The sequence below is a fragment of the Tympanuchus pallidicinctus genome, unplaced genomic scaffold (assembly GCF_026119805.1).
Source record: "Tympanuchus pallidicinctus isolate F22 unplaced genomic scaffold, pur_lepc_1.0 scaffold11, whole genome shotgun sequence".
NCBI lineage: Eukaryota > Metazoa > Chordata > Aves > Galliformes > Phasianidae > Tympanuchus > Tympanuchus pallidicinctus.
In genome coordinates, this window is record NW_026294627.1 from 11,574,689 (window position 1) to 11,635,636 (window position 60,948).

At 45.0% G+C, this 60,948-nt stretch overlaps 5 protein-coding genes across 29 annotated transcripts; all 5 read right to left on the bottom strand.

Moving 5' to 3' along the window:
- Positions 1-3,813: 3,813 nt before the first annotated feature.
- LOC128074810 (interstitial collagenase-like) lies at positions 3,814-10,333 on the bottom strand. Its single transcript, XM_052670937.1, has 10 exons — positions 10,196-10,333; positions 8,962-9,206; positions 8,501-8,649; positions 8,286-8,411; positions 7,544-7,705; positions 7,040-7,157; positions 6,197-6,330; positions 5,418-5,577; positions 4,404-4,504; positions 3,814-4,134 (listed from the first exon to the last, which is right to left on the bottom strand). The coding sequence occupies exons 1-10, from the start codon at positions 10,298-10,300 to the stop codon at positions 4,034-4,036; spliced, it is 1,401 nt and encodes a 466-aa protein (XP_052526897.1). The 5' UTR covers positions 10,301-10,333; the 3' UTR covers positions 3,814-4,033.
- A 6,761-nt stretch (positions 10,334-17,094) lies between these two features.
- On the bottom strand, positions 17,095-27,579 carry LOC128074813 (stromelysin-1-like). Its single transcript, XM_052670940.1, is given in 11 exon segments — positions 17,095-17,195; positions 17,859-17,959; positions 19,190-19,349; positions 19,733-19,866; positions 21,447-21,603; positions 21,726-21,887; positions 22,374-22,446; positions 22,448-22,500; positions 23,487-23,635; positions 23,722-23,960; positions 27,478-27,579. Coding segments are annotated over 11 exon segments (1,371 nt in total). The 5' UTR covers positions 27,520-27,579.
- A 25-nt stretch (positions 27,580-27,604) lies between these two features.
- On the bottom strand, positions 27,605-31,783 carry LOC128074816 (uncharacterized). Of its 22 annotated transcripts, none has more exons than XM_052670966.1 (2): positions 31,582-31,783; positions 27,605-28,747 (listed from the first exon to the last, which is right to left on the bottom strand). In XM_052670966.1, the coding sequence occupies exon 2, from the start codon at positions 28,722-28,724 to the stop codon at positions 27,639-27,641; it is 1,086 nt and encodes a 361-aa protein (XP_052526926.1). In that variant the 5' UTR covers positions 28,725-28,747; positions 31,582-31,783; the 3' UTR covers positions 27,605-27,638. The 22 variants fall into 22 exon arrangements, with proteins under 22 accessions (XP_052526926.1, XP_052526921.1, XP_052526927.1 ...); XM_052670961.1 differs by having other exon boundaries at positions 27,605-28,770; XM_052670967.1 differs by lacking the exon at positions 31,582-31,783 and adding an exon at positions 31,351-31,496.
- Positions 31,784-33,936: 2,153 nt separating this feature from the next.
- LOC128074818 (uncharacterized) lies at positions 33,937-46,776 on the bottom strand. 4 transcript variants are annotated; one of them, XM_052670976.1, is made up of 3 exons: positions 35,257-35,796; positions 34,387-34,914; positions 33,937-34,059 (listed from the first exon to the last, which is right to left on the bottom strand). In XM_052670976.1, exons 1-2 carry the CDS (start codon positions 35,713-35,715, stop codon positions 34,402-34,404), a joined length of 972 nt encoding a protein of 323 aa, XP_052526936.1. In that variant the 5' UTR covers positions 35,716-35,796; the 3' UTR covers positions 33,937-34,059; positions 34,387-34,401. The 4 variants fall into 4 exon arrangements, with proteins under 4 accessions (XP_052526936.1, XP_052526935.1, XP_052526934.1 ...); XM_052670975.1 differs by lacking the exon at positions 35,257-35,796 and adding an exon at positions 46,209-46,776 and having other exon boundaries at positions 33,937-34,914; XM_052670974.1 differs by lacking the exon at positions 35,257-35,796 and adding an exon at positions 40,735-41,289 and having other exon boundaries at positions 33,937-34,914.
- A 6,404-nt stretch (positions 46,777-53,180) lies between these two features.
- Positions 53,181-59,709, bottom strand: LOC128074805 (stromelysin-1-like). The gene is made up of 10 exons (XM_052670928.1): positions 59,564-59,709; positions 59,166-59,410; positions 58,569-58,717; positions 58,342-58,473; positions 57,347-57,508; positions 56,553-56,763; positions 55,335-55,468; positions 54,642-54,801; positions 53,705-53,808; positions 53,181-53,508 (listed from the first exon to the last, which is right to left on the bottom strand). Exons 1-10 carry the CDS (start codon positions 59,666-59,668, stop codon positions 53,408-53,410), a joined length of 1,503 nt encoding a protein of 500 aa, XP_052526888.1. The 5' UTR covers positions 59,669-59,709; the 3' UTR covers positions 53,181-53,407.
- Between the last annotated feature and the right edge of the window lie 1,239 nt (positions 59,710-60,948).

The following is a 60,948-nucleotide window of genomic DNA, read 5'->3' on the forward strand; positions in this document are numbered from 1 at the left end:
AGAAAAGGAGTTATACACCAGGTATGAATCCCTTCCTAAAAACTAAAATTTGGGGATAAATTACTGTCATGTACAGGTACAAAATTTTCTTTTTGAATTATGTGAGAATGGCTATTTTGGAAATTGGAGGAAAAGTTCAACTCACTAACCATCTCTTCCCTGCAACTCTTCAAAAGGCAGTATGTTTAACTTAAAGTGGTAAAATCCAGGATGTACGTATGCAAAATTTCTTTCCCTATAAATCCAGCCCATAGAATGTGAATGATGTTATACTTTCTTTCCTTCCTTCCTTCCTTCCTTCCTGCCTCCTTCCTTCCCTCCCTCCCTTCCTCTCTTACTTTTCATCTATCAACCCCTTATTTATCTTTCTATCCATGCATCAGTCATCTTTTTATCTATTAATCCATCTATCTATTTATCTATCTTCCTTTTCAGCAAGAAAGGCTACTTCAGTTTAACCACAATAACCGCAGGGGATATGATTATTTCCTGTCTTAAGTAATTCAGAATAAAGGAAGTTTCAAGTCACACAAACTGTGACAAATTATAGGATTTCATCCTGTGCTGGTCAAGTATCTTTCTCTTTCACCAATAGTAATGGGAGTTGAAGGTGTTCAGCACTTCTGAGGACGTCTGACAGTATGTGCTCAAAATTTATGAAAGAGCTGTAAGAAATACCCTCATGTTGGACTGTGGCTTTTAAAGGAAATCCTTGTTTCCACTTGTTGGTTTATTGCTGTCACTTGTAGCCAACTTTTCTCCACTGGAGGCGTTAATGACAAATTTTCTATCCCAAATTTCACAACGCATCCTTGTTTGTTAAACTTTCTTGTTAATGGTATTTCTCAGTTACAGTAACAAAAAACTCCACCTCCCTTAATTTGTCATTACAATCATTTTCTTGTGATAAGGTAAGAGACCCAAAGGACCTGGATACTATTCAGTCATCTTACTGAGGTACAAACGAGGGCAACAAATATTAAGAGATGGGGAGTATGACTGAACTGATACAACAAATGTCATGCGCATTTACCCAGAAACAGAGAATGTCTTTTTTGAGCTCTGCTTTCATTTTAAAACTGAAATGTTCGGTTGTCTCAATAGCTTTACACCTAGAAGGCATTACCCTCTGATGATATACATAGCGTAGGTAATGAAGTACAAACCCCTGTTCAGTGGTTTTTGCACCATGCATAATTCTCAATGATACGAGAGGATTCTTTTCAAAAAAGTATTTTGTCTGATTTGAATATAATTTTGTAAAAAATCAAGGCAATACTGTGAGATTTGATGTGAACTGGGAGAAGCTGGTATTCTTTGCTGTATAGCAGCTGGACAAAGACAATGAAAGCAGCTATGTTAAGACTAGTTGCACTTATCTTTGCACATTTATTAGTTGAGCATTTCTGTGCAGAAAATGGAGAAATATGTCTCTCTGGAAAGTAACTCAACAGCTGTCTTAGGATAGGATGAACTGCCTCAATAAGTAGTCTCTTGTTGTCTTTACTGAGCATAGAAAAGATTAAACAACTGATTTAGAATATATTTCTAGTTTCAGCTAACAGCTCAAGCTACGTTACTTTTTGCTTAGAAGAGACTTGTGTGCCAGCTGTGGAGTCCTGCATTACTCAAACCTAGTGTAAGGTTTTTGCTACTTGACCGCTTGCACAATGCAGCAACCCGTTCCCACTGCTCATGGGAGGAAGGCCTCAGTGGAGTTTCTCACAGACGACGTTTCACAAATACGTCTGTAGTGAGCCTTGAGGCCTGAGAAAAGAAGTAGCTGTAGAGCAGCTGCTGATTGCGGTTTCTTTTTTATCTTTAGCTTTGGTTAGAGTTAAAGGATGCTGATCTACCTCGTGACTTCCTTTGTAGTCTTAGAGTAGATTTTATCCAAATTGCTGTCAGGTGACCCAAGGTTTCACTCAGGAAGTCACTGTCCTTCCTCACCACATCAGCAGTACCAAGTCGCACTACAGAGAGCTATAGCAATCTTCAGTACTTCTGCAGCATGGTCATCTTAGCACGATAACCATCAGAGATTCAGCTCTCCGAACTGCTCACTCTGTTGGTATCTATATGTGAGTTAACTGTCTAGGCTTGCATGATATCAACAGAGGTCTAACCAGTATGGTCAAATGGCATTTATTCTGACCACATGTAGGATGTAAACTTAGGATGAGATCTGTACTGCTCTCAGAAGCTCACCAAATGTCTTCACAAAAACCTTTGACTTCCATGAGAGCCTACGCCTGAGATCACATGAAAACTCTTAGGCTGCAATTCAGCTGCCTAAACAGGGTTGTAAATTGTCTTTTCTCTCTTTCTTTAAAACATAACCACCTCCTTACCCTTTCTCTCACATTTAACATTTTCTCTGCTCCATAAGAACCCCTAATTACAATTTCTAGAGGAGTATTAGTGGTTCTGCTGTAACTCTGAGGACCTGTTCACATCAGAAAGGAATATATAACCCAATGTTCTATTTTTTAATTTAATCTTGGTCTGGAAAGAAGTATTATCTTCCCCTCTAATCTTCTGCTGATATGCCTGGAGACAATCTCTATTAAAGCAACATAATCAATTTAAATTTATATATTTTTTAAACAATTGTTGGATTAATTGTTCAATAGCACTAGCTTGCACAAGAAAAATATTAAAAAGGATTGCCACTGATGTGTTGAATTAAATAATGGGCACTTGAATGACTCTGTGAGAACAAGATTCATATAAATGAATTCAATTAAAGTTTTTTATTTGCTGTAATTTAATTACTTTTCTTTTTTACATATGATATTCCTTTTAAAACCTAATCTCCATTTTCAGTTATACAGTTTCTTATCTTCAGACACTTGTAGATGAATTTTTACTCTTGAATTTAATGGAGATGAGAATTACTAAGCCTGTTCTTTGTTTACAAAGGATGGAATTTAACAGACTTCCAATACAGACAAGTGAGTAAAGAAAATATTTATGAGGATATATGATCTTTTCTCAGATTCCTATTATTTCTATTGCAGCAACCCAGAATCTTCCTCTAAAGGTTTTGGGTTACTGCATTGCATAATGCAGATGAAGTATGAGAAAATGAGTTTTGTTACGGCCATATGGCTTCTAATGTTATCAGCTGAGCTACAAAAAGAAAGAAAGTGAATAAGACCATCAAAGATCATTTTAATTGAAGACATTTGAAGAAAAGTGTGGTAAAGCTGGATGCAAAGCTGTATTTTTAATGAATTTCTTGTTTGGCCAAGGATTGTAATTTTTAAAGTGAGACTTTCAGTTCATCCTTTATTCCAGCAAAATTAGGAGGGATTCAGTAGGTAAAGAAATGAAATAGTAAGCACTTGACAGAGCTACAAATGAGGTTTATCCCCCCCTTGTATAATACGATCTGACAGATCAGGGTAGAGGTTTCAGCAATCTCTTGTACAATATTATATTTTTCTGTTTTAAATTCGGTTCTTAAATCTAAAGGCATGAGGGGAAAAGATGCCTGTGTTTGCAAAGAGCTGTGCTGTGGAGGAAAGGCTCAGATTGGAAAGTGAAGAAGAAAAGAGAGAGCAAAAAGTGGAAGTGGGATTTATGGACTGACGTTCATGAGTCCCAGCAGTCCTAATTACCCATAATATTTTCACCAGAGCTGGCATGGGGCAATGGAACTCAGAGCCTGCTAGTTGTTCCTCTGCTTGGCATGGGAAAAATATTTGCCTTTTCACACCAGAGTATGTCTTTTAGTGTTGAAACTGGAGTTTGCTCTTGAATATTAGTGCAAATAAGGGAGCAAGGACAAGAAGATATGACAAACACAACTTATTAGGAATATTTAATGCAGCAAGTAAAAGTGTAATAAGTTATATAAACACATTTGTACAGTTAATAATTATTAAAAGTAGACTTCTATGGAATCCAGGCAGAAATCCATTCTGACCTATTAGTCATTAAATACTGAAAAATTCAGCACATAAAAAATATAAAATATACACATAAAAATACGCAGTGTGCATGTAAAGGAGAAACACAATCATTGCAATTAACAATTAAACCAGCTAATGCTCTTCATTTGATTGACAATCCGTTTGGTGCGAGGATCAAACTGGAACTGCTTTGTTCCGTGGAAGAAGTACACATAGCCTGGAAACAAAATTAAATCCAATTACATTTCATATGCGACTTTTTTTTGGTATTCTGGGGGAAAAAATCAACAAAAACTCTCCATGCATACTTGCTATTTTTCATTTCCATCTCAGCTGCTATGTTTAGGGGTTAATGGTTTAAAATGGTTTAAAGGTTAATGGTTTTAACCCAATGGTTAAAATGGTTTAAAGGTTTTTGAAAATAAATCATCCTGTCTACAGAACGACAGATATTCAAACTCAGTTTAAACATATTTTTTTACTTACCATCTTTCTGGAAAGCAGCATCAACTCTGCCAATTTTTCCAAAGTCAGAGATTATTTTCCTGGGATAACCATGATCCATGGATTTTTTGTTTTCATCGTATCTGAGCACACAAAAAAAGCCATAATTACCACTTGTAGTGAAGCAGATAACATTTTAAAACTTCAAAGCAGGTTCATACATGTATACAACTCTGCTCTTAGAGTGAAGTCTCATAAGAATAAACTAAAGTAGATTTTGATTTTTTCCTGTTATGTAATAAGGTTCTGATGAGTGTCTGAAAACCCTTCCTGCAGGGATGTTTGTAACAAAACTCTCAAGGATCCTGGGAATGAAGCCCAGAAACATACTAATGATTTTGAGGCTAAGCTAACACCTTGGCCATCACTGCATCTACAGTGTGTTTCTATATCTAGCTGTTGGATATCCAGTTTAGTCTAAAATCGTAGCATATAAAGGAGGAGAATAGAAAAACTGAAGCACAGACCTGAAACATCTTTGTTATATTACTGTCAATCATGTACTTGTTAAACAAAATTACTCTCTGAACTTTATCACAATCTGCACTTAAGTTACAAATCATGCTAACTGTACAGCTGTTGATGATCCACAACTTGATTATTCAAAGGAAAATTCAGTTACAACATTTTTAATTAATAGTTCATTTTGCTTGAAATGTGACTGAAAAGTGTACACTATCATAACATTACACAGAAAAGCAACACTATTGTGAATAAAAAATGAATAAGTTTGCTATAAAATAACTGTTTCAACAGACAGGTATTCCATCTGGTAGCAAGTACTTACATTGCCACGACAGGAATGTAATGAATGGCAAACAAAGCTTTGGAGATATTGACATTTCTTAGCAAATGCTGTAGTTCTTTAAACTTTCAGACAAACCTGCTTGAATTTCCAGAGTATACCTGAATGTCATAGCTTAATTTATATTAATTATATCAATTTTCAGAGACAAGTAAAAATATTCTTTCTGGTAGACAAATATTAAATCTCACCTCCAGTATCTGTCAGCTACAAAGAAATATGTTTTTCCTGTGGTCTCATCATTGTAAGCTGCATTCACTCTTTTAACAGTCTTTGGGAATCCCAAGCGATAGATTGGTTTGGGATAGCCGTATGCAATGTCGTATCCTCTGATAACCCAGTACTTATCCTCTGAAAAATATAAGCATGTTTCATTTGGTTTTGTTATTAATAAACATTTAATTGCATTTTAGATGGGAAGAACGTGAATTGGCTTTTGTGATATAATTTCTAAAAAATACATTTTGAAATATCTTTCCAGAATTTTTCCTGTACTAGTCTAAGAAACAATTATCTTGCTCTGTCTTAAACTAGGCTTCAGACTTTTTTGGTAAGAGTCCTATTAGACCATCTTGTAACAATATATTCCAAGCTGACAGTGAGAAGAGTAATGGTGATGTGCAAATTCCTCTGTTTACCAGCTGAATTACTTGTTAGAACTTAGCAAAAATCATGTGAAATGTTGTTATTTGAAGAGAACTAGATGTGAAGAAGGGAAGCTATTTTTATGTCTTCTTTTTCACAGCACCGAATAAAGCACAGCAAGGAGGTTTTTTTAGGATTATGACCTCTGGAGATCTCTTCCAGGATTATAGCTCTATCAGGCACAGGTTCAGCAATCTGGAGCTTTGCAAGAGACCCTGTTTCACTGACCTTTGTTAAAGAACTACTTTAACCTCTGAAATGGCATAATTTGCAAAGGTTATGAAGGAACTGGTCAGAAAAAGTAAAGAATTTCAGATGCCATTACCTTTAAAGAGTAAAACTTCATCCCTTTCAATGTTCTCATAAGCAGCTTGAATTCCTGATGGCAAATTTGGCCAGAACACTGAGATAAAATTTAACTCTGTCTCTGACCACTCAGGATGTTTGCGCAGCATGTACCTGGTTTGAACAAAACGTATAGATTAAAATTGTTCCACTCTTCACAGATGTCAGACAATGATTATAGCTCCTGGAGTATAACAGGAGAGAGACAAGTACCTCCACTTTGTGATATATTCTGTCTAATGTCAAAATGACCTTCTGGGTACATATCCCTCTCCAATGAATGTAAAGGATGTCTAGAGTGGCTGCAATCTGAACTTTAGAACCTCCATACCAAAAATCAAGCAAGATAAATATAAGACCTTCTATTTCTCTATAGGGCAGGAAGGCTGATCACTGGTGTCAGTGAACACCTAGTATGTCTTTCTATGTACTAGTACTTTCAGTGGTGGCTTTGCTCTTGCATTGGTGTACAGTAGAAGGCTTACATGGTGGGACACATGAGCACATCATCAAGGAATGTATGAATACTGTTGCTTGCTATTAGTTGAATCTGGTTCAGAGCCAAGTCCAGCACAGCAATGGCCACAATGGCATATTTAGAAAAAAGACGACCTGCCTTGATCTCCTTCACTGCTCTTATCAATTATGACTCTTGCTATTAATGAGTTAAGAACTCTTTCTTTGGTAAATAGGTACATAATGGTTTTATAGTCTTTCTCTTTGTACTACATTTCAAAATGATAGTTTTCCCTCATGGATTACTGATTTTTTTTAAAGCTACTGAATACATTTAAGAGATGATATATGTGCTTATTGGTATTACCTGCCCTTAAAGAACATCATTTCTCCACGCAAAGTGGTAATGGCATCAAATGTCAAATTAGGGTCACAAACTTGTGGAGTTGTGGGCCCTGTAGGCTGCACAGCATCATTAGACTGTCCTAAAGGAAGGAAAATAAAATAAAAATCTTTCAGTTTGTATTTAGGGAAATATAGAATAAACACAGTGTTCAGAAGGTGTCCATGGTTGTCAAGGATCTTCTTTAAAAGAAAATGAAAGGGCATATCATTGTATACTGAATATCTGTCATAAAACCCAAACTTTTAACACTGTTGAAGGACTTGAGTTCATATTTCCAAGATTTTTTTTCCAGAGCAGCTCTTCAGCTGAAGGTAGCCTCCAGGTTTTTCCTTATCTTGTTATCCATTGTTTAGAACACTTAGACTTTGCATGTAGGTGAAATAAACATTTTAAAAATATATTCTTATCATTATTCGCCAGCCTCCAAATAGAAATATTAAAAATATATATATATTTATTTCTTACCATATATGGCTTGAATGCCATCAATGTCATCCTGAGGAAGAAGGAATTCTTTGGGGTCTGTGTAAGCATAATTTGGATACATCAGTGCTCCAGGATCATTTGAATGGGACAAACCCAGTGAGTGGCCAAGTTCATGGGCAACAACAATGAACAAGTTGTAGCCTGTGAGATAAAAATAATAGGAAACAGATAAAATCTGTTTTAGTATTTACCACAGTATTTACCACAGTATTTATAATTGAAGAGTTTTATGCAACTTACCAGAACGTGCTACAGCTGCAAGACAGGCTATAAGTAATTCTATCCACATTATAACTCAAAAAATATTGTAGCTGAAGATCTATATGAGTGTTTGAAGATGTTGGATGTTCTGATTATGATTTCTTTACTCTATCTCCAGAATCTTTGTATCATAAACACAATCCCTATTTCTCCTACTATTGCATAAACTGCTCAGAATCAAAAGTCATTCCGATGATTTTGAAAGTTCAGTGATTCAAGAGAACAATATTTCACAACATGAGTTTTGATGACATTTGAATTCACTAGTTTGGAACACTGAATTGCTAGGTGAAGAAAGATTCCTACCAATGAATCACTGGCAAAAAATAAAAAATAAATGAAAAAGACAACTGCCACTCTTACTCACTTTTTATTTGCAATTAGCCTTATGAGCTAACTACCACAAGAGAAAAATTGTACAAGGTAAAACTGTGTAAATGGATTTGGTCTCAGCCTTTACCTCTTCCATCTTTTGTCCAGGTTTCCTCGTCATCCATATGCACGTCTCCACCAAGACCTTCTCCTGGTTGAAAAGCATGAGCCAGCAGCCCATTAGGGCCATCAAAAGGAGAGTTGTCATTGTGATCTAAAATGAAGAGTAAAAAATCATTTAGAATTCCAAGTAATTTCAATGATTTTGGATGTCTATGCAATATGTAAAGATACCAGTTTTACCTCTATAAGCAAATGAGATCATTATATCTGCAATTTTGTCCTCAATCTTTTGAAATGTCAATGGTGTCACACTGCTCCAGACATTCAGAGCTTTTTGGATTGCTTCATCTACATCAGTTTGTCTCATCTTTCTGGTGTAATTCACAATCCTTCAAAGGAAAATGAAAGCATTACATAATGCTAAAAATACAAACGTTTCAATTGAAAAATATTCATTTATATATATTATAATATAAATTGTAAATATATTACAAAAGTAATATATATTAAGTATATCTTTCATAAGTACAAATCAATAATGACTTAACTTTAGATAATGCCTTCTAGAGTGTCTGTTTCTTTCTAGAAATCAGTTAATCATTCTAGATGTCATTTTGGATAGGTCATAATGTACTTCACTTCAGGCCCCCAAGCTGAAATGCTAGGTTTACATCTATTTGCAGAAGATTAGGAAATGTTACCTGTATGTCAGATTAGTCTTCTTCCATTTTGGATTCCCTGCTGTGAAGACGTATTGCTCTACATCAGGAACACCACACCTGGGTTTGTTCATCATCTCCAAAGTGTCACGATCGGCTTTCCCAGTCACTTGTAGTCCAAAGAATTCCTGCATTTCCTTGAGCTTTTCAGCAAGATGATTTTTACCCCCCTGCCTTAGATGATGCCGATGATCTTTTTGAAGATTGTAGAAATTCTGTAGATAAGTCTGAAGCAGAATTTTTTAAAAGAAGAGTATTGTGACATATCAGTATTGTCTTCAGTCACATTTATGTTTCCTAAATCATCTTGAACTATTCTATCCTGAAGCCTTGTGTCTACCAAGGGCTAGAGTTGCTTATTTTTTTCTCAAAAATCAGTGTGAAATGGTAGATATGATTTAAAGCTTTCACCGTTACCTGAATTACTTCTTTCACTGATTGACTACATGGAGAACTTGTATTTAAAATCTAATATTTGCTATTAATAATTAATTCCACATTTATTTATTATAACCTGTTATTTTAGTAGCAGAGCTTTTAAGGAAGCTTGTAACTTCACATATCTCATTCAAGGAAATATAAATTAGCAGTGAAGCTGCAGACACAGGATTCCTGACAAAGTCAGTGAACAGAGCAAGAGAGTCAGCGCTTGGCAAATCTTGTCATTTATTTTTAGCTATGAAATATGACTTGAGAAAACCAGATATTCCTAATAAATTTCAACAACTTTTTCTCCAATAGTTAGTGATACATCTGTATAATTGCTGCATTTCTTGAAGATGCCTAAAAAAAATTCAGTGAAAGATCAATTCAAACAAATACTGAAATACACACATAATTCAAATGAGTTTCTTTCCCTGTGCTACAAAGGCTGATCATGTCACAGTTTTCAAAGCACATTCTGAAATATAACCTGTTCCTGATTTTGACTAATTCTGCACAGCCGTGCAGCCTTGAGACTAGAACTTATGCTTCTGTATTATTTTTAACATCTTACTGACAACATCAAAGTGAAGTTGTGCAATTTTAGATAACACATATGTAAGTAATTTCAAGAAAATTCTCACAAAAATTTCAGGTTAATAGGAAAAGCTTTCTCTTGAAATCTTTGCAAAATGAAACGCCTTTATTTTCAAGTCACATTCTTTGAAAATAATTCTGGTTATCCCTCAGACTACTTTCTGTTTCATTTAGAAATGCAGTAGAAAATGTTTACCTCCACAAGATCTATATTTTTTCCTTCATCTTCTTCTTCAGGAGCCACAGGGAAAGCAGAGGAGGCCGTCACATACATCAAGAGGAGAAGAGAAAAGATCTTCATTCTTGTCAAAGGTTCTGTGCTTCAGCTACGCTGCGAAGTCTTGACCTGTTGAACACGTTTCTCAGCTCTGTTTATATAGCTAAATTGTAAATCAGTGACAGTCTGACTCATGCTGCATAATATCCTCTGATCAGTAAAAATGATGCATAACTGTTTCGTCATTAGGGAGTGATGAAATGAGTTTAACTAATGTTACCATGCTTTTTTTTTTTTCCCCTGAGCCTTCTGTTTTGGGCAATTTCATAGCGTTTTTAATAAATAAGGAAGTTCTCACCAGATAAAAGCTGGAATTTCATTTCATATATATGAAATATATATGAAATATATAATACAATTTGTGGAGCAAGTTCTTGATATACTGGAGCTACAATATGAAATAAGACATAGCAATAACATAACATTGCATTTTACTGTAATCAGTAAAAATATGTGTTCTCTTTCAATAAATAATAAAATACACTTAGTCAAAATAAGTATCAATAACATATAAAAGAAAATACAAATAACTGATCTGGGAATAATTAGCATCATAAATTCAGGTGACTTGCCATGAGATAATTAGCAGTTCTGTCTGAAACAATCTTGTGCTGTTCCCAAAACTGAGAGCTAAAATGGTTCAACAGGTTTTGACTGATGTTAAACAAACAGTCAGGTTACTGGAACACATAAGCTATGTTTCCACATACATGATAAACAGAATAATGCTTATACTCTTGGAAAAAAAAATGCAATGGGGTGTTTGGATCCATGCACAGAGATATTCTTTGATTGGGAAGACTACTTGAAGCTCAATTTGAGCATTTGTGTATCTTAAAAATAAAGATTGAAAACCATTTTGTGACACTGTGTTCCCTGTTTCAACAAGGAGTCAGAACTGTTGTTAAATAAATGAAGAGCTGCTCCTGAAAGACAGGCTGTAAATGTTTTCCAAGACTCCACAGTGGTCTTAAACAAGAGTGATTATATGTAGACATAGGGTTTGGCTAACTGAGTATTTGTGCAATTTAAGGCCTACTAGGAATTCCCACCTGACCTCCAACTACCCTGCAAGGATGTAGGCCTTCATACTTGCCATGTTATGGCAGCGAGCCTCAGGTGTGTGTCTCAGGTATGACCAAATGAACGATGCTCTGATGTAGAATCAACTTCAAGTGTTTTGATGCATAATATCTCTATATGTAATGTAGGAATATGAGCTTCCTTTTTGAAAATGAATTATAGGGAATGATTCTACTGATCATCTGGTACAGATTTTAAGATCAACAGAAGCTGACTGTATATGCTGTTTATGCTGAAATAAGAGGATTTTACATATGTGGGGTATGTGGGTACCTATAGTGCAGACCCCTAATTTCAAGAGAGCATTTCTAACTGCTAGGACAGCTAAGTACCAGAGTAGATGACCTGAAGGGGCTGCAAGCTTGCTAACTCTGAAAGCTGTCAGGCTGAATCTGGTGCTGTTCTCTTGCCAGAGAAACTGTGTAAACCACTATAGGTTTCTCCCAATACATTATAAAATTTTTTGTGTGTGATTAAATGTCATAAAAAGGAAAAATAAAGGCTAGTGTGAGATGGGAAAAGGCAAATACGTATGACTCTCCTTTATTTCTGATACCTCAGCAGGGTTTGATCTGAAGAAATATAATGTAGGGGGAAAACTTCATTGTTCTAGAATCACTGAATTTTGGAATATCCCAAACTGGAAGAGACTCACAAGGATCACTCCAAAGAAGTTGGAAATACCCTTCAAGAAGTATTCTAATTAGTTTCTCAAGTCCCAAGGCTATGTAACTACTATATAGTTCTACTATCACTGCAGCGCAGCATCCCCCACCACACTGAAGGTTAACAGAGCAGATACTACTCCTGGAAAAGTAAATTTCTTTATACTTCTTAATGTTTGTCATATTTCTTATGTGGAGTTATTGAATAAAAATAATACTGAACATTTCAATGCAATAATACATTAAAATCATGGAATACATTGAAGTCATTGAAATAACTAGGAAGATGATTCTGGAAAACAGCTTTTACAGATTTAAAGAGATTCAATCTCATGATTCACTCTCCTATTAAACTTCATTGTTAATGCTGGATACATCTGCAAAGTCTGAACAACTCAAATGAACCTGGGATTAGTGAAATGTTCCTTAAATTCTCTAGTTCTGTTTCTGAATTAGTGTTTCTCCCTAATATTTATTCCTCATGTATTTCTGTAGGCTTATTCAAATTTAGATCTTGAGTTAATATCCACATTTCTTTCTATTTTTTTCAGTATTTTTTTTTTCCCCAAGGAGTAGATCACTCCTTATTTCTCTATTTTTTTTTCTTTTATTTTCTGAAGGCGTAAGAGGCATCTTTAAACACCTACAAGCAAAGAAGACATGCAGATTAATTGGAAGCTCTAGGGGCTGCAATGGGAACATTAGGAAATCACAAGGTACAGATTGTACTGGAAGGTTCTGCTGCCATGCACATTTCAGCAAAAGGACTTTTGCCAAATTTTAACGTGACCAGAGGATACTGAGTCAGGCAGAGGGTTGGAGGGGACATCTGGCTATCTTCCTGGAAACTTTAAATAAACTACTTTTTAGGACAGCCAGTGACAGGATTAGAGAGCCCTGGTTTCCAGCACAAGCTGTGGGAGCCACTTATGTGCTCACAGAGTCATCAAGTGAAAATCTCAAACAACATCAGGAAGAGGAAGCAGAAGCAGTGTCTTCCCTCTGTCTTGGGAATTTCCATCATGTCAGGCCACAAAGTCATGTCCCATTTCACCATCTGCAGTGGTGTCCCACTGCGTGTCCTTCAGCACATCTCCCTCAAATGCGTGTAGGACAGCTTTCAGTCGTCTGCTCTTCCTATCACACAGCAGTCAGCATGTTGCCATGTTAACCTTTCCAAGGAAACCTGAAAGTGCCAAAATGAATTTGCTGAGTGCTAACTGGTGTCTACACAATCCCTCAATTTGCTTGCAGACCCATTTGTGTTACACTGAGTGGCTAAAGGCTCATGGAATCATTGAATATCCCAAGTTAGAAAGGGACCCTTGAGGGTCATTGAGTCCAGCTTCTGGCTCCACACAGGGACACCCAATAAACAAAACAAGTGACTAAGAGCACTGTCCAACACGTCCTGAGCTCTCATGAGCTCCTGCACCTCAGGGCCGTGCCCACAGCCCTGGGCAGCTGTTCCGTGCCCACCGCCCTCTGGCGCCGCCCTCCCCTGCCGCAGCTCCATGCCGTTCCCTGTCGCTGTCACACAGAGCAGAGCTCAGCGCTGCCCTCCGCCCCCTGTGAGGAGCTGCGGCCGCCATCAGGCCTCCCCTCAGCCTGCTCTGCTCTGGGCCAAACAAATCCAGTGACCTCAGCTGCTTCTCGTATGTCTCCCTCTATATCCTTCACTATCTTTGTATCCCTTCCTCAGATGCTCTTGAGTAGTTTTATGAGCAAGGGTCTCTTATATGCATGGGTAAGCGAGGTCTCACCAGACCCACCTGCCTTAGGATGGGAGCAGAGGCTGCAGGTCTGTGTGTCTGAGCCTAGGTTACAGGCACATCCACATTCCTGTGCGTGTCCATGCATGTATGTATGTGGATGTGCATGCACCTTCTGGGAACACCTCTTCTGGATGGACTTTGGGCATGGTGCTGTGCTAATCTCACCTTTGTCAAGGTACTGGATTTGGCATCTCCTAACTCACTGATTCTGCCTGAAGCGTGCCTGATGTCTCTATATAACCAATGGAGAGAGAGAAATCTGGCACTTACCTACCTCTTACTGTTGTTCGGAGACAGCCCTCGCCCAGACAACAAGCACCCATACAATACTCAGGTTACCTTGAATCACCCACCAGGTGCAGGACCATCTGCTCAGCACAGATAAACCCAAACGTGATGCCTAAGAAAGGGAGGAATTATGCTGTTGAGAATAAAGGGCCCTTGTTTTCAGGGGGGTTTCCATTCTTCCCCCAGGCAGTACAGCCTTATGACTCCTTGTATTAGCAATAACCACACTTAATATTCATGCACTTCTTTCTTGACAAAACTGCATCTTTTTTGCTTGTCATGAGTCAAGAGACTTCTAATTATCTCTTTCCTAGGTGCTCTACTCACCATTCCTTGTTCATCAGTTCTACATAGGAGCACAAGCATTGCCCAGGCTCATCAGGCACACTGTTCTTCTAGGTTTATCTACTTTTCAGAACCAACTGGAAATGATTGTTAGGCAGAAGTATAAAAGGACAAATATTTCCCCAGAAGAGCTTTTGAGCCTCCAACAATTTTCTGTCACAGTGATTTCCACTGACCTTGTGTATAACTTACCTACAGCTTGTATGGGATTCTTCAGGATAGTGTTCTATTCCCCCATTTATATATGAAACATTTTAAAATCCTCTAATGGCTTTAATTCTTCTCTTGCTAAGGTGAAACTGCAATGCTCATCACTGACTAAATAATGAAAAAATAAACTCAGTATGAATCACAGTGGGGTTTCCCTAAATCAAAGTCCTTCACTGCAGAATCACTGTAGAAAAGGGAACTTTGATTGGTTCTGTGTATTTAACATTGCAAAAAGGAAATAATTCATAGTTCACAGTTCAAAGAATTGTTTGTTAACATAATTGTCACATTTATACTTGCCATTTTTTCTCATGAACAGGTGGCACAAAAAAGTACAGTCGTCATTCTTCCAGGAAGTACTTTTTTGTCCTTTCTGAGCTGTCATGCATATCCTAATCTCTCCATATGTTTCCAATATATTTTGAGGGAACAAAATCAAAATCTTTTCACAAAACCAGAATGTTATTTTGAAAGAAGTTCTTTTCCTTGAAGGATGTTACTTTTTCTGGGAAGACTGGAATGTCAGGGATATAAATCACATCACTCAGTAGCACAATACAGCTGGTTGCCAGTTATTTTCCTCAAGTTAGCAGATTAATTAGGAGTTTTCTCTTAGTGAGCCATGTACATTTTAATACTGATATGAAAAAGCCGAAGGCAACCTTCCAACTCAGATGTTTTGAAGTTTGCACAATCTCTTGATTTACAATCAGCCAACATTGTACATGCTCCAAGACTGTGATCAGTCATGCCATTTACGAACCAGGATGTTGGGACAGTCAGTGGCAGGAGCACAAGTGTATAGTTCAAACCGCACTGAAGTCCAAAGGCCACTGAGATAGGGCTCAGGATGTGAGGTCCTGAATCAGCTCTAATTATTCTATTGTAGAAGAGCAATGCAGTGTGATGGCTCACAGACTGGGGTAGTGCCTGAATTACACCTCAGTGACTCGCACAACTCTCAGACAGGGCATCATCGCTGAAATCAGTAGCACTTTAAGGAGAAGGGAAGGAGTGCCACTTTTCGTGCCAAGTACCTGTTTCCTGAACACACACAATGGAAATCTAATCAGATCCTTCCCCCCTGCTGGAGCTGCTGCCTGGGGTGGGAAACTTCTCTAGCCTATCCTGGGCAGGATTTCTCTGCAGGTAAGTAGGTCTTGGGATGCCTTCAGAACTGACCTCACCAGCTTGAAATCCTTCACCTCTAAACATTGCAACTGTCATAGAAGATGCAAGGTTGTAAAAGTTAGCCTGAAAGAGGCAGCAATAAGGATAAATTTCTCTGCACGAATCTGAAAATTCAGTCTGCATATACCCAGGGGCTCTGGCCCATTTGGGACATACTGGATTTGGTGCAGGCTTTTTGTGATCTGAATTCTATAGGAGAAAGAATCACATGATAATCTTTTCCCTTGTGAAGACAATAAAAAGATGAACTTCATCCAATCTTGATGCAAACAGGCTAGAAATCTGGACATAAAGAAATACACAAGAAATTGAGGAAACAGTTTACTGAAGCCCTTGGTTTGAGTGTGCCACAAACAATGAATGTATCAGCTATGAATCCAGGTGTCAAAGCATACCTCAGAAGAGTACATCTGAAATGTAGGTCAATAATCTTTGGTTAAAAATTCTGTTTTTACAAAAATGATGAGGCTGACTTGCCAGTAGTACCAGGGCTTTTCAAACTAACAATTGGGAAGAAAAATAAGTCACCAAACAACAGTTGAAGAAAAAAAAAAAAAAAAAAAGCCCAACAACCAAGCACTGAAATTATTTTAAGACAGATAGTGACAGATAGTAGTAGAGTCAGTGAAACTCTACTTCTGCTACATATCAATTTCCAAGCTGACGTCACTGGAAGCTTTCTTATTGGATTCCAACTAACCTTAAAGTTAGAAGTTTTGAACCTGTTTCTCTGACTTTGGCAATGTCAGACACCAATTAGACCTATTCATTGCTTATTTTTGGAGGTGATGTAACTCAAATTAATCATTTTGTCTCCATTTTTGCCAGCGCAGCAAAGCCCTGCTTGTCACCTCCCTGCAGCAGGATATGGCAGCATCATTTGCACTGTTTGCTGCAGGAACAAATGTCATTTCTTTTGTCCTGCAGACTGAGAGTGTCTTACTGTGCTGTGGGCTTTGATGAAATGCAGATTAAACTTTCTCATGGTCTAAATTCACACTGGAGTGTCCCATTTGAGTAGCCCTGCTCCTAGAGGCTTTAAAAATGTTAGCCATTCTGATGTTAATTATGTACATATATGTATGTATCAGTATGCTAAATACTGTTTTTCAGTTATTTACAGAAGCACAGAATGAATATGCAGGGAATGATGTATGATGACTGAGTCTGAGCACCTATATGTTTCATATATTTACAGAAGATTGTGTTCATAGTGCAGTGATACTGCATTCTTTCCTACACCATTGCAGATTTCCTTTTCTTAACAAGGAAACCAGAAGTTTGTCTTTAGCAGGCGTGTTACTCTCTTCTTATCAGGGTCAAACTCAAATTGCTTTCTTCCTTGAAAGAAATAAAGGAAGTCTAGGAAAAAAAAAAAAAAAAGAAAAGAAAAGAAGGCGGGTTAATTAAGTTATTGCAGGTGTAAAGCTTAATACACTTTAACAACAGCTGGAAAGAGTTCCAAAAACTTTGCATATTTCACATACACTCACACTGCCAACAGTATCTGCTCCCAGGGATAATGTTTGCAAAGTGGTGCACTAGAGCTTGGGATCACTGCTCTTCAGTCTGTCCCAGCATCTCTCTTTTGAACTCACATCCTTTGTCATACAGGAGAAACAAGTGCTAATTATTATTCTCAAGGTAATGACATGTCAGGATGTGATAGCCTTGCTCACAGCAGGTAGACCTTATGCTGCTGAGACCTCAATGTCTTAACTGGTACTTCTCATGGCTTAAGTTACACATGGACATGAATGCAGATATTTCAGTCTGTCCGTTAGGGATGGCTATTTCAGCTGTGAAACAATTTTCAACCCTACATCAAATGTAGATATCATTACTTTTCAAGAGGGGAAAATGAAGCATGCAAGTGCTACGTGACTGTTGTGGGGTCTCAAGGGTCAGCCTCGGGGTTCTGAGGAGCCTGAAGAAAAGTCTCTATCTGTCCAAGCGCTTGCAGTCCTACGACCCTGAGAGTCTCTGGGTCATTCAATTCAGGTTCACTTGAGAAAAGAGACTCACTTTCATGCTGAAAAACAGCATCAACTTTTGCATTAATTCCTGGAAATGCATCTTTTATCAGTCTTGGCTTCCTGTCCATGGACTGATTTCTTTTATCATAAGTGAGAAAAACAAGAACCAACCTGATGTCAATTAAAAGTGCAAACAATTCATCATTATTTCAGCCCTTATTTCATCAATACTTCCCACCCAGGGAGCCAAGTTCACTGAGGACTTTCAGCAATATTCAGACAACCTTGAGACAGATCTGAGGTTCATAAACCATTATTTACTCAATGGGCCACACAGGAAGAATTACTTCTGTTTACATCATCTCAAGGTATAACTAAGAATACTCAATATTTAAGCCATTGTCACAAATCTGCCCTTTTTTGTATTGTTTTATTTTTAAGAAACTGTAGATAAGAGCTAGATTGAAAATCTTATCTCAAACATAAGTTACATTTGTGAAATTATTAAGAGATTGCTTTAATGTTCCTTCTCTGTAAGAAATGTAATTTTTTCTTAAGTTATAAGATATTTGAAGTTATTTTATCTAAGCTACCTACAGTAGGTATTGAATTTTAAGTGAAATTCAATTTATCTATCAGCATACTTAATCACAAGGCTGAAACATTCTATTTCTGATATGTTTGTTCAGCAAGAACAAATATATCAAACAATATCAGGAAAACGACTCAAGACTCCAGGCTGAGATTTTTAATGAAAACATGGAAGTGTAATCTCCTGCTCAAATTAGTAGTTTGTAGCTGGTTAGTTACTCCAGGATGCTCTCTGTGTGTATGATATACTGTATAGGGAGGATAGATGTTGTGTCATTTACCTACAAAACTAAGGTTGCCTACTGCTTCTGATATAGGAGCATCTCCTTCAGCTGTTAGAAATATAGGGCTGCAACATGGATCTGAGCAGCTGAAGACCATTCGTCTGCAGCTTCATGAGCTTTCTGTTGGCAACTGGCAAGAAGGTGGAATTCTTCTTAACCTACAGGAGTGGCTTTGATATGTCATGTGTCATTTTTGTTCTATCCGATTTCATGATGTGATTTCTGCAGCTGTAAGATGGCTTTTTTTTCCAAGGTAAGTAAATTTATGTAAATAAATGAACACATAACGTGTGTTCTAAATAGCAAAGCACTTAAAAGGAAAACTAAAAACATTTCTTCATTTCTTCTTCCTCTTTCATTTCCCTCAAATATTTCTTTTTTTCTATAGAATTTTGTGCAAGAGATGACCAAAACTAATGTGTGATTAATGCATCCTAAGTCATGACAAGATATTGATCACAAGATTATGCTTGATTCATTTTAGGAAAGTAATAGATAGTATCACCTCCAAAATTTGTCCGCTGTGAAGTAATATACTTTCCCCTTATTTCTGTCATAAAAAGCAGCATCAATTTTGGCAACATCCTTTGAAAATCCAAGGACGTAGAGTTTTTGTGGGTATCTGGGCGGTATGGTTTCTCCTCTCACAGCCCAGAATTCATTCCCTATTAAGAAAAGTTCATGAGAATGTGTTATCAGAGTCTTCCAGGAATTGTGTAAACCTTTGCATGAAAGCTTATCTTTTAATGAAAAAGAAACCACAGAGAGATAATACCGATTACTTGAAAACGTTTCACATATTGTTCTGCAGCCCAAGAAATCCAAGAATTGTACAGTGCACCATATTTTACAGAAATGAAAACTTCAGTCTCCCTCTCTATTTATCTTAGTTTTCCACAAGCTGCAACTGAAATACACCAATTCATTGGACTAAATTAAAATTAAATTAAAATTCATGGAATCCTACAGAAAGAGTGTGTTTTCCAATCTAGACATGATCTCTTAAGCTATTAAGAAAGGTAGCATTGGAATGTAGAAGACATTTTACCTTTAAAGAGGAGAATTTTGTCTTCCTCAGGAATTTCATATGCAGTGTCAACACCAGATGGCAGCCGTGGCCAGAATAAAGATACCAAATCAAAATCAACTTCTCTGACTGCAGGATGCTTGCGCCAAAAATGCCTGATGTAAATATAGCCAGGCTTTGTATACAATCAAACATTTACACTCAACTAATGCATAAAACCACATCGTGGCAGTCAGGACAGGATTTAGCTGACTAAACGCAGTCATGTCCCCTGTGTTAGTCACCCTAAACTCCTTGTAATAGCGGTGAAAAGAGTGTCATTTCCATGGTGAGGATTCCTTTCTTCTTGATACAGACATCCAAAAGAGGTCAGATGAACCGTTCCTTTAAAACAGCCATTAGTTTCCTTTTACGCAGAAGATGACCTAGAGGGACCCAGTTCATGTCTAAAAGCCAGTTTGGGGTACAGTTCTGGGAACAAATCTCCACCCCATGGTTATTAGCACCAGCTCAGAGAAATGATTGGAATGTGCAAGTATCTTCTGCAAAATACCACATTTCTGGATTTGAGAACTCAAATCCTTGAAGTTGAAGCTCCCTTTAGTGCTGATTTTGAGGGAAGCAGGGGGAAGCACAGCCCCATCTCTTGCAAGGGAAAGGAATCACCTCTCACACACCTTCTCTCAACTTTCTGGGCTGACATGCTTTTGAAGATGGGCTACTTATTTGACCTTAGCTCCGTATTAATTACCTTTGCCTTTTACTATTGTACTAAGTCACCAGCTCAGGGGATCTACAAGCAGGTGTAATGTCAAGATTGGTAGAACCTCAGATATTTCAAAGCAAGGATGCAATGAAAGTGTTGAGCACATCAGGGCTGGTGGTACCTTCTTCTGATGCTGAACGCGTTGGATGCCAACTATTAAGACTTGCTCCAGCCTAAACTGAAAGCTGCCTGTATTTTCATAGGAGACATCTTTGCCCATTCTGTTCATCCTGTTTCATTTGTGATCTTCCTCCTCTCTTTGTTTCTCTACCACCTTCCTCCTTTTTTCCTCCAATCTCTTACCCAGAATTCTCGTTCTTCACTAGAATCTTAATATTTTGATGTGGGAAAGGTTTCTAATTCTTAAAAATAATTCTTTGTTGTTTAAATCAGTGAGTACTCTGGAACCAAATAAGAATCACGAATTTTAGGTCTTTAGCATAGATCCCACTATTAAAGATTATTGAAGTGAAAGAATCAGAATTACTAGCAGATGGTAAATAAAGATATAACAATAATAGTTAACCTTCTGTAATAAATAAGAATACCGTGCTTGTTTCAATTGCAACAGCCAGATTGCTTTATGATTAATGCCTTCCACAATTTGGACTGTGATTTGAAGCTTGCAACCACTCAGGTGAATTTTTCTGCAAATAATAAATGATCCTAATACATAAATATCCCCTGTGAGATCCAGGCACTCCTTTTCAGTTGTATGGCATCACCAAATGCTAAAGTACTAACAAGACCATGGTCAGCATCAGCATAGCACAGGCTGTGGTTCATACAACAGTTCTCAAATTAGCCCTTTACCTGAAAGGTTAGATCTCTCTCTTATCTGAACCCCTTTAAAGTCACAGTGAGAAATCCCAGCTTAGGAATATTCAAAATAAAATCATTTTTTTCTGTGCTGTAGGGCATAATTTATAAATGATAGGTGGCTATTTTGGTTTCTGAAAGCTGACTTGCTTGTCTTTAAAGAATATTATCTCTCCACGGAAAGTGGTGACAGCATCAAAAGTTAAATCAGGGCCACAAGAGTTTGGCAGTACAGGTTCTTTTGACTCAGTTGGATCCTTTATTTCAGCAGAATCTCTTTGGTGATTAGAGGTGTTAGGAGAAGGTCCTAAAGGAATCAGTTAATGGAAGATACTAAAAATGCAAATTTGTTCAAATAAATCCAGTATGCAAAGGTACTCCAAAGGGTTTGGAATTACAAGCAATAGCTGATAAATAATTGGGAATTACCACAGAGGGACTGAACACCATTAATATCATCCTGATGAAGAGGGAAGACTGAAGGGTCAATTTTCCTATAAACTGGGTACATTAGAGCGTTGGGGTCTTTGGAATGGAAAAGTCCAAGTGAATGTCCAAACTCATGGGCAGCCACATAGAACAAGTTTGCCCCTGAAAACAACCAACAAACAAAAGGCATAAAGGAAGATACATGTATTTCATTTGTAACTCAAAACATGCAGGCTTTAAGAACCGCTGTCAGAACTGCTTGAAAGCTGGAAAATCTAGTTGGAATCAAAATTCACATCAGAAAGAAACGTAATGAAATTGTTAGAGTAGAAACCAAGGAAGTAGTACTGCAGAAGTCAGCGTGGAAGAACCCTAGAATTGTACATGTGACATAAATGTGTGGGAAGAGGATGGAGGGTTGGGGAGAAGCTCCCTGAGCTCCCTCCCACAGCATCTCTACTCAGCCCAGGGTAAAAGTTGTACTGATAATAACTTTTCAAATCAGAAAGCTCAGGGACTGAGCTGGGGGACAGAAAGCAGCTGCCCAGTCATCTCCTTCAAATCAGCCCCATTTTAAAGTACTTGAGCAGAGTGGAGAGACAGACCTTGTATTCCTTCTGTTTGGGCTATGAGAACTGAATTTCCTACCTTCTGTGCTTTTGGTCCAGGTTTCATCCTCATCAAAGTGTGCATCTCCACCAATGTCTTTGCCGGGTGCATGTTGCATGAGCAACAGACCATCCTGGGCCATCAAAAGGGATGAAATCATTGTGACCTGAGGAGTGAGTCCCAAAGACAGTTGACTGAAGGCTACAGCAGGAGAGGTAACAGACTTCAGTCAAGCACAGAGCTTTCTAGTCTGCTGATTTTGTAAATTTTCAAGATTCATTTCTACAACGGTTTTTCAAAAGGCCAATTTTGAGAAGGGAAAAGGGATAAATCAGGAATGAAATCTTGGCCTCCTTAAGACATGGGTGGACATTTATGTATTTACTCCATGAGGGAAGAGGAGGGGGACACGGTTTTGCTTGAAATACATTCTCTTACTTGCTCATAAGTTAAAATTTTCTCAAGCTCTGTGTCAGCAGCCCTCAGATGGTTTCCAACTGACCCTGACCTGAAGTAGTAACTGAAGTGCTGATGGCAGAAGGAAGGTTGTGGGGAGACTGTAATCCCTCCTCTGGAGAGCCTTTGAAGGTCAACTCCAGAACAGTGTATGTGAGCATAGATTTAACGGTTATGTGCAGTGCCTAGATGTGTGGATAGGTATATTTGGTTGGAAAAAGAGGAGCTGACTAGGAAAGTGCATGCATGCACAGCTGTTCATGAAAGGAGAGAAGGTAAATCTTCCCTGAGGGCAATGCCAAAAATACAAGCCTTGAGTATGTCTAGAACTTATTTAGCTCACATAAAGCCCATGACTAATCCTAGGAGTGTACTAGAGCTGCCCACGCCACGGTGCTCTGAGCGTGATCATACTCCACAAGTCCTGAGCCTCCTGTCGTAGAGCGTGCATTGGCATCAAGCGCTAAGTATAGATTCAGTGAACTACAGTAGCTCACTACATTTACTTTCTCCCTGCTTCTTTTCATTTCTCTCTTAATCTCCCCCAGACATCTTCAAGAATCATCACTATAACAACTTGGGCAAGGTCTGTGTTTTTCTGTGCATTACATGAGAATAAATCACGACTATTTCAGACAAACTGCTTCACACTGGCAGAAGTTGGAAATAACTCATTATGCTTACGTAGACTTTTACCTCCAGTTGCAAAGGAGATCATTATGTCTGCATCACCTCTGCCCTTCTTGATGAATTTCAGTGGGGTCACACTGCTCCAAATGCTGAATGCTTTCTTGATTGCTGCATTGACATCTGCTGGGCGTAAGTCTGGTGTGTAGTTTAATATCCTTTAAAATACAAAATAGAAAAATAACTGCATTTAACTTAGCTACATAACGCACTGTCTGTACATTAAGGATTCCATTATAATTACCTGTATGTCAGAACTTGTTTTGCCCATTTTGGCTCTCCTGCAAAGGTGGAGAACCCAGCTACATCAGGGAATCCACAGCGACTTTTCCACACTAGGTCCAAAGTGCTGGAATCTGGTCTCCCTGTCACCTCCAGCCCAAAGAATTCCTGCATTTCTTTTATTTTTTTTGCCACTGCACTGTTACTTTTCCAAATGAAAGATTCTCCATCTTCCTTAAAGCTGTAGTAATTTTCCAAGTACTTCTAATGGAAACAAGATATTTTAGGACAGTCAAATACGTTTATCTTTGAAGCTCTTAAAGATTATACTAATACTTCTTCAGACCTGTTTGATACTTTATTTGATATTTTATGTTTCTTGAGAACAGGGATAACAGAGCTTGTTATAGACTATCTGGATGTTTTTCTCTTAGTGAGTTCTTTTTAGATTATATTATGACTACATTATGGCTTTGCATTTTACTCAGAAGACATTCTGATTCATTATTTGTCTAATAAGTTGAATGTTTTCTGCTAGTGTGCCTTCTACCTGCTCTGTGCTCCGGGGTTATCTAGAGTCTTTTAAAGCCAGCAGTGAAAAAACAGAAACATACGAGTAACTACAAAATTTAGGTAGCAGTATCCTATACACACATATTTTTTAGAGTAATAATTTGGAAAAAAATAAAATCCACATCTTATGAAGAGCTGCATCTCATAATACCAGAAGTCACATAAATTACTACATTTCCACCTATAAATCAAATGTATACTGACTCAGATGTTTCATTATTTGTAGAATCAATTCATCACTGATATAATTAACGCATCATCAGTTTTAATTGCTCTCTGCAAAAAATAAAACAGGGATGAGTCAAGATTAAAGAAGCTTTTGCTGTCACTGTACGTAATGCAGGTCCACACTGAGAAATAATCTTGTTATTCATTCTAACGGAATTTGCAGTACATTTTGCATTAGAATCATAGAATCATAGAATCATAGAATCATAGAATCACCAAGGTTGGAAAAGACCTAAAAGATCATCCAGTCCAACCGTTCACCTATTCTCAATTGCTCCTACTAAACCATGTCCCTCAATACAACATCCAGTCTTTCCTTGAACACCCCCAGGGTCGGTGACTCCACCACCTCCCTGGGCAGTCCGTTCCAGTGCCTGACCACCCTTTCCGAAAAGTAATACTTCCTCATGTCCAGCCTGAATCTCCCCTGCCGTAGCTTGAAGCCATTCCCCCTGGTCCTATCACTAATGACACGAGAGAAGAGGCCGACCCCCAGCTCACTACAGCCTCCCTTCAGGAAGTTATAGAGAGCAATGAGGTCTCCCCTGAGCCTCCTCTTCTCCAGGCTGAACATTCCCAGCTCCTTCAGCCTCTCCTCATATGGCCTGTGTTCCAGACCCCTCACCAGCTTTGTTGCCCTCCTTTGAACACGTTCCAGGGCCTCAATATCTTTCTTGCAGTGAGGGGCCCAAAACTGGACACAGTACTCGAGGTGCGGCCTCACCAGTGCTGAATACAGGGGAACAATCACCTCTCTGCTCCTGCTTGCAACACTGTTTCTGATGCAAGCCAGGATGCCATTGGCCTTCTTGGCCACCTGGGCACACTGTCGGCTCATGTTCAGCCGAGCATCAGTCAATACCCCCAGGTCCATTTCCTCTACGCAGTCCTCCAGCCACACCGCCCCAAGCCTGTAGCGTCGCCTGGGGTTGTTGTGGCCGAAGTGCAGGACCTGGCATTTGGCCTTGTTGAAACTCATCCTATTGGCTTCAGCCCAGCTCTCCAGCCTGTCCAGATCCCTCTGTAGGGCCTCGCTACCCCCAGGCAGATCCACACTTCCAGCCAATTTGGTGTCATCTGCGAATTTACTGAGGGTGCACTCGATGCCCTCATCGAGGTCATCAATAAAGATATTGAAGAGGACAGGCCCCAGCACCGACCCCTGGGGAACACCACTCACAACCGGTCGCCAGCTGGATTTGACTCCATTTACCACCACTCTCTGTGCCCGGCCCTCCAGCCAGTTCCTTACCCAGCCAAGAGTGTATCCATCCAAGCCTCTGGCTGCCAGCTTCTGCAGGAGAATGCTGTGGGAGACTGTGTCAAAGGCTTTGCTGAAGTCTAGGTAGACCACATCAACAGCCTTTCCCTCATCCACCAGATGGGTCACTAGATCATAGAAGGAGATCAGGTTGGTCAAACAGGACCTGCCCTTCATGAACCCATGCTGGCTAGGCCTGATCCCCAGGTCACCCTGCACATGCCGCATGATCTCCTTCAAGACAATCTGCTCCATAACCTTCCCTGGCACCGAGGTCAGGCTAACAGGCCTGTAGTTCCCCGGATCCTCCTTACGACCTTTCTTATAAATGGGAGTCACATCGGCAAGCCTCCAGTCTTCTGGGACCTCACCAGTCAACAAGGAGCGTTGACAGATGATGGAAAGCGGCTCGGCTCTCACCTCCGCCAGTTCCCTCAGCACTCTTGGGTGGATCCCATCTGGCCCCATCGACTTGTGGCAGCCCAGTTGGAGCAGTAGGTCTCTGACTGTTTCCTCCAGAATCACAGGGGGGTTAGTGTGCTCCCTAGCCGAGATTACCAGGTCAGAGAGAGGAGTATCCTGAGGATAACTGGTCTGACTTTTAAAGACAGACGTAAAGAAGGCATTCAGAACCTCCGCCTTTTCCTTATCCTCAGTGGTCACATTCCCAGCCTCATCCAGCAAAGAGTGGATATTCTCCTTTGTCCTCCTCTTACTGTTAATGTATTTATAAAAGAGTTTCTTATTTCTTTTCACCCCAGCAGCTAGGTTAAATTCAAGCTGGGCTTTTGCCTTTCTGATTTCACCTCTACATATCCTAACAACTTCCTTGTATTCATTTTGAGTGGCCTGTCCCTCTTTCCACAGGCGGTAGGTTCTCTTTTTCTCCCGGAGCCTCAGGAACAGTTCCCTATTCATCCACGCCGGTCTTCTTCCCCGCCGGCTCATTTTGCAGCTCAGGGGGACTGCCTGCTCCTGCGCCCTTAAGACTTCCTTCTTGAAGAGCAACCAGCTCTCTTGGACCCCCTTACTCGCTAAGACTGAATGCCAGGGGACTCCCCTTATTAGTCCCCTGAACAATTCAAAGTCCGCCCTCCTGAAGTCCAAGGTAGCAATTTTACTATTCCCCCTCCAGGCTCCACCATGAATCACGAAGTCTATCATTTCATGGTCACTCTGCCCAAGACAGCCTCCAACCTCCACATCTCCCACCAAACCTTCCCTGTTTGTGAACAGCAGGTCTAGTGGGGCAGTTCCTCTCGTGGGCTCTCTGACCAGCTGTATCAGGAAGTTGTCCTCTATGCATTCCAGAAACCTCCTAGACTGCTTCCTCTGTGCTGTGCTGTACTCCCAGCATATGTCAGGGAAGTTAAAGTCCCCCATGAGGACAAGGGCAGGCGACTGTGCAGCTTGTGCCAGCTGCTTATAGAATACCTCATCTGTCTCTTCATCCTGATTTGGAGGTCTATAACAGACGCCCACCAGGGTGCCTGTCTTGTCAGCCCTTCCTCTGATCTTTACCCATAGGGATTCAACGTTATCGTCCCCGGTCATAACCTCAGTAGCATAAAAGCATTCCCTAACATAGAGAGCCACACCGCCACCCCGCCTTCCTTGCCTATCTTTCCTGAAGAGTTTGTAGCCATCCATTGCAGCACTCCAATCGTGGGAGCAATCCCACCACGTTTCCATTATGGCAACTAGGTCATAGTTTGCCTGCTGCACAATGGCTTCCAACTCTTCTTGTTTGTTGCCCATGCTGCGTGCATTAGTGTAGACGCACCTCAGCTGAGCCCCTTGCTTCTCACCTAATCCCAATACCACTTCCCCAGGCTGCTCTCTAGCATGCCTAGCTTTATCTCCCTCCCCCTTCCTATCTAGTTTAAAGCCCTCTCTACAAGTCCCGCCAGCTCCTGGGCAAGTATCCGTCTCCCTTTTGGAGACAGACAATTCCCATCAGCAGACCTCAGGCCAGATGCCGAGTAGACCACCCCATGATCAAAGAACCCAAAATTTTTGCGCTTGCACCAGCCTCTCAGCCATGCATTTACAAGATGGCTTTTCCTGGTCGTCTCAGCGCTCGTCCCTGCCACCAAGGGAATACTGGCAAACACTACTTGTATGCCCGCTCCATCAACTAACTTCCCCAGTCTCCTAAAATCATTTTTTATAATCCTCAGGCTTCTAACAGGGATCTCATCACTGCCGGCCTGAACTATCAATAGAGGGTAATAATCAGAGGGGCGGATAAGGCTAGGGAGTTTTCTAGAAATATCCCTGACCCGGGCCGCAGGAAGGCAGCACACCACCCTACGGGTAGGGTCAGGCCGACATATCGGACCCTCTGTTCCTCTCAGAAGAGAGTCACCTACGACTACCACTCTCCTTTCTTTCTTGGAGGAGGCAGTCTTTAAACGTGGGGCTGACCGCCTCACCTTAGGCAAGCTTGGTGGCAGTGCTCCCACATTATCATCAGTCACCACTCCCTCTGGTTTCAGAGTTTCATACCTATTACAGAGAGGGATCAGGGGAACCGAGGTAGGTCGAGAACTTGGGGGTTGCCTGCGACGCCGGGATGAGACCAGCTGCCATTCCTCATCTTCTCTCAAGCTGTCTCTCCCTGTTTGACTACAATGAGAGATAGGGTCCGTTGTCCCCTCAGTCTGGGTAGTGCAATCTCTGCGCCTTTCTCGCAGAGAGTCACTCCACCAGTCAATCTCTCGTTCACACTCTCTGATGGTCCGCAGTCTACCTACCTCCTCCCCAAGCTCCACCACCAGGTTGAGCAGCTCGTCCAGCTGCTCACACCGCACACAAGTGGCATCCTTCCCATCCTCCCCTGGCAGCAGCAGGCTGAGGCACTCCTGGCAGCCAGAGACCTGAACCGCCACATTATTAAGCAGACCCTCTGTCTGGGTTGCCACAGTCTTTGCATGGGAAGTACGTTTCCTGGTGAGGACCATGTCTGGAGAGGTGGTGTCAGGGCCTGTTAACAGGAGAGCCAGTCACCTGAGAAAACAGGAGAGCCAGTCACCTGAGAAAAAGACAAGAGCACTCACCTGTGCTGACACAAGACACAGCCTCTGCTCCCCACTGCTGCCTTAATGAATGGGCAGTGCAGTGCTAGTGGCCCTCACACACTGACTACCTCCACCCTAAGTGGTCAGAGCAGCTTTCCACACCTTCTGGCTTGTGCTATGTGTTATGTGGGCGGGAACCGGTTCCCGCCCTCCCAGGTCTCTTTTTATCCACACAACAAATGGCTCAAGGTCAAGCTTCAAAGATAAAGAGCAGGTAGTGTCAGCTCCGCCCCTGGTGAGTCAGGAGCCCGCCCACAAGCTGCCAGCTGCTAGCCCAGGCACAGCACTGTCGATGGCTCCAAAAAAGTCTAAAAAAAGAGCTTTTGGTCACTTTTCTTCACTCCAGATCCCTTGCCCACCACAGTTTTACCTGCTCGAAGCTAGTCTCTGTGGCAAATGAAGCAAATGGCTGATGACTCGTGGTAAGTACCTTGAATACTGCCACGAGGTGTCAGCTCCGCCCCTGGTGAGTCAGGAGCCCGCCCACAAGCTGCCAGCTGCTAGCCCAGGCACAGCACTGTCGATGGCTCCAAAAAAGTCTAAAAAAAGAGCTTTTGGTCACTTTTCTTCACTCCAGATCCCTTGCCCACCACAGTTTTACCTGCTCGAAGCTAGTCTCTGTGGCAAATGAAGCAAATGGCTGATGACTCGTGGTAAGTACCTTGAATACTGCCACGAGGTGTCAGCTCCGCCCCTGGTGAGTCAGGAGCCCGCCCACAAGCTGCCAGCTGCTAGCCCAGGCACAGCACTGTCGATGGCTCCAAAAAAGTCTAAAAAAAGAGCTTTTGGTCACTTTTCTTCACTCCAGATCCCTTGCCCACCACAGTTTTACCTGCTCGAAGCTAGTCTCTGTAGCAAATGAAGCAAATGGCTGATGACTCGTGGTAAGTACCTTGAATACTGCCACGAGGTGTCAGCTCCGCCCCTGGTGAGTCAGGAGCCCGCCCACAAGCTGCCAGCTGCTAGCCCAGGCACAGCACTGTCGATGGCTCCAAAAAAGTCTAAAAAAAGAGCTTTTGGTCACTTTTCTTCACTCCAGATCCCTTGCCCACCACAGTTTTACCTGCTCGAAGCTAGTCTCTGTAGCAAATGAAGCAAATGGCTGATGACTCGTGGTAAGTACCTTGAATACTGCCACGAGGTGTCAGCTCCGCCCCTGGTGAGTCAGGAGCCCGCCCACAAGCTGCCAGCTGCTAGCCCAGGCACAGCACTGTCGATGGCTCCAAAAAAGTCTAAAAAAAGAGCTTTTGGTCACTTTTCTTCACTCCAGATCCCTTGCCCACCACAGTTTTACCTGCTCGAAGCTAGTCTCTGTAGCAAATGAAGCAAATGGCTGATGACTCGTGGTAAGTACCTTGAATACTGCCACGAGGTGTCAGCTCCGCCCCTGGTGAGTCAGGAGCCCGCCCACAAGCTGCCAGCTGCTAGCCCAGGCACAGCACTGTCGATGGCTCCAAAAAAGTCTAAAAAAAGAGCTTTTGGTCACTTTTCTTCACTCCAGATCCCTTGCCCACCACAGTTTTACCTGCTCGAAGCTAGTCTCTGTGGCAAATGAAGCAAATGGCTGATGACTCGTGGTAAGTACCTTGAATACTGCCACGAGGTGTCAGCTCCGCCCCTGGTGAGTCAGGAGCCCGCCCACAAGCTGCCAGCTGCTAGCCCAGGCACAGCACTGTCGATGGCTCCAAAAAAGTCTAAAAAAAGAGCTTTTGGTCACTTTTCTTCACTCCAGATCCCTTGCCCACCACAGTTTTACCTGCTCGAAGCTAGTCTCTGTGGCAAATGAAGCAAATGGCTGATGACTCGTGGTAAGTACCTTGAATACTGCCACGAGGTGTCAGCTCCGCCCCTGGTGAGTCAGGAGCCCGCCCACAAGCTGCCAGCTGCTAGCCCAGGCACAGCACTGTCGATGGCTCCAAAAAAGTCTAAAAAAAGAGCTTTTGGTCACTTTTCTTCACTCCAGATCCCTTGCCCACCACAGTTTTACCTGCTCGAAGCTAGTCTCTGTAGCAAATGAAGCAAATGGCTGATGACTCGTGGTAAGTACCTTGAATACTGCCACGAGGTGTCAGCTCCGCCCCTGGTGAGTCAGGAGCCCGCCCACAAGCTGCCAGCTGCTAGCCCAGGCACAGCACTGTCGATGGCTCCAAAAAAGTCTAAAAAAAGAGCTTTTGGTCACTTTTCTTCACTCCAGATCCCTTGCCCACCACAGTTTTACCTGCTCGAAGCTAGTCTCTGTAGCAAATGAAGCAAATGGCTGATGACTCGTGGTAAGTACCTTGAATACTGCCACGAGGTGTCAGCTCCGCCCCTGGTGAGTCAGGAGCCCGCCCACAAGCTGCCAGCTGCTAGCCCAGGCACAGCACTGTCGATGGCTCCAAAAAAGTCTAAAAAAAGAGCTTTTGGTCACTTTTCTTCACTCCAGATCCCTTGCCCACCACAGTTTTACCTGCTCGAAGCTAGTCTCTGTAGCAAATGAAGCAAATGGCTGATGACTCGTGGTAAGTACCTTGAATACTGCCACGAGGTGTCAGCTCCGCCCCTGGTGAGTCAGGAGCCCGCCCACAAGCTGCCAGCTGCTAGCCCAGGCACAGCACTGTCGATGGCTCCAAAAAAGTCTAAAAAAAGAGCTTTTGGTCACTTTTCTTCACTCCAGATCCCTTGCCCACCACAGTTTTACCTGCTCGAAGCTAGTCTCTGTGGCAAATGAAGCAAATGGCTGATGACTCGTGGTAAGTACCTTGAATACTGCCACGAGGTGTCAGCTCCGCCCCTGGTGAGTCAGGAGCCCGCCCACAAGCTGCCAGCTGCTAGCCCAGGCACAGCACTGTCGATGGCTCCAAAAAAGTCTAAAAAAAGAGCTTTTGGTCACTTTTCTTCACTCCAGATCCCTTGCCCACCACAGTTTTACCTGCTCGAAGCTAGTCTCTGTAGCAAATGAAGCAAATATAGTAGCAAGTATAGTAGCTCCCCAGTTGCTATATACTAGTATTATTTCAGATACTACAGGGGATGCTAGACAGTTGTTAGAGACCTCAGCCCCTGAGGTCTGCCATCCTCACCTGGATAAGCTGCGTGCCTTCTTCCTAATTTTGCCTTTTATGTGCAGGAAAAGCATGAGAAAGTGCTGCGATAACAGCAGGAGAAATGGAAGGTTCTTCAATTTCTTTTTCATTTGCAACTAGAAAAGTTTTCCTTGGAGTATGTCACACACCTGCTTCACCTTTATATAGCTTTCATTTGCTTTATGAAGCTTCCAGTCTCTGACTCAATGCTTCTCAGAACCTTCAGCTAGCAACAGAGTACATGAAAAAAATAGTTTTAACATAAAAAGATTGGTGCTGTTTTTCATCCTGTTCCAAGACCGAGAGATTTGAACGTTTGCTTTGACACCTCCCGTAGCAGTGTCCGTATTAGCCTTCTCCTCCTTGGCAGCACAGTGTTCTCCCTGATGCAGAATCACAGAATTGTAGGGGCTGGAAGGGACCTCTCGAGACGATCGAGTCCAACCTTTTTGCCAAAGCAGGCTCCGTAGACCAGGTTGCACAGGTTGGCGTCCAGGCAGGTCTTGGACATCTCCAGACAAGTAGACTCCACAGCCTCCCTTGGCAGGAGTTCCAGTGCCCTCTCACCCTCGCCGTGAAGACGTTCTTCTGCACGTTTGTGCAGAACTTCCTACTTTGGCCATTGTCCCATCAGCACGCACGGCTGCAAAGAGCTTGGCCTTGTATTTTGGCCACCGTCACCCCGTAGGTACAGACATTGATCAGGTCCCCTCCGAGCCTTCTTTTCTCAAGGCTGAACAGACCCAGGTGGCTCAGCCTTTCCTCGTAAGAGAGGTGCTCCAGGCCCTTGATCATCTTCATGGCCCTCCGCTGGACTCTTTCCAGGAGATCGCGGCCTTTTCTTGTACCGGGGAGCCCAGAACCGCACGCCATAGTCCTGGTGAGGCCTGACCAGGGCAGAGTGGAGGGAGAGGATCACCTCCCTTGACCTGCTGGCCACGCTCCTTTTAATGCCCTGTAGGATCCCACTGGCCTTCTTGGCCACCAGGGCACCCTGCTGGCTCATGGCCAGCCTGTTGTCCACCTGGAGCCCCAGGTTCCTCACCGCAGAGCTCCTCTCCAGCAGGTCGGGTCCCAGCCCGTACTGATACTTGCGGCTGTTCCTTCCAAGGTGCAAGACTCTGCGCTTGCTTTTGGCAAACCTCATCTGTTTTCTTAATCTTGCATCCCGCTGGCATACTCAGAAAATTAGTGCACTCAGAAAATCATTGTTTTCTCCCTTAGCTCGTTCCCGTTGTTTTGTTGTTAGGCCCATCTCCCTACGTTTTCACCACCTCTCTTGCCCCTTTCCTGGTTCGTGGGTTCGCTTGTCCCTCCACCCCATTAGTCACAGCACAGGGCTGGAGCCGTGACACCGCGCCAGTGCCCCAAAGTCCCGTTTGACAGCCCACAGGCTTCTCTCAGCGACTTCACGGCTGCCGGCCTGAGCTACCAGTCAGCAGTAATAAGCAGAGGGACGAAACGGACCAGGGAGTCTGAGCCGCCGTGCCGCAGGGCCTCCCTCCCTTCCCCAGCAGATCGTGCTGTGGTGCTTTGCCACCGTTTTCCCTTTCTGGGAAGGCTCCCTTGCTGCGAGCCTCCTCTGTGAAGGTGATGCGCACGGGATCTTGGCAGAACTGGCCCAGCTGAGGATTCCCAGTGTGCTCTGGATGCTTCCTAGCCTGCTGGAGACTCACGGGCCCTCCCCGTGCACTCTGGGGGACGCTGCATGACCCCACTGGGGCGTAAGTTCCCGCTCAACATGTGCTCTCTCCCCTGGGGCATGGCTGTCTCTGGACACTTCACAGCCACCGATGCCTCTTTTATCCCTGGCCCACCGCCCTTCCTCCTGCCTAGGAACATGCCCCCAGTCCCCAAACAGCAGCGCTGTCCTGCACCAATGCCTTTAGTGCCGCCACTGTCCCGGACGCACTGCCACCACAATGACACCGGCTGTGGAAATGATGGTGTTATTTATTTCATGACTGATGGAAAATGGAGGTGATGATCTGGGGGAGGTTGGTGTCCCCCCAGTAGAAGATGTTGTTGTCATCGCAGGTGCCTTCAGCGCCACCTTTGGTCACCATTTGACCCACAGGCTGCCAGATGGAGAGAAGCGCCTTGTGGAAATCACTCTGTTCGCGTTCTGAAGCTGAGGCCGTTTGTTCCGTTCCCTGGAAATGACAGGGCATGAGCGCAGAGAAAGGGATGCAGGCTCGTTTTGCAGAGCATCGCCCTGCAGGGCTCTGATTCTTGCGCCGCTTTTCCAGCGTCCCAGGACAGCTCGGGGCAGCCCGTGGGGCTCACGGCACCTCCGGCAGGCCCCGTTTTGCATGGGAGTCTCGGCTGGCTGTCAGCCCTAGGGCCGGGCAAGTCTCTGGGGAGAGCTGATGGACCTCTGGAGGTCTGCTTTGCTTGGAAGCCCTCCCAGACCAGACCTTTGCTGTTCCCTGCTCCCCACCCTCAGTCCCTTCTGTGCAGTATGAATCCCGAGCGCTTACCTGTGCCTGATGTCTTCACATATCTCTCCAGAGCTGGTAGGCAACCCACAGCAGCCGGAACAGATAGCAGTTTCCCCACAAATCCAGCATGACGCAGATTATCAGGGCTGGCGTTATTAAGTCCTTGAAGTTGTTGAGGATGTCAGGCACGCTGAAGGTGTCTTGCTCGGTGTGCGGGGACTGCTGCTCGGGGCCCTCTGGGTCAACAGACTCGCTGGCCCTGTTCGGGACCCATCTGGGGTGTGGAGAAAGGCCAATCCAGAAGGGCCAGTGGGAGGCACGGCGCTCAGCATTAGTGGGCAGGCTCTTCTCAGGACGCACAACTTTTTTCTCTCCATTCTGAGGACAGGTGTTTAGTCCAATCCAGCAGAGCCAGTTGGAGGGCTGGCCCTTGGTCTCAACGGGGCTCTGCTCCTCATGAAAGACCTTGTTCTTCTTCCCGTCCTCGGTCTTGGTGGAGCAAGATGTCAGTCCAAGCCTGCACAGCCAGTTGGAGGGCTGGCTCTTGGACTCAAACAGGCTCTGCTCCTCGGGAAGGACCCGGTCTTTCTTGCTGTCCTCGGTCTTGGTGGAGCAGGATGTTAGTCCAAACCAGCAGAGCCAGTTGGAGAGCTGGCTCTTGGACTTAACAAGACGTTGCTCCTCACGAAGGACCTGTTCTGTTTTCCTGTCCTCTGTGCGGGTGGAGCAGGATGTTAGTCCAAACCAGCAGAGCCAGTTGGAGGGCTGGCTCTTGGACTCAAACAGGCTCTGCTCCTTGGGAAGGACCCGGCCTTTCTTCCCGTCCACAATCTTTGTGGGGCAGGTGGGTAGGCCGAACCAGCAGTGCCAGTTGGAGGGCTGGCTCTTGGACTCAATCGGCCGCTGCACCTCAGGAAGGACCTGGCCTTTCTTCCCGTCCGCAATCTTTGTGGGGCAGGTGGGTAGGCCGAACCAGCAGAGCCAGCTGGAGGGCTGGGCCTTGATCTCAACCGGGCTCTGCTTCTCGTGAAGGACCTGCCTTTTGTTCCCGTCCTCCATCTGGTTGGAGCAGATGATTCGGCAAAACCAGCACAGCCAGTTGGAGGGCTGGCTCTTGGTGTCAGTAGGTCTGTGCTCCTGGTGAAGGACGTTCCTTTTGTTGCCATCCTCGATCTTGGTGGGGCAGGTGGTTAGACCAAGCCAGGAGAGCCAGCCGGAGGGCTGGCACTCGGTCTCTAAGGGATGCTGCTCCTCGGGATGGAGCAGCTTTTTGTCCCAGTTCCCGACCCAGCTGAGGCAGCTGGACGTGTCAGGAATTGGAGACATGAAAGCAAGTAAGATGAGGAAGAGAGTCAGGCTGAGCTTCATCCTGCTCTCTCCCAAGGACCGCTCTCAACACACAAGTGGCTGTCACCCAGAGCAGAGCTCCAGCAATGACCACCAGGACGGAGCGAGTGCTCCAAGTGTCTGAGCTAGGGGAGGCCTAGCGTGACTTGATGAAGACTGATGTCATGCCCCGCCTGTGATGTCACAATGCCTTTCCCCGGTGCGACATGGCCACACCCAGCTCGGGGCTGGGGACCCTACACCCAAATCCCACCTCCCTGTTCCACCTCCCCTTTTTGCAATCCGTCTGCACTCCGTAATTTTCATGAGCGCACGAGTCCACAGAATCACATAATCGCAGATTTGTAGGGGTTGGAAGGGATCTCTAGAGATCATTGAGACCAACCCCCCTCCCAAAGCAGGTTCCCTGCACCAGTTTGCACAGGTAGGCATCCAGGGAAGACTTGAACATCTCCAGAGAAGGAGACTCCACACCCCCCCTGGGCAGCCTGTTCCAGTGCTCCGTCACCCTCACAGTAAAGAAGTTCTTGCGCACATTCGTTCGAAACTTCCTGTGCTGCTGCTAATGTCTGTTTCCCCTTGTCCTGTCTCCACGTACCACTGAAAAGAGACTGGCCTCACCACTATGGCTGCCACACCTCAGATATTTATCAACCTGGGTCAGGTCCCCTCTTAGCCGTCTTTTCTCAAGGCTAAATAGACCCAGTTCACTTAGCCTTTCTTCATAGGGGAGATGCTCCAGGCCCTTCACCATCTTTGTGACCCTCCGCTGGACTCTTTCCAAGAGATCCCTGTCTTTTTTGTACTGGGGAGCCCAGAACTGGACGCAGTACTCCGGATGAGGCCTTCCCAGGGCAGAGTAGAGGGGGAGGATCACCTCCCTCGACCTGCTGGCCACGCTCTTTTTAATGCATCCCAGGATGCCATTGGCCCTCTTGGCCACAAGGGCACACAGCTGGCTCGTGGCCAACCTGTCGTCCACCTGGACACCCAGGTCCCTCTCCGCAGAGCTCCTCTCCAGCAGCTCATCCCCCAGCCTGTAGTGGCGCATGCAATTATTCCTCCCCAGATGCAAGACTCTACACTTGCTTTTGATGAACCTCATCCGGTTTCTTACTGCCCAGCTCTCCAGCCTATCCAGGTCTTGCTGAATGGCAGCACAGCCTTCAGGCGTGTCAGCCAATCCTCCCAACTTCGTATCATCAGCAAACTTGCTGAGGGTGGCCACTATCCCCTCATCAAAGTCATTGATGAAGATGTTGAACAAGACCAGACCCAGCACAGACCCCTGGGGGACACCACTGGTTACAGGTCTCCAGCCAGACTCTGCACCGCCAACGACGACCGACCCTCTGCGCTCTGCCAGTCAGCCAATTCTCAACCCACCTCACTGTCCACTCGTCTATCCCACACTTCCTCAGCTTTGTTATAAGGATGTCGTGGGAGACAGTATCAAATGCCTTGCTGAAATCAAGGTACACTACATCTACCGCTCTTCCCCCATCCACCCAGCATGTGACTACATTGTAGAAGGCCACCAGGTTGGTCGAGCACGACCTCCCCTTGGTGAAGCCATGGTGAACCCATGCAGGTCATAGAATCACAGAATCATAGAGCGGCCTGGGTTGAGAAGGCCCACAGTGATCCCCTAGTGTCAATCCACCGGGCAGCCCAGAGCCACATCCCGCCTGGCCTTGAATGCCTGCAGGCATGGGGCATCCACAGCCTCCTTGGGCAACCGGTTCCAGTGTGTCAGCACGCTCTGTGTGAAAAACTTCCTCCTACTATCTAACCTAAACCTCTCCTGTCTTAGTTTGAAACCATTTCCCCTTGTCCTATCAATGTCCACACTCGTAAATAGACGCAAACAGAGGTCCGGTGCTCCCCTCCCATCCTTTTGAGCCCTTCACTCCAACAGCAATGAATATTGGATTAATTTCCTTTATTTATACGTCGGAAAGAAAATAAAAGAATAGATGGTAGTACAGACCGAGAGATTTGAACGTTTGCTTTGACACCTCCCGTAGCAGTGTCCGTATTAGCCTTCTCCTCCTTGGCAGCACAGTGTTCTCCCTGATGCAGAATCACAGAATTGTAGGGGCTGGAAGGGACCTCTCGAGACGATCGAGTCCAACCTTTTTGCCAAAGCAGGCTCCGTAGACCAGGTTGCACAGGTTGGCGTCCAGGCAGGTCTTGGACATCTCCAGACAAGTAGACTCCACAGCCTCCCTTGGCAGGAGTTCCAGTGCCCTCTCACCCTCGCCGTGAAGACGTTCTTCTGCACGTTTGTGCAGAACTTCCTACTTTGGCCATTGTCCCATCAGCACGCACGGCTGCAAAGAGCTTGGCCTTGTATTTTGGCCACCGTCACCCCGTAGGTACAGACATTGATCAGGTCCCCTCCGAGTCTTCTTTTCTCAAGGCTGAACAGACCCAGGTGGCTCAGCCTTTCCTCGTAAGAGAGGTGCTCCAGGCCCTTGATCATCTTCATGGCCCTCCGCTGGACTCTTTCCAGGAGATCGCGGCCTTTTCTTGTACCGGGGAGCCCAGAACCGGACGCCATAGTCCTGGTGAGGCCTGACCAGGGCAGAGTGGAGGGAGAGGATCACCTCCCTTGACCTGCTGGCCACGCTCCTTTTAATGCCCTGTAGGATCCCACTGGCCTTCTTGGCCACCAGGGCACCCTGCTGGCTCATGGCCAGCCTGTTGTCCACCTGGAGCCCCAGGTTCCTCACCGCAGAGCTCCTCTCCAGCAGGTCGGGTCCCAGCCCGTACTGATACTTGCGGCTGTTCCTTCCAAGGTGCAAGACTCTGCGCTTGCTTTTGGCAAACCTCATCTGTTTTCTTAATCTTGCATCCCGCTGGCATACTCAGAAAATTAGTGCACTCAGAAAATCATTGTTTTCTCCCTTAGCTCGTTCCCGTTGTTTTGTTGTTAGGCCCATCTCCCTACGTTTTCACCACCTCTCTTGCCCCTTTCCTGGTTCGTGGGTTCGCTTGTCCCTCCACCCCATTAGTCACAGCACAGGGCTGGAGCCGTGACACCGCGCCAGTGCCCCAAAGTCCCGTTTGACAGCCCACAGGCTTCTCTCAGCGACTTCACGGCTGCCGGCCTGAGCTACCAGTCAGCAGTAATAAGCAGAGGGACGAAACGGACCAGGGAGTCTGAGCCGCCGTGCCGCAGGGCCTCCCTCCCTTCCCCAGCAGATCGTGCTGTGGTGCTTTGCCACCGTTTTCCCTTTCTGGGAAGGCTCCCTTGCTGCGAGCCTCCTCTGGGAAGGTGATGCGCACGGGATCCTGGCAGAACTGGCCCAGCTGAGGATTCCCAGTGTGCTCTGGATGCTTCCTAGCCTGCTGGAGACTCACGGGCCCTCCCCGTGCACTCTGGGGGACGCTGCATGACCCCACTGGGGCGTAAGTTCCCGCTCAACATGTGCTCTCTCCCCTGGGGCATGGCTGTCTCTGGACACTTCACAGCCACCGATGCCTCTTTTATCCCTGGCCCACCGCCCTTCCTCCTGCCTAGGAACATGCCCCCAGTCCCCAAACAGCAGCGCTGTCCTGCACCAATGCCTTTAGTGCCGCCACTGTCCCGGACGCACTGCCACCACAATGACACAGGCTGTGGAAATGATGGTGTTATTTATTTCATGACTGATGGAAAATGGAGGTGATGATCTGGGGGAGGTTGGTGTCCCCCCAGTGGAAGATGTTGTTGTCATCGCAGGTGCCTTCAGCGCCACCTTTGGTCACCATTTGACCCACAGGCTGCCAGATGGAGAGAAGCGCCTTGTGGAAATCACTCTGTTCGCGTTCTGAAGCTGAGGCCGTTTGTTCCGTTCCCTGGAAATGACAGGGCATGAGCGCAGAGAAAGGGATGCAGGCTCGTTTTGCAGAGCATCGCCCTGCAGGGCTCTGATTCTTGCGCCGCTTTTCCAGCGTCCCAGGACAGCTCGGGGCAGCCCGTGGGGCTCACGGCACCTCCGGCAGGCCCCGTTTTGCATGGGAGTCTCGGCTGGCTGTCAGCCCTAGGGCCGGGCAAGTCTCTGGGGAGAGCTGATGGACCTCTGGAGGTCTGCTTTGCTTGGAAGCCCTCCCAGACCAGACCTTTGCTGTTCCCTGCTCCCCACCCTCAGTCCCTTCTGTGCAGTATGAATCCCGAGCGCTTACCTGTGCCTGATGTCTTCACATATCTCTCCAGAGCTGGTAGGCAACCCACAGCAGCCGGAACAGATAGCAGTTTCCCCACAAATCCAGCATGACGCAGATTATCAGGAATGGCGTTATTAAGTCCTTGAAGTTGTTGAGGATGTCAGGCACGCTGAAGGTGTCTTGCTCGGTGTGCGGGGACTGCTGCTCGGGGCCCTCTGGATCAACAGACTCGCTGGCCCTGTTCGGGACCCATCTGGGGTGTGGAGAAAGGCCAATCCAGAAGGGCCAGTGGGAGGCACGGCGCTCAGCATTAGTGGGCAGGCTCTTCTCAGGACGCACAACTTTTTTCTCTCCATTCTGAGGACAGGTGTTTAGTCCAATCCAGCAGAGCCAGTTGGAGGGCTGGCCCTTGGTCTCAACGGGGCTCTGCTCCTCATGAAAGACCTTGTTCTTCTTCCCGTCCTCGGTCTTGGTGGAGCAAGATGTCAGTCCAAGCCTGCACAGCCAGTTGGAGGGCTGGCTCTTGGACTCAAACAGGCTCTGCTCCTCGGGAAGGACCCGGTCTTTCTTGCTGTCCTCGGTCTTGGTGGAGCAGGATGTTAGTCCAAACCAGCAGAGCCAGTTGGAGAGCTGGCTCTTGGACTTAACAAGACGTTGCTCCTCACGAAGGACCTGTTCTGTTTTCCTGTCCTCTGTGCGGGTGGAGCAGGATGTTAGTCCAAACCAGCAGAGCCAGTTGGAGGGCTGGCTCTTGGACTCAAACAGGCTCTGCTCCTTGGGAAGGACCCGGCCTTTCTTCCCGTCCACAATCTTTGTGGGGCAGGTGGGTAGGCCGAACCAGCAGTGCCAGTTGGAGGGCTGGCTCTTGGACTCAATCGGCCGCTGCACCTCAGGAAGGACCTGGCCTTTCTTCCCGTCCGCAATCTTTGTGGGGCAGGTGGGTAGGCCGAACCAGCAGAGCCAGCTGGAGGGCTGGGCCTTGATCTCAACCGGGCTCTGCTTCTCGTGAAGGACCTGCCTTTTGTTCCCGTCCTCCATCTGGTTGGAGCAGATGATTCGGCAAAACCAGCACAGCCAGTTGGAGGGCTGGCTCTTGGTGTCAGTAGGTCTGTGCTCCTGGTGAAGGACGTTCCTTTTGTTGCCATCCTCGATCTTGGTGGGGCAGGTGGTTAGACCAAGCCAGGAGAGCCAGCCGGAGGGCTGGCACTCGGTCTCTAAGGGATGCTGCTCCTCGGGATGGAGCAGCTTTTTGTCCCAGTTCCCGACCCAGCTGAGGCAGCTGGACGTGTCAGGAATTGGAGACATGAAAGCAAGTAAGATGAGGAAGAGAGTCAGGCTGAGCTTCATCCTGCTCTCTCCCAAGGACCGCTCTCAACACACAAGTGGCTGTCACCCAGAGCAGAGCTCCAGCAATGACCACCAGGACGGAGCGAGTGCTCCAAGTGTCTGAGCTAGGGGAGGCCTAGCGTGACTTGATGAAGACTGATGTCATGCCCCGCCTGTGATGTCACAATGCCTTTCCCCGGTGCGACATGGCCACACCCAGCTCGGGGCTGGGGACCCTACACCCAAATCCCACCTCCCTGTTCCACCTCCCCTTTTTGCAATCCGTCTGCACTCCGTAATTTTCATGAGCGCACGAGTCCACAGAATCACATAATCGCAGATTTGTAGGGGTTGGAAGGGATCTCTAGAGATCATTGAGACCAACCCCCCTCCCAAAGCAGGTTCCCTGCACCAGTTTGCACAGGTAGGCATCCAGGGAAGACTTGAACATCTCCAGAGAAGGAGACTCCACACCCCCCCTGGGCAGCCTGTTCCAGTGCTCCGTCACCCTCACAGTAAAGAAGTTCTTGCGCACATTCGTTCGAAACTTCCTGTGCTGCTGCTAATGTCTGTTTCCCCTTGTCCTGTCTCCACGTACCACTGAAAAGAGACTGGCCTCACCACTATGGCTGCCACACCTCAGATATTTATCAACCTGGGTCAGGTCCCCTCTTAGCCGTCTTTTCTCAAGGCTAAATAGACCCAGTTCACTTAGCCTTTCTTCATAGGGGAGATGCTCCAGGCCCTTCACCATCTTTGTGACCCTCCGCTGGACTCTTTCCAAGAGATCCCTGTCTTTTTTGTACTGGGGAGCCCAGAACTGGACGCAGTACTCCGGATGAGGCCTTCCCAGGGCAGAGTAGAGGGGGAGGATCACCTCCCTCGACCTGCTGGCCACGCTCTTTTTAATGCATCCCAGGATGCCATTGGCCCTCTTGGCCACAAGGGCACACAGCTGGCTCGTGGCCAACCTGTCGTCCACCTGGACACCCAGGTCCCTCTCCGCAGAGCTCCTCTCCAGCAGCTCATCCCCCAGCCTGTAGTGGCGCATGCAATTATTCCTCCCCAGATGCAAGACTCTACACTTGCTTTTGATGAACCTCATCCGGTTTCTTACTGCCCAGCTCTCCAGCCTATCCAGGTCTTGCTGAATGGCAGCACAGCCTTCAGGCGTGTCAGCCAATCCTCCCAACTTCGTATCATCAGCAAACTTGCTGAGGGTGGCCACTATCCCCTCATCAAAGTCATTGATGAAGATGTTGAACAAGACCAGACCCAGCACAGACCCCTGGGGGACACCACTGGTTACAGGTCTCCAGCCAGACTCTGCACCGCCAACGACGACCCTCTGCGCTCTGCCAGTCAGCCAATTCTCAACCCACCTCACTGTCCACTCGTCTATCCCACACTTCCTCAGCTTTGTTATAAGGATGTCGTGGGAGACAGTATCAAATGCCTTGCTGAAATCAAGGTACACTACATCTACCGCTCTTCCCCCATCCACCCAGCATGTGACTACATTGTAGAAGGCCACCAGGTTGGTCGAGCACGACCTCCCCTTGGTGAAGCCATGGTGAACCCATGCAGGTCATAGAATCACAGAATCATAGAGCGGCCTGGGTTGAGAAGGCCCACAGTGATCCCCTAGTGTCAATCCACCGGGCAGCCCAGAGCCACATCCCGCCTGGCCTTGAATGCCTGCAGGCATGGGGCATCCACAGCCTCCTTGGGCAACCGGTTCCAGTGTGTCAGCACGCTCTGTGTGAAAAACTTCCTCCTACTATCTAACCTAAACCTCTCCTGTCTTAGTTTGAAACCATTTCCCCTTGTCCTATCAATGTCCACACTCGTAAATAGACGCAAACAGAGGTCCGGTGCTCCCCTCCCATCCTTTTGAGCCCTTCACTCCAACAGCAATGAATATTGGATTAATTTCCTTTATTTATACGTCGGAAAGAAAATAAAAGAATAGATGGTAGTACAGACCGAGAGATTTGAACGTTTGCTTTGACACCTCCCGTAGCAGTGTCCGTATTAGCCTTCTCCTCCTTGGCAGCACAGTGTTCTCCCTGATGCAGAATCACAGAATTGTAGGGGCTGGAAGGGACCTCTCGAGACGATCGAGTCCAACCTTTTTGCCAAAGCAGGCTCCGTAGACCAGGTTGCACAGGTTGGCGTCCAGGCAGGTCTTGGACATCTCCAGACAAGTAGACTCCACAGCCTCCCTTGGCAGGAGTTCCAGTGCCCTCTCACCCTCGCCGTGAAGACGTTCTTCTGCACGTTTGTGCAGAACTTCCTACTTTGGCCATTGTCCCATCAGCACGCACGGCTGCAAAGAGCTTGGCCTTGTATTTTGGCCACCGTCACCCCGTAGGTACAGACATTGATCAGGTCCCCTCCGAGTCTTCTTTTCTCAAGGCTGAACAGACCCAGGTGGCTCAGCCTTTCCTCGTAAGAGAGGTGCTCCAGGCCCTTGATCATCTTCATGGCCCTCCGCTGGACTCTTTCCAGGAGATCGCGGCCTTTTCTTGTACCGGGGAGCCCAGAACCGGACGCCATAGTCCTGGTGAGGCCTGACCAGGGCAGAGTGGAGGGAGAGGATCACCTCCCTTGACCTGCTGGCCACGCTCCTTTTAATGCCCTGTAGGATCCCACTGGCCTTCTTGGCCACCAGGGCACCCTGCTGGCTCATGGCCAGCCTGTTGTCCACCTGGAGCCCCAGGTTCCTCACCGCAGAGCTCCTCTCCAGCAGGTCGGGTCCCAGCCCGTACTGATACTTGCGGCTGTTCCTTCCAAGGTGCAAGACTCTGCGCTTGCTTTTGGCAAACCTCATCTGTTTTCTTAATCTTGCATCCCGCTGGCATACTCAGAAAATTAGTGCACTCAGAAAATCATTGTTTTCTCCCTTAGCTCGTTCCCGTTGTTTTGTTGTTAGGCCCATCTCCCTACGTTTTCACCACCTCTCTTGCCCCTTTCCTGGTTCGTGGGTTCGCTTGTCCCTCCACCCCATTAGTCACAGCACAGGGCTGGAGCCGTGACACCGCGCCAGTGCCCCAAAGTCCCGTTTGACAGCCCACAGGCTTCTCTCAGCGACTTCACGGCTGCCGGCCTGAGCTACCAGTCAGCAGTAATAAGCAGAGGGACGAAACGGACCAGGGAGTCTGAGCCGCCGTGCCGCAGGGCCTCCCTCCCTTCCCCAGCAGATCGTGCTGTGGTGCTTTGCCACCGTTTTCCCTTTCTGGGAAGGCTCCCTTGCTGCGAGCCTCCTCTGGGAAGGTGATGCGCACGGGATCCTGGCAGAACTGGCCCAGCTGAGGATTCCCAGTGTGCTCTGGATGCTTCCTAGCCTGCTGGAGACTCACGGGCCCTCCCCGTGCACTCTGGGGGACGCTGCATGACCCCACTGGGGCGTAAGTTCCCGCTCAACATGTGCTCTCTCCCCTGGGGCATGGCTGTCTCTGGACACTTCACAGCCACCGATGCCTCTTTTATCCCTGGCCCACCGCCCTTCCTCCTGCCTAGGAACATGCCCCCAGTCCCCGAACAGCAGCGCTGTCCTGCACCAATGCCTTTAGTGCCGCCACTGTCCCGGACGCACTGCCACCACAATGACACCGGCTGTGGAAATGATGGTGTTATTTATTTCATGACTGATGGAAAATGGAGGTGATGATCTGGGGGAGGTTGGTGTCCCCCCAGTGGAAGATGTTGTTGTCATCGCAGGTGCCTTCAGCGCCACCTTCGGTCACCATTTGACCCACAGGCTGCCAGATGGAGAGAAGCGCCTTGTGGAAATCACTCTGTTCGCGTTCTGAAGCTGAGGCCGTTTGTTCCGTTCCCTGGAAATGACAGGGCATGAGCGCAGAGAAAGGGATGCAGGCTCGTTTTGCAGAGCATCGCCCTGCAGGGCTCTGATTCTTGCGCCGCTTTTCCAGCGTCCCAGGACAGCTCGGGGCAGCCCGTGGGGCTCACGGCACCTCCGGCAGGCCCCGTTTTGCATGGGAGTCTCGGCTGGCTGTCAGCCCTAGGGCCGGGCAAGTCTCTGGGGAGAGCTGATGGACCTCTGGAGGTCTGCTTTGCTTGGAAGCCCTCCCAGACCAGACCTTTGCTGTTCCCTGCTCCCCACCCTCAGTCCCTTCTGTGCAGTATGAATCCCGAGCGCTTACCTGTGCCTGATGTCTTCACATATCTCTCCAGAGCTGGTAGGCAACCCACAGCAGCCGGAACAGATAGCAGTTTCCCCACAAATCCAGCATGACGCAGATTATCAGGAATGGCGTTATTAAGTCCTTGAAGTTGTTGAGGATGTCAGGCACGCTGAAGGTGTCTTGCTCGGTGTGCGGGGACTGCTGCTCGGGGCCCTCTGGGTCAACAGACTCGCTGGCCCTGTTCGGGACCCATCTGGGGTGTGGAGAAAGGCCAATCCAGAAGGGCCAGTGGGAGGCACGGCGCTCAGCATTAGTGGGCAGGCTCTTCTCAGGACGCACAACTTTTTTCTCTCCATTCTGAGGACAGGTGTTTAGTCCAATCCAGCAGAGCCAGTTGGAGGGCTGGCCCTTGGTCTCAACGGGGCTCTGCTCCTCATGAAAGACCTTGTTCTTCTTCCCGTCCTCGGTCTTGGTGGAGCAAGATGTCAGTCCAAGCCTGCACAGCCAGTTGGAGGGCTGGCTCTTGGACTCAAACAGGCTCTGCTCCTCGGGAAGGACCCGGTCTTTCTTGCTGTCCTCGGTCTTGGTGGAGCAGGATGTTAGTCCAAACCAGCAGAGCCAGTTGGAGAGCTGGCTCTTGGACTTAACAAGACGTTGCTCCTCACGAAGGACCTGTTCTGTTTTCCTGTCCTCTGTGCGGGTGGAGCAGGATGTTAGTCCAAACCAGCAGAGCCAGTTGGAGGGCTGGCTCTTGGACTCAAACAGGCTCTGCTCCTTGGGAAGGACCCGGCCTTTCTTCCCGTCCACAATCTTTGTGGGGCAGGTGGGTAGGCCGAACCAGCAGTGCCAGTTGGAGGGCTGGCTCTTGGACTCAATCGGCCGCTGCACCTCAGGAAGGACCTGGCCTTTCTTCCCGTCCGCAATCTTTGTGGGGCAGGTGGGTAGGCCGAACCAGCAGAGCCAGCTGGAGGGCTGGGCCTTGATCTCAACCGGGCTCTGCTTCTCGTGAAGGACCTGCCTTTTGTTCCCGTCCTCCATCTGGTTGGAGCAGATGATTCGGCAAAACCAGCACAGCCAGTTGGAGGGCTGGCTCTTGGTGTCAGTAGGTCTGTGCTCCTGGTGAAGGACGTTCCTTTTGTTGCCATCCTCGATCTTGGTGGGGCAGGTGGTTAGACCAAGCCAGGAGAGCCAGCCGGAGGGCTGGCACTCGGTCTCTAAGGGATGCTGCTCCTCGGGATGGAGCAGCTTTTTGTCCCAGTTCCCGACCCAGCTGAGGCAGCTGGACGTGTCAGGAATTGGAGACATGAAAGCAAGTAAGATGAGGAAGAGAGTCAGGCTGAGCTTCATCCTGCTCTCTCCCAAGGACCGCTCTCAACACACAAGTGGCTGTCACCCAGAGCAGAGCTCCAGCAATGACCACCAGGACGGAGCGAGTGCTCCAAGTGTCTGAGCTAGGGGAGGCCTAGCGTGACTTGATGAAGACTGATGTCATGCCCCGCCTGTGATGTCACAATGCCTTTCCCCGGTGCGACATGGCCACACCCAGCTCGGGGCTGGGGACCCTACACCCAAATCCCACCTCCCTGTTCCACCTCCCCTTTTTGCAATCCGTCTGCACTCCGTAATTTTCATGAGCGCACGAGTCCACAGAATCACATAATCGCAGATTTGTAGGGGTTGGAAGGGATCTCTAGAGATCATTGAGACCAACCCCCCTCCCAAAGCAGGTTCCCTGCACCAGTTTGCACAGGTAGGCATCCAGGGAAGACTTGAACATCTCCAGAGAAGGAGACTCCACACCCCCCCTGGGCAGCCTGTTCCAGTGCTCCGTCACCCTCACAGTAAAGAAGTTCTTGCGCACATTCGTTCGAAACTTCCTGTGCTGCTGCTAATGTCTGTTTCCCCTTGTCCTGTCTCCACGTACCACTGAAAAGAGACTGGCCTCACCACTATGGCTGCCACACCTCAGATATTTATCAACCTGGGTCAGGTCCCCTCTTAGCCGTCTTTTCTCAAGGCTAAATAGACCCAGTTCACTTAGCCTTTCTTCATAGGGGAGATGCTCCAGGCCCTTCACCATCTTTGTGACCCTCCGCTGGACTCTTTCCAAGAGATCCCTGTCTTTTTTGTACTGGGGAGCCCAGAACTGGACGCAGTACTCCGGATGAGGCCTTCCCAGGGCAGAGTAGAGGGGGAGGATCACCTCCCTCGACCTGCTGGCCACGCTCTTTTTAATGCATCCCAGGATGCCATTGGCCCTCTTGGCCACAAGGGCACACAGCTGGCTCGTGGCCAACCTGTCGTCCACCTGGACACCCAGGTCCCTCTCCGCAGAGCTCCTCTCCAGCAGCTCATCCCCCAGCCTGTAGTGGCGCATGCAATTATTCCTCCCCAGATGCAAGACTCTACACTTGCTTTTGATGAACCTCATCCGGTTTCTTACTGCCCAGCTCTCCAGCCTATCCAGGTCTTGCTGAATGGCAGCACAGCCTTCAGGCGTGTCAGCCAATCCTCCCAACTTCGTATCATCAGCAAACTTGCTGAGGGTGGCCACTATCCCCTCATCAAAGTCATTGATGAAGATGTTGAACAAGACCAGACCCAGCACAGACCCCTGGGGGACACCACTGGTTACAGGTCTCCAGCCAGACTCTGCACCGCCAACGACGACCGACCCTCTGCGCTCTGCCAGTCAGCCAATTCTCAACCCACCTCACTGTCCACTCGTCTATCCCACACTTCCTCAGCTTTGTTATAAGGATGTCGTGGGAGACAGTATCAAATGCCTTGCTGAAATCAAGGTACACTACATCTACCGCTCTTCCCCCATCCACCCAGCATGTGACTACATTGTAGAAGGCCACCAGGTTGGTCGAGCACGACCTCCCCTTGGTGAAGCCATGGTGAACCCATGCAGGTCATAGAATCACAGAATCATAGAGCGGCCTGGGTTGAGAAGGCCCACAGTGATCCCCTAGTGTCAATCCACCGGGCAGCCCAGAGCCACATCCCGCCTGGCCTTGAATGCCTGCAGGCATGGGGCATCCACAGCCTCCTTGGGCAACCGGTTCCAGTGTGTCAGCACGCTCTGTGTGAAAAACTTCCTCCTACTATCTAACCTAAACCTCTCCTGTCTTAGTTTGAAACCATTTCCCCTTGTCCTATCAATGTCCACACTCGTAAATAGACGCAAACAGAGGTCCGGTGCTCCCCTCCCATCCTTTTGAGCCCTTCACTCCAACAGCAATGAATATTGGATTAATTTCCTTTATTTATACGTCGGAAAGAAAATAAAAGCATAGATGATGGCAACCTATGTATTTCCAGCATTTACTGAACTTGTCTCTTCCTGCAGGGCATTGTGGAGAGCTTTCTGAAATACAGAATGCAAATGGAATGCAGACAGATCCTGGACTGTGTGGAAGCAAGACGGCAGCTTGTGGGGCTCAGGAGGGAGACTGGTGACCAAGGGCTGAATTCCTGCCCTGACAGCAGACACCTAATTGGAACGTTCACATCAGGGTCAAAGACCTCCTGCTCAGTCCTGGGAGGAGATGGACCTAGTCGGGGAATGACACTGAACTTGGACAACTGTGCTGCATTTGGGCAGAAAACCACAAGAGATCTTTTATCTTTTGGCATCTTTTGATAATTCTGCTCTTATTCTGCTAGGTGTGTCACACTGGGTGGATGAGATGAGTCTATAAATTGAGTGTGATGTTCTCCCGTGCAGCTTACATGCCCACAATATCACTTGTAGAAATAGCTTCTTGTACTTGCAAACTAACTCACTGAAGCCTTGCAACTTTTTTTCACTTCCCACATGAGATGCAACTTCTCACCAAGTGTTCAGTGTGTCTCTGTGTGTATGGTGTCCCACGGCCCCAGCGCACAGAAGTAACTTTCTGACCTGTAAAACTTGGACAAATATTCCTCACTATTCTTGCTATCTAATGGGCGGGCTGCTAGAGGAGGTTGAGATTATCTGGAGGGGTATTGGTGAAATTTACGCAATCTTCTGTTTGGCATCCTTCTCAAATACATCCTGTTGCTATTCTGACAACATTTTCTCACTCTTCACCATTTCCCACAAAAGATCAATCACCAAATCAAACATTTTTTAATTATCTAGAATAGGTCTTATGAAGAAAAATCCACATCAATCTCCTTTGAAGGTGTCTTTTGAGGCGACTTCATCCAGAAGTAGTACAACATATGAAGAAAATCATGTATTCTGGCTTAAAGAAGTGAGTGTGAAAGTTATGTTCTCTTCCTTTTAACACTTCAAAAAGGACAATCTTTCAAGATTGGCCCTTTTTTCCCCTCTTTCAGAGTCAGTTTTCTGCCTAGGATGGTTCTAATCTGCCTCAGCCCCTGATGATGTTGAGCAGTGCTTACCTCCTGCCTAGCTCTGCTGCAAACACTGTGCTGTCTCAAAAATAACATATTACTGGTAAAGATGCATGTGAGACCAGCTTCTGCTTTATATATATATATATATGTGTATATATATATAACAGTCACCTGTTTTTATCACAGTAATGCTGATTCACCAGCAGGACTCCTTCTGTCACGGTCAGCTTTCACACAGGTCACCCTTCCTGTCCAGTGCTGAGTCAGGGCCTCCTTACTGCATAATTCAACTTCATTTTCTCCATGATTTTAGCAGTGCTGTCTGTATGTGAGTCAAGACTTGCTTTATATGGAAAACCTGCCCAGGAAGATCTCAAATCCTAGCCACAGAGAACAGCATTATACAGATATTTCCATACTCCCCTCTGCAACCATAACAACAATGTTGAAAATCAAACTTCCTCAAGAAGGGAAAAAGCAGTTCTGCCGTGGGAAGATCCTTGTCACAACATCTCCAAAGACTTCTGTGTGACAGAGTCTTTTCCCTTCCCCAACATATGGCAGCTACTGCTGGTAACAATAAACCAATCCACCAGCTGTAGACTAAGTCCGTGTGAGAGAGCTGCCTGATGTCTGGGACTGGAGCCCACTGCTTTCCTGTAGCATTTACCACTTGTTCTTTTTGTGTCAGCGTGCACCGTTGTTGGCTCATTCACCTCATCCTGTTTAAGAGCCTTATAAAGTTGCCACTAAAGTGGCAAATTAAGATATTTTTGCGTGAGTTTTGATGTGCAATAGGTTGTGTCTGGGATGACAGTTGTACAGTCAAGAATTTGAGAGATGATGTTTCTGTGCATCTCTGTTTTTACGTGCCTGTTCTCAGACTCCAGAGAAAGTCCATACACTTAGAAATTCTTATTGAAATTATATTTATGAGCAAATTTTGTATGCTGGTATTAATGCCCTTAACTCTAGTAACCATTTATGAGTTATAAAGAAATCATAGCAACAAGAAAGTTCCACTTGGTCAGTAAGTGCCAACAGGCAGTTTTGGTGCTCCTGTTTCCAAAACAATCAGAGTTACTTATTATTATATCATTTTCCAGGAATTTTCTTGCTTTGTTCAATTCAATTTTTTTTTTGGCCAAAATTTAGGACATTGAGAAAGCAGAAATATGGATGGAAAATCCATAGTTAACACTACTGACCAGCTCCTGTGTAAGGGTAAAATTCATTCCTTGTCTTCTTCCATTTGTAGTCTCGATCAGATGAAAAACCAGAGAACTTTCTGGATTACATTTACAGCAAAGTAATTACCATTCATTTTTCAGATGCAAGCAGTTTAAGCTAACAGCTGAGGCCAGTATTTTACTTTCAGTTAGCTGTCTTGTTGAGGTGATAAGTCTTATCTTAAAGCATTTTCTGTATGTTATATACATTATACATATGTAATGGTAACGGTGAGTCAACACTATCCGTGCTCTGTCCCACCATTGCTGATGTGCTCTTTTTGGTTTCCCTTTCATCGCTTTCAATACTCAGCCAACAAACAGGGCCTAAAGGCCTGATTCCTGAAGGTAACCTGGGCATGCAAGGAGGCGTCTGATTAGGATATCAAAGTGTGTAGGCACTTTCAAAATGAAAGGGAGTGCACAAGAAGTATTCATGAGAGCCCTACTTCACCCTGGAGGCACCTAATGTCCTTGGACAGAAGTTTCTTCTGTACAGGCTGTGTACACAGCACGAACGTTTGAGGAAGGTAATGAGAGAGTTGAGGCAGCATCAGCTGCACTGTGTCTCTGCCCTCCCTGGGCTCCTGCCAGGTGAGCTCACCCACTTGTCAGCTCATGACTTCACTCTGGTGCACCGCAGCCTTTGTGGGGATGCTGAGCCAGTCAGTCCCTAATAGGTTTTTAAAGCAGGCTGAGATTAACAGCTCAGTTTCTCCCCTGGCATAGTTTATTGTCCTGTGCAGCACTGCTCACTTAGCATTACGCATTGCTCGCACAGGGAGCAGAACATGGCAGATGAGAGATTTTGAGCAGCAACAACTGAAAGAATGTCCTCATCAGCCATTCCCGTCCACTCCTGCTGCCTTTGCCAGTGCTGTGAGAGGAAAAGAGCAGAAAAGGAGCAGTTCAGAAGAGTTGACTTCCTCACACAATCATGCAATCAGATCAGTGTTAGAGGAGATGAGATCAAATCCCTTCAAGAGGAAGATGAATATCAGCCAAGCTTTCTTACAGTCAAACAGGTATTCTAGCCACTGAGATATCATTCAACAGCAATGTGTGTATATTATGATATGCTCAGTTATATAATGAGGCCTTTAGCACGGCTCCACTACTGTGCTGAGCCCTATTGTATGTCAGGGATGTCTTTCTTCAGCAAGCTGGATTTTCACAGTCTCAGTGATGCAGAGGAATCAGGCTGACCTGATGGCTCTTTACACAGCGTGGATTCAGGACACGAGGGGAAAAATGGCATAATAGCACTGGTTTCTTGCTGGCTGATTGAATAGCCCAGTACCTTACTAGTTTGGACTGGCAGAGGGAGGGTTATGACTCTTGCATTAACTCTGAGAATTAAGGAAATTTATAGTCTGACTTGACTGTTTCACTTGTACGTACACTGCAGATTGATCACAGTACGTGTTCATGGGTGTCAGTGTATTTGCCAAGGGAATGCATGTCGTGACATGTGGACTGCATAGTGCAGGAGACTACGAGGAGGTTCATGCTGCAGCCCAAACAAGAGGAGGAAGTGCGCGTGCTTTTGTTTGTGCCTTACTGCTCTTCCTCCAGAGGAGTCATCTGCAGCGGTTACATGTAAACCCTGTTTTTTGTCTTACAACTTCGACTTTTTTGCTATGGGAAGTGGTTATTGCAGTGGTTCCTGTCCAGCCTGGGAGCATAGCACATGGTCACAACTCAGCAGGAATAATCCCCTTGCTCCCTAGTGATTACCTCATGACAATACTACCATCGCTTCTCATCCTGTCTGCAGACTGTCTCTATCCCCAAACATGTTACCCCGCTCTTCTCTCCAGTTACTTTAATCCTGCCATACCAACCTCCCAACTCTGCCCACTCCAAAGAGGCACAAAAGCATGTGTCCTCATAACTCATTGTCATGTTCCCCTTCCACCAGTAGAGATCCATCTCCATTCCTGCCCTCACCTCTTTTTCTTCATGCTGTGAGATCAAGGTAGGTGAAGTCATAGCTACCAGAATCCTTACCAGTGCTGCTGCTTGGATTCTCCTTCTGTAGGATCTGTTTCTACTTCTGTCCCCCACGACTTTCCTGAGTGCATTCCTTTCCCCTGTCTGTCCCTCAGATAATTTCTCATGCCTCAAAACAGCCCAGCAGCTTCAGATTCTATTTAACTTCCCTGCTACAGACACTGAGCACTTCTGAAAATGGCAGTGGGGTCCTGGCTCTGTTCAGGTTTGTGTGCACTGTTACCAGAGAAATGAACCAGAACACACAAGCGCTACTATTCTCCAGCAAAATACTTTTATTACTCAAAACTAGTTAGATTAATAAATACTTGGAAAAATAAATTAAAACTGTACATTAAGTTTTACATTATTAAAATTTTAAATTAGATTCTTCAAAGACCGTAATTGCAGTCTCAAATGCACAGTAACAGCTGAGTGATATTGGTTATAGCCAAGGAACATGAGAAAAACATTTCTGGAGCAAATGCAAACTTGCATTATTGTTTGAGATTTCTAGCAATCAAACCAGCTGTTGCTCTTCATTTTACGGACAAGTTTCTTGTTCTTGATGTCAACCTCATACTGGTTGGATCCATGGAAAAAGTAGAAATGTCCTGGAATTAGAAGGACAAAGTAATGGCAAATTAGTATCTAATTTTTGTTTACTAACTGATCTGTAATTTCTATTTTCCTGGATGATTAAAAAAATGTTTCATATACATATATATTTGAAACATACATTTTTTTGTTGTTGTTGTTTGCATCAGTTGATGGTCTATTCTGTTTTTACTTCCATTTTTATTTACTTACCATTTTTCTGAAGGGCAGCATCAACAGTGTGACCAATCCCTTGGAAGTCAGCTGCTATTTTTCTTGGATATCCTCTTTCCATTGATTGGGTATTTTCATCAAAACTGCATAAAGAAATTAATGAAAAGAAGAAAGTGTAATATTTAATGGTAAAAACAGGTGAATTTTTTACTAAATAAGCCTACTTTTATGAAGAATTAATCAAACATATTTGTATAGAGAACTCACTGAACTGTATAAATCCTGTGTAAAATTCATATCTTTACTGTCATGAGCAAGGCTGTTTTCAGAGCATCAGACTAAACAGTTCAACTCTACTCCCCAAGTTTGACAACAAGGCAGGTCAGTGTTCATACTGAGTAATAAGCTTAACTCTTTATTCATTTGATTAATTCATTTCGACAGTATCTGACTAAAGAACTGACTTCATGATTGGATGTAAATTTTGGTGTAAGGGTAAATATTACTGCTTCACTGAACTGTTTCTTTAAAAATTCAATATTTTGATCTCCTTTCATAGCTTTCTTGATAGGTCCTTTGCTTACAAATTTCAGAGAGTGCATCCTTACAAGATCCTGAGTGAAAGAAATGATGTCAAAGCCTACTCACTTTGGCTTGTTGTACTAAATTTTGTACTAATTTCATGTAAATAAAACTGTACATTAATTAATTTCATGTAATAATGCTTTTTAACAGATAAATAGTGCTATTGCTTGTGTTTCTTAACCACAGACTGACAACAGCGAATTGATGTCTACTTTATCTTTGCAAACTTTTTGCTATAATATATATGAATAATTGCCTTTGATTTTGGCATTATATTGGCTAAAAAGAATGACAAGAGGCCACAGATTTACTGTACAAGTTCTTATGTAGTTTGATTGTTAAAAAACAGCTGTCTTGATTATCTGCTGCACAAGATAGGAATTAGCCTTACCTCCAGTACTTCTTGCCTACAAAGATATAGGTTTTCTTGGTATTTTGATCATGAACAGCAGCATCTATTTTCCTAACACTTCTGGGAAAGCCCAGGTTCTGAATAGGCTTGGGGAAACCTGGCTCTATTCTGTAGCCACTGACAGCCCAGTACTGGTTGTCTGTCAAGAAAAACAGAAAATATTAGTATGAATCCCTGAAGAGGCTGAACTTTTCATCAGAGCCCCAGAACATCCCATCAAAGTTTTCTGAGTAGTGAAGTAACACACATATCTAGATGAGAAGATGTCCTTTTAGAACAAACACAACTTTGAATTATTCAGATACTGAATGTTGCATTTTTCATTTTTAACACTCATTATGATATTATAACACTCAGTGGCTAAAGTTCAGCATGTTTTTTAGGTGTATTGGGCACCTTTAAAAATATATTTGAATAGCAATGCAGGTAATGAGTTTTGTCTCAGTTCTGATCTCTCTCAGTAGCAACAGTAATATCACAATGTAAAGGGCTGCTGGGATGACATTAATAACATTTAGAAAGTGAAAATGGGTTTAAATATTAAGGATATATGTTGTTATTATTGTAGTACTTCCATTATTATCTTAGAACATACACAAACATACAGGCTACTAGTACTACAACAACTTTGTTAATTCATAAAAAGAACAGAAGGAAATGTAAGAGAAATACCTTTAAAAAAGATCACTCGATCCTTCTTGTCAATCTCATAAGCGGCGTCAAAGCCAGCTGCCAGTGATGGCCAGAATGTGGAGACGGTGTCGTGCTCGATTTGTGAGAAGTAGGGACTTTTGCGCCAGACGTAGCTGATAGAAACAAGATCAGCAGTGTTTCACTGTCCATATTTCACTATGAGATCAGTGGCACAGAATTATATTTAACATGCTACTGTCTGGATGCTGAAGCCAGTTCTCACTACTGGGCAATGCCATCACCCCTTCTGGGATGGAATGCTTCACTTAGCCCTGCTCTCTCAGGCATTTCCTCTTCAACTACTGGTTACTCTGGTATCACAGAATGGTTAAGTCAAGGAATCTCTGGAAGTGATCTTGTGCAACATCTTTGCTCAAACAGTGCCACTTAGAGCTGCTTGCACTACAGACTACTTCACCAAGACTCCAATGGCTCAGCCATCAACACATGATGCTTGTGGTAATGCTGATGACTACAGCTTTGTCTTCACCATGTACCACATAGGCTGGCACAGCTCTGTTCTTAATTTCAATTTGGTTACCAAGATTCACTAAACATCCTTGGAAAATACATTAAAATTCAAAGTAAGGAGGAATTCTCCCTTCCTCTCCTTCCCTAGAATTTTTTTAAGCTACAATTCTTCATCACATGCTTTAGAAGATGAATCAGACCAATTTCATCAAAGGAAGTTTATTCAATTAAAACACAGTCACCAACTCGAGAAATGAATGAAAACCTAGGTCTGACATGCTGTCCCCTTTCTCTAGAGTGGAAGCACACTGCCAACCCCTGTTACAGTGCTGTGTCAGAACATACAGAAACAGCAGGGCCATCTGCTGCCAAAAGACACCAGTAGCAATTCCCACAGCTCCATGACCCACACCTGGACTGGTGTGCTGAGGAAAGTGCTGTATATGAACTAGCTGCAGGCTGAGGAGTGATGCTGAGATTATTCAGCCTTGCACAACTGTAACAGTGATGATGGATGATGGCTTGCCGCAGTTTACTCACCTGTCAGTAAACCGTGTTACTCACCCAACTCTTGCTGGACTAGTAAAAATTTGCAAAGCTGTCTTAATACTTCCAGAAAGAAATATTTTCCCTTGTAATCAAAGGAAGATAAATTCCTTGAAATAGCATTATGTTCTACCTTTGTGAGCCTCAGAAGCAGGTGCTGGTAGAAATGAAATCACTTACCTGCCTTTGAAGAACAGAATTTCCCCACGGAGAGTAGTGATAGCATCAAAGGTCAAATGAGGGTCACAGTCCTCTGGTCTTTGTGTAGGTGCCATTTCTGTTGGTTTTTCCCGGGGTGACATTTCAGTTGGTTCTTCTGTAGGTGACATTTCAGTTGGTTCTTGTGGGAGAAATGCTTTTGTTGGAAATGCAGGAGATTCCCTTGGGGGTCCTTTGGGAAACAGATAAGTGTGAAATTGGATGGTGGAATAAAGTTTTGCATTGCAGAGCTTCAGAGTGTACCCTACTGAGCATAATGCACAGGTGAGTTTATAACTCAGTTGGTAAGCTAATGCCAGTGGAAATTGGGCAGTTTAAGTTGGCTGTCTGTGTTGATTAGTCTCTTGCATGGCTTTACTTTGACAAGTTATTGCTAGCTCAAACTGCATTTGCTCAGGGATTAATGTAGAGCAAAACCAATTTTCAAATAGCAGTCGTGCAAATGAACATCCTTTTATGGATGGTAAGAGAATTAATACTACAGTTACAGGCTGTAACTTCTTCCTCTGGTAGCTTTAAGGAAAGCTTAAACATTTCATTTTACTGGCATGGACACAGCCCACAGATTTCATGTTGCAAATATTGTCTTATAGCCACAAAGAGACTGAGAGATTTGCACAAAATGTAATCAGGAAATTAAATCTCAATATCCTTCCTGAAGTAGAAATAAGTACTTTTTAGCTTGTACTTTAGTTGAGTAAAATTTATTGTAAATTCTTTTCCATTGGCTAACAAAAATTATGCTTCTTGCTTACCATAGAGGGCCTGAATGCCATTGATATCATCCTGATGAAGCCTGTAGTTTCTTGTATCCTTGGCCATATATATGGGATACATCAAAGCACCAAAGACATTGGAATGAGCAAGACCCAGTGAGTGGCCCAACTCATGAGCAGCAACAAGGAATAAATTGTACCCTAAAACACAGCACAGAGAACAAACGCTAAACAAATTTTCTTCTTGACAGTGGGATGCACATTTTAACTTCTCATTATATATTATTCATGTGTTAATAAAACAGGAAATTTAAACTGTCCCAGTTAAGAGGTTCTCTAAAATCTTGGAAAAGAAATGAGTTTCCAATTATAAATGTTTGTTGCTCACGGGGGAGCCAGTTGGGGAACTTTGCTTGCTCATGCTGCAGAAATTTTCCTGCCAACAAAGAATCAAGGATTCTTTAATGTAACAAAGACTGAAAATCAGATAAGAATGTTTTAATAATCTGGTTGTATTTTAGGCATCGCAAGTGGCATGGAATTCAGTTGGTGACTACTGCAGGAGGGCTGATAGCATGTGAGCTCTGATATCACTCCTGAACATTGCTGGACACCAGAAAATCTCAAAATTATGCTTACCAACAAATTCATGGCCCTTTTATTTCTTTGCAGAATTTAAATGTTTAAATAATTTTATTTAAAAAAAAAAAAAAAAAAAGAGCTTACTATTCAAAATTTTAAGGTCATTTCTGATGGCCAAAATTCCCTGCTTTACAATGTTTACCCAATTGCTATTTCATGTTAATCTCATCTTCTTCACTGGAGCTGCAGTTACAGTGTATGAATTAACTTCTGAGAACTGTCATGTCTGCAGCACAGATCAGAATATGCACAATCATTTTACTAAGTTACTCTGACATTTTACATCTCAGCAAATGTGGGAATTTTTGCCATAGTACCTTTTACTTCTCAGTGTCTTCAAGACCAACACTATCTAACAAAAAACAAGCAATGCAATTTTTAAGGCAACTTGCCACTATAGGTGGTAAACTTGGTCCAGTTTTCATCTTCATCAAAGTGGGCATCTCCTCCTATCCCTCTGTTGGGGGGGTAGGCATGAGCCAGCGTTCCTCCTGGACCGTCGAAGGAATAGAAGTCACCATGAACTAAAATAAAGAAGTAAAAACAAGTGAAACTTTCCATCAGCTCGGCAAGAAAAATTGACAATTAATTATCATTCCCCAGCAAGGGGGACACTTACATCCAGAAGCAAAGGAGATCATTATATCTGCATCACCGCTGTATAGTCTGGTGAACCTCAAAGGGGTGACGCTGCTCCAGAGCTGGAATGCTTTTGCAATTGCTTCGTCCACATCAGCTTGCAGCATGTCAGGAGTGTAGTTCAAAATCCTGTAAAACAAGACAGAAGGAATTAAAAGCAACCAGAACTATGTCTAGGGCACACAGTACTGAGGTCAAATATTTTAAGCACTGATTGTTATTATTTATATGTTGGGCTGTTTATTTTCCAGTTATCTGCTTATTTAATAGGAGAAGATTTCAAAGTTTTCTCTCAGACCTTTCAGAAATCCCAGCAGTTACTCTCAGTATACCTCCACTAATTAAATTATTTAGTATGCTCTCAATAAACCAATGTAGGCTCCTATTCTGGTCTCTTTTATTAGTATTTGGAAGTCTAATGCAAAAGACACAAATGCTCCCCACGTTCTTGGCTCTGCCACCCTGAAAGAGGTTCTTGCAAGAATGCGGGAGTAAGTAGTAAAGAATCTGCTGGCATTACATCTGCCTGGCAGACACAAAACTGATGTGCAGGGAAAAGTGCTTTAATGTATGTTACCGATACGTCACATCTTCCTTCTTCCATCTGGGGTTCTGTGGGAAGGTGCTGTATGAGCGGACATCTGGTATTCCGCATCTGGGCTGCTTCATCATGTCCATCGTCTTACGGTTCAGCTCCCCGGTCACCTCCAGCCCAAAGAACGACTGCATTTCTCGGATTTTGTCAGCCATGTGAGCGTGATTTGTTGATCTAAATAAAGATCTTTTATCTTCTTTAAATTCATAAAAGTTTTCCAGATATTTCTGTTGGGAAGGAAATATAACAGTTTAGAGCATAAATATTTCTTTTCAAAGGCAAAGAGTTGTCAGTGAAATATTCTGCATCACTAACACAGCATCATTATATTCCTTTTGTTCTTAGTAAATTGTTTTCTACATTTTGTCTATAGAATTTACCTGAGCAAATTGCAAATCTTCATTTTCAGTTTCTGGAGCCACTGGAAAAGCATAAGAGCACGAAACACACAGTAAGCCCAGGAAAGCAAGCATCTTCCTTTCCATCTCTGCCTCTCTGTCCTTGGACAGAGCCCTCTCAAGAAGACCTCTCAACCACTTCTTCTGTCCAAGGCTCACTGGTGCTTCTCTATTTATATCATTTGCTTGCTTGCTAAAGTCAACAGCTGCATGACTCAGTTAATAACATCCTCTGATTTCCCACAGAAACAGAAAACAAATTTCATTTTGGAAGCAGGCTAACACATGACCGTTTACCTTCCCTGAAAACCCATGATTTTGCAATCCTATTACCGGACAGTATTCTTCTTTCCCATTCATTCCTAAGCTGGACCAGTATTTTAAGCCTGCAAGTATCTATCTCTATAACTGATCACCTGGATAAAAGTTATCTCGTTTTTCAGAGGTGCTGAAGGGACCTGGTCTTTGTGAGGGACACCAGTCTATGATTCCTTGGGGCACCTGACAGGAAACCTACAGAAAACAGTCTTCACCTTTCTCAGTGTGGGACCTGTGCAGTACCTGAGCACCTCAAGAATGAACCCCTTCCTTTAGCCTGATAATTATAGTGATATAGTTGATAATACAAATGATCCATTTATTTTCACCTCTTGAGCAGCCCTAGCACTCCAGCACAGTAGCAGAATCATCACCTGTGCTGCTGCCTGGCCCATGGAATCACAATTTTATGGCTGCCTTCTTTTTCTCCCATATTCACCCCGGTAAACCCACACATCACAATGTAAAGGTCTCAGTAAAGCAGCCCAGATCATATCTGGGTTTATGCAGAACATCAGCCAAGGGTATTCTCACACCACAGAAGAAATGGTGGAAATTGCCCTAGAGACTACTTGGGGGTATGGAATCTTCAAAAAAAAAAAAAAAAAGAAAAGAAAAAAAGAAAGAGAAAAAAATGTAATGCATCTCCAAAATAAAATGGAAGGTGACAATGATTTTAATTATAGATTTCAAGTTCTCAGATTTGCTGGAAGTTCTACTTTTTTTTTCTCAATTCTTTTTCTGGATGTGGTGCATTACACTTTATACAGATGCTGCAGAACAGCCATCACACAGCGACTTCTTTCTCACTGCCTTTTGAAGCAAAAGTCCCGTGTGTTGACTTAGTGCCTAAATGTAAGTTCAAAAGGAGAAAACTGACCTAAAAATAATCTGCTTGGTTTTGATTGTGAAAAAAAGAAGGTTAAAAAAGCCCACTTTTCCAGCAAAAGCAAACTTATTGGAAGCTTCAAAAACCAACCGTGGCACCGCAGCAGCTGAGCTCTGCAGTCTGCGAGGTGGCCCAGGGAGAGGGCATGGCCTCCTTCCAA

Excerpts from the sequence above, each read along its gene's own strand:
- LOC128074810 (XM_052670937.1), bottom strand. The coding sequence starts at position 10,300 with ATGAAGATCTTTTCTCTTCTCCTCTTGATGTATGTGACGGCCTCCTCT. Across the intron at positions 8,650-8,961 it reads AAGACTAATCTGACATACAG|GATTGTGAATTACACCAGAA; the intron begins GTAACATTTCCT and ends TTTCCTTTGAAG. Across the intron at positions 7,158-7,543 it reads TGGCATTCAAGCCATATATG|GACAGTCTAATGATGCTGTG; the intron begins GTAAGAAATAAA and ends TCCTTCCTTTAG.
- LOC128074816 (XM_052670966.1), bottom strand. The coding sequence starts at position 28,724 with ATGGTCCTCACCAGGAAACGTACTTCCCATGCAAAGACTGTGGCAACC.
- LOC128074818 (XM_052670975.1), bottom strand. The coding sequence starts at position 46,667 with ATGAAGCTCAGCCTGACTCTCTTCCTCATCTTACTTGCTTTCATGTCT. Across the intron at positions 34,915-46,208 it reads AAGGCCAGGTCCTTCCTGAG|GAGCAGAGCCTGTTTGAGTC; the intron begins GTGCAGCGGCCG and ends GTCCTTCCCGAG.
- LOC128074805 (XM_052670928.1), bottom strand. The coding sequence starts at position 59,668 with ATGGAAAGGAAGATGCTTGCTTTCCTGGGCTTACTGTGTGTTTCGTGC. Across the intron at positions 56,764-57,346 it reads TGGCATTCAGGCCCTCTATG|GACCCCCAAGGGAATCTCCT; the intron begins GTAAGCAAGAAG and ends TGTTTCCCAAAG. Across the intron at positions 54,802-55,334 it reads TCGAGTGATCTTTTTTAAAG|ACAACCAGTACTGGGCTGTC; the intron begins GTATTTCTCTTA and ends TTTTCTTGACAG.